Here is a 72089-nt window from a genome sequence, read left to right on the forward strand (position 1 = left end):
TACAGTCACCACTCCAACTGAAGTCTCTACTATAGTCCTGTTGACATTCATATCACACCGACTACAGTCACCACTCCAACTGAAGTCTCTACTATAGTCCTGTTGACATTCATATCACACCGACTACAGTCACCACTCCAACTGAAGTCTCTACTATAGTCCTGTTGACATTCATATCACACTGACTACAGTCACCACTCCAACTGAAGTCTCTACTATAGTCCTGTTGACATTCATAACACACTGACTACAGTCACCACTCCAACTGAAGTCTCTACTATAGTCCTGTTGACATTCATATCACACTGACTACAGTCACCACTCCAACTGAAGTCTCTACTATAGTCCTGTTGACATTCATATCACACTGACTACAGTCACCACTCCAACTGAAGTATCTACTATAGTCCTGTTGACATTCATATCACACTGACTACAGTCACCACTCCAACTGAAGTCTCTACTATAGTCCTTTTGACATTCATATCACACTGACTACAGTCACCACTCCAACTGAAGTCTCTAACTATAGTGCCATATCACACTGACTACAGTCACCACTCCAACTGAAGTCTCTACTATAGTCCTGTTGACATTCATATCACACTGACTACAGTCACCACTCCAACTGAAGTCTCTACTATAGTCCTGTTGACATTCATATCCACCCAATAACATTAATAGGTGAAACAATAGGCTTTCTTGGAAACATCCTTTTAGCAGACCTTGTATTGTAGGCCTACTCTACTTCAATATCTTTTTTTGTTTTTTTGTTTTTGTTTGTGTTGCTAGAAGTCCATTCAGTCCACTGTTCACAGCAAAGCCATGTGCATTACAAACTGGTTGTAAACAACAACATACCAACACAATGGTTGTAAACAACCACTTACACACTGTTGTACACTGACACAACAACAACAACAACAACAACAACAACAACAACAACAGCATCAATGTAACAAAGACAAACAGCAGGAGCATCATATTAATATAAACACATTCACTGCACAGCAGTAGCAGCACTTAGTAAATAAATCCATGTCTTACCTGATGGAGGAAACACCAAACATACAGCCTTGGATTCCACACTGTTTGGTTCCATTTGTACCCTCTCAGAGTTACAGACATAAGGGTCCATTTGGTTCTATTTGTACCCTCTCAGAGTTACAGACATAAAGGTCCATTTGTACACTCTCAGAGTTACAGACATAGTCCATTTGGTTCCATTTGTACTCTCTGAGTTACAGACATAAGGGTCCATTTGGTTCCATTTACACTCTCAGAGTTAGGGTCCATTTGGTTCCATTTGTACTCTCCCTGAGTTACAGACATAAGGGTCCATTTGGTTCCATTTGTACTCTCTCAGAGTTACAGACACAAGGGTCCATTTGGTTCCATTTGTACTCAGAGTTACAGACCTGTAAGGGTCCATTTGGTTCCATTTGTACACTCAGAGTTAAATACTTGTAAAGGTCCATTTGGTTCGATTTGTACCCTTTCAGAGTTACAGACATAAGGGTCCATTTGGTTCCACTTGTACACTTTCAGAGTTACAGACATAAGGGTCCATTTGGTTCCATTTGTACCCTCTCAGAGTTACAGACATAAGGGTCCATTTGGTTCCATTTGTACACTTTCAGAGTTACAGACATAAGGGTCGATTTGGTTCCATTTGTACCCTCTCAAGAGTTACAGACATAAGGGTCCATTTGGTTCCATGCTCATCATTCCAGCTACATGTGTGTTAATCCATGTTTTAAATGTCCAGTAGAATGAATTATGTTTCTGACATGTCAGCTGAACACACTTACAAACATCTTTCCTCTTTGAACAGCTTCCTGTTTGTGGATGTCAATCACTTCCAGGTGTGATGGATTCTATATTGATTGTTAAATTATAACTGCTTCTGTTGTTATGTTGTTCTGTCAATTATTACACAACTAATAACCATTCCACACTGGAATAAAGAAGCTCTAGGCTACACAACACCAGAGAATATGAACACAAACTAATAAAAACATCTAATAGGCCTACATTCACTGTTCCATTAGTGAACATTTGACTCATCATATGGGTTTACACTGCCATCTAGCGGCAGAACACAACAATGGCTAAATCACCTCATGCACAACTACTTGACATGAAGTTCAAAAATCAAATCATAATTGTCTCCACCAGCCGAAAGGGAGAGACTATGTTTTCGCCTCCGTCTGTCCGTCCGTGCACGCGTGCGTATATCCGTCTGTTACCAGCTAATCTCTCACGCCATTGGCCCGGTCACTGCCACACACACTCCCTGGATACCAATTCAGAACCTCTGCCCCACATTTTTCTCATGGGCCTATTCTAGCGCCACCAGGAGGCAGATTTTTGTAAAACTACTTTTGCCAGTACTCCTACAGATTTTGTCCAAAAATCTCGCAAATCGGTAGACAGTATCTCTAGTCATGTGATCGACATCTGTCTGATTTTCCATATCCTACATATAATTTTAGAGATGAGGTCAGTCACTCAGTCACTCAGTCACAAAATGCATTATACTGCAGTGACCAATACAGCCCAGTAGAGGGCGTAATCATTCCACAACAAAAAGAAAAGAAAGGAGAGTTTGCAGCACATATATTCGAACGGGTAAGGTCTAGTTCTATCCTGATTGGCTAAAACTGGCTTCCAAAGTTTGCAGGATTGGTCTGTTTTGACTAAAATGCCTGAAATCATGAATGCAGTGTGCGAAGAAATTCAAATCAGCCTCATGGTGGCGCTATAACAGGCCGATTCGTGTTTTTACCTATAACTCCACTGATCAGTGTACAACTTTGTATGCATACTCCCTAGGAAAAACCTTTACCCTGCATTTTTCATATCTGCCTTTTATAGCGCCACCAGGAGGCCGACTTATGTAAAACTTTTTTTTTCTTCAATTATTCCTTTTATCAACAAATCATGCAAATCAGTACACCCCACTGAGCATTTTTAGGTCTATTAGACGTCTATTAGACGTCTATATGTCACCTAGACGACGCGTCTAGAAATGGTTTAAAAATGGTCTAGAAATGGAAATTTATTAGACTATATGTTGAGAATAAGCCAGTCAAATGACCCCCCCGACAGGCACACGCCCCAGCTCGCAGCACACCAGCACCTCATGCGGTCGGGTTTACAATACTGTTCTGCTGCTGAGCGGTGACTTCAGGGGTTCACTGGTGGCATACCCCACCCTCAGACCACGACTGTGCGCTACTACAATCGGCTGAGGGGATTTCCTCCAAAATTACAACTATGGGGTCACACACACCACAGTTCACTTATATCTGTGCTTCGGCTGAATTCGTCTGATGTATTTAAAGGGCTACTTTATCGTCATAGAGTAGACCAAGTAAAAACACCACTGCATCAACGTCTCATAATCTACTCCTGTCGCACTCTTTATAGACTGAGTTATCTCCGAGCAAAGTGACTTTACACATGGATGAGAACAGAGCTGTTTCTGACACTCAATGAATGAAGGATGTTTTTATGCACCTGCGAGAGAGTGTATCCTGACACACTTTCTTCTCCGTGTCTCCCTTCTCAGTATCACTGTACTAAAGATTACCACCTGTGATAATCAGAGTGCAGGCTTTGTTTCAGCCACGCTGGTCTCGCAATCCAAATCCCTCTGTTTGGATTTAGAGCTCCCACCGGTGATCACCAGGCCGGGTAAACCTCGCTCTCCTGAGAGCAAAGCCCCCCTCCGCCGCCTGCTGACCAGCAGCAGTCCTGAGCTCCCAGAGGGACAGGACGATGCAAGACCGTTAAAATAACAACAGACTAAACCGTTTGGCTATGAAAATCTAGATAATACAGTATATCTTGACTCACCCAAACTCAGGAATAATCCTACAAAGAGATAGAAATGGCAGGTGACCTTTGACCGAGGATGGAGCAGCCGCGCAACACAGTATTTGGTTCCCAAGTAAAAAGGGCTTTTATTGTTTTATTAAAGAGAAAAGAGTATAAAAATGAAACAAAAGGCAACACAGTAAAAATATAGTTTCCTTGTCTGTCAGAACCAAAAGAAGAGAGAGCCTGTATTTTAGGCACTTTCCTTTTTTATACCCCAGAGATGCATGGGGGGGCGGCACAGCCCCCCCACCCATCCGTTCAGAGTGTACGTGACAGTTAGCCGCCCTGCGAGATCGGCAGGACGAAGACAAAGACACTTTTTCCATCATGATGCAACATTGAGTGACACAACTCATTTTTGTCAAAGTTCATACACTACAGTATGACTGTCTTTATGCCCCCGCTATAACCCCAGGTGGCCTGTGGTTAAGCGCCTCTCTAGCAATCACTCGCTCACGGGCTGTGTGGAACATTCTTCAAAGGAGACAGACAGTACATACAGGAAGTTACAAGATGTGCAAACCCCTCCATTATCACTTAATATTTCGTTGTCTGTTCATGCACAAAGTCAATTCGTTGTTTCCAACCTTACAGTGTAACTGCATGCAATACTCTGATAACTCAGTTACAACAGTGAACATTATTATCATTGGGTTTCTCAGATGTGTATTGTTAAGAAACACACATCCCTACCTATTTAATCAGATATATTACTACATCATAAACCTCATTTCATCATGTCCTAAACTCTCCACCTGGCGAGCGGCCATTCCTCTGACCCCGGGCATGGACATGTCCGGGTTCTCAACACCCCCTCATGGCCGGTTGCCTCTCCACGGCAGATCCTCCTTGTACACCCCCAGGCCTGAGCTAAGACAACACATACTCATTCTATAGAATTCAGCACAAGTATTGGATGGGAACATCAGGTCATGTTTCATTCTAAATCTAAGCATACAGCACATCTCCATTATACATGTCATATCCTATATAAGAAAACATCACAATATCAATGGTATTATTATCATTATTATTATAATCTTTCCATTTTCTTTCTTTTTCTTTTCTCTTTTTTTTTTCTTTCTTTTCTTCCACACATCACATGTGATTCGGGCTTCGACCCTCAAACCCCGCACCATTCTGGTACGAAGTCCCATATGAAGGCCATCCCTGACCCCCATAAGGGTCATAGTAGATCGGCTGGGCCGCCCCGCTGGCTGCAGATGAGCCATATGCCTGTGTGGCGTAGACCTGTGTTGAAGGTGGTGGCGGATTGACCGGCTGCTGAGCTGGTTGCGGGTGGACCTGCTGGACGGGTGTTTGTGGGTTGCCCTGCTGGGGAGGTGGTTGTGGGTTGACCTGCTGGTGAGCCGGAGGATGAGGGTGGGTCCAACCGCTCCGGTCCTGTCTGGAGGCCCGGTAGTCACCATGGTCACCACTCCACTCGTGGCGTGACGGACGGTAGCCTCCCTGGTCCCCACCCCACTCTTGGCGAGAAGGACGGTAGCCTCCCTGGTCGCCACCCCACTCCTGGCGGTAAGGACGGTAGCCTCCTTGGTCGCCGCCCCACTCTGGGCGGGGAGCCCGGTAGCCTCCCTGGTCTCCGCCCCACTCCGGGCGGGGCGGGCAGGGCCCCTGTCCAGTACTGTCCTCTCGGTTCGGCGGCTCGAGGTGATCGCCCTGGCGCTTCTTTTTCTTCTTCTTGCGTCGGCCTGAGCCACCCGGTGTGGCCTGCTCTGAGGTCCCAACAGTGTGGCCCCCCCCTGACCCCTGTGGGGGTCCATCTCCAGCCGGGCGAGCCACCACTGCCTTCGGTACGGGCTTAGGGACGGCTGGAACTTCTACCTCCTTCTCTTTAGGGCCTCTACCAGGCATGTAACTGCAGCCGGTAACAAACTCGAAACCCAAGGGCTGTGGGCATGGTCCCAAGATGGCGACTGTCTCGAACAAGCCACCCTCTTTAGGTAGCAACGCATCCACGCTCGCCCAAATCTGGCCTCTCTTAATGTCACCTTCGAGTACCATGTAGGTGGTCACTCTGGCCGGGGTGATGTCACCCCAGCCCTCCCCCTCAAGGAACGCGAACATGACACCTTTCCTCTCGGACTGTGTGTCCAGGGTGGCTAACGCCCGTGGCCCCATCTCGTTGAAAGGGCTCCAGTATGGCCTTCGTCCGGGAATAACTCCAGCAATGGTTTCCCAGACTTTCGGATTTTCCAGCGCACTGTCCTGCAATCTTACACCTTGCAGGGTACAGAGCTGCAAACGCTGCTTCTTCCCCATGGTCCCCGTCTGCACCTTCCGATGGAGCCAAGCCCCCTTGGGCGCTGCATTTCCTCCTCCGGAGGGTGGGGGGTCCACCAGGACCACTTCGGACACGGAGGACGGCGCCGGAATGGGTCCACCCACAATCTGCAGTGGACTCCCCGGGCCTGTCCGTGTCTCACTCGGTTCGGAGCTCTCGGGCTCCTGTGGTTCGGAACTCAGAAGGCCGCTCTCCTCCTCCGCGTGGAGGTGGATGACCTCAGCCTCCCCAGTATTCGACACTTGTAGCATTCTCTTCAGCGAGCTACTGTCACCTACTTTCAGCGAGCACTGCGGTTCTGTGCTCACTCACTCTATTCTGGCATCTGTGGCGACCTACTTATAGTCTGTCTCCACTCACTCCTCCCCCTCAGAGGGAGGATGTGACTTCTCGGGCCCCGGCCTGGGGTCCAGGCAGCTCGCTGAGGCGTCCCTATCGGACCATTACTCTCCGTTGACGAGACCGTCGGGTCCTGCAGCCCCGGTTCCGAATGTCGCGTATAGGATCGCCTCAGGCTCCTCTGGATAACTCCTATCACCCGCACCTTCTGAGCGTCCGGGAGGCTGGACATAAGGAGCTCCAACTCCCGACCAAATTCGTCAAATGACATGCCTCCCCCCGCACGGGGGGAAAGAGGTCCCTCGGCCCCTTCGACAGCTGCCATTTACTGTCCTTCGGCAGTGGCTGCAATGTTTCACAGCTCTCCTCCTGCCTCTGTGACAATCTGCTCTTATTGACACACCACTCTTCCCCCTCCCCCCCAGATGGGGGGGCGGGGGAAATGCTCAGTGAGATCAGTGAGATCCATGACGTGTGCTCACTCTGCACCTGCCATAGGTCATGACCTACTTAAAGCTTATCTCTACCTCCTCTCCCCCCCTCACCTCTCTGGCGAGGAGAGAATTTCCATTCTCGCACATGCAACAGTGCATGTGCTAACCTTTTCATTGTCTCAACGACAATCGGCAACAGGCCTAGCCTATGCAAAATAGAGGTGAGCACAGCTAGGCCTATGATCAACAGGGCAGGAACGAGCCACTTAAACACCAGTACAACGGTTTCCCAGGCAGTTTGAAAGAGAGACCTTGCTGCCCGTGCTACATTTTCAGCTCCATCTCGAATGGCTTCTCCCATGTCACTAGCAACAGAGCCTATCGCAGATGTTATGACCCACATTACACCTCGGAAACTCGGGGACCAGATGTATGGCTTTCGTCTAGCTTCAGAGCAGTTTCCACGAGTAAGGTTCAACATGAACGCGTCTGGCCACACATGATGCAGAGTGAAACTCTTAGGGGTCCAGCCCTCTCCCTGATCGGTCAGGCCTCCCCCATTCATCAGATAAGCAGACGGTTCTTTCCAGGGATTCCTATAGTCAAAATCCCCCACATTGCAACCTCCTGTCATGGCTGCATATCGGTTGTATATCTTGCAGCCATAAAACAGGTGGAAATTGCCTTTTCCCCAATTGTTACAAAACTGTCTATTGGCATAGGCCCAGCGGTTCAAAAGGTAGGCATTAGGGGGCATCATGACTGGGAATCCCTTCACAAAAAACATCTCATGCATGCTGGCCAGTGTTCCACAGCCCCCTGTTCTGCCTCGCCACTTGACCTCTGACCTTCGCACGCCAATACCGCCGGAGGGATACGTCCCTCGACACTCATACATTATGGCGGGGCCGCCCACGTGTCGGACGGCCATCGGATTCACATAGTCTGAATTCCGAGTGCCGGTGAGTGCTCTCCATCGGCTAGGATCTGTCGAGTCCCGTGCCACGGGAGCGTCATACCAATGCATATTCACCCACCCGTTTCTCTGCGGGGGTGGATCTCTCTGTGTATAGTAGCGGCTGACCAGTTTCTCGGGATCACAACCCATTGGCTCCGCGATGGCCAGGGGAAGCGTGCCCCATGTCACCCATTTCCCGGATGAGTTGAGAGTCACCCTCCGCGTAGTAGCTAAATCGAACAGAGCGGAGGTCGCCTCATCAACATGTTGTTCGGGAAATGAGTCCTGCTCATAACAGTAATACTGATCAGCCGGTGTGCACTGGCCCTTTTTATAGTAGCCATAGGTGGTATCAGGGTACTCTCCCAACCTCGCTCCTTCGGCCCCAAACGTGGGTTCCATTCCCCACCTCAGCTTATATCCGTCCTCAGTAGGCTTGGTCAGTATAAGCGGAGGGGGCAGAGTAACGGTGGTGGCGAGAGTGCGAGACCCTATTGGCATATTTGCGGTCGGTTTCTCTTTGTTAGTTTTACCCACCATAACATTCAGTGATCCGGGATAAGGTTTCGTTCTGGTCAGAAACACCCGTTCAGTATATAAGTGGAATCCAGTAAACATGGCCGCAAATTGTTGGTGAATGAACATTGTAATTCTGTCCATTTCCGTGTCCACCTTTCGGTGCCAGCAACCTTGTTTCTGGATAGCCAGTACTTCACTGTGAGTTAACCCTAAACCCACATACTTGTCCCATGAATTCAGGGCGGTCGTATTGGGCAGAGTGAAGCGATATCGTCTGAAGTTCGCACGGAAGTCTCTGCGACAGGACGCATTTTGCCCCACCGTGCCATCTCGACCCAGCCCCATGTTCATGGCTGTCCTACACACAGGCACCAGAATTCCTGTCTTGTTCACGGCTCTCCGAAGGAATGCCCTTCGATCCAGATCTCTCCACAGCCTATCAGTGGGAGTCAGGGCCGTGTCAACACAGTCCAACAGCTGGTCTACAACGCCTGTGGCATAGTCTCCGCTCAGGGCCTTCACTTGGGTGGGGGTCAATAGTGGGACCAACATTGTGAACAACGTGAACCCACCTTCCATGGACACGTTTCGTATCCACGGCAGACCTGGAGGGTAGGGTTTCACCACTCCTCCAGGCTTAGCCTTGGCTACCAGCCAGTGAAACCAGTCCCTTTTCATCTTCCTGGGGCAGCCTGCCGCCTCAGTTTCACGATCTGTGGGAGTTGCCTGGAGAACACTTGCTCTTTTGGTCCACTTGCTCTTTTGGTCCTTCTCCCCCTTCGGGGGAGAAGGACCTGGGGACCGTGTCCGGTTGGAGCTTTTCAGTTCTCTAGGGGCTCTCACTGTTTTGGTCACTGTTGCGAGGAAAACACGTAGTTCTACCTCACGGTTGCGAGGCCATGGTGTCACTACTGTGTTTTCACAAACAGTTACATTCGGAGGCACGCTAAGGGAGGTTACTGAGACACTGGTTTCTAACGCTCTAGTCCCGTTAACATTGGTCAGGGAGCAGTTAGAAATTTTGACCCATTCGTCCCATTCTTCTTCCCCCTGTAGTCTCTGCCTCGCTCTAGTTTCTAAACAGATCCATTTTCTCCGCTGTTTAGACACATATTTCACCTGCATCTCTAGCTCTCCCCGTTGGTCTACGGGGCGGATGGCTTGAATCACATAGCTGCGGGCCTCTGCCAGCTTAGCTAGTAACAACATTCGGGCCCCTTCCCAGGAGGAGTGGGAATTGCACTCCTCCGGGAACAGCACCCAGCAGACCGGCTCATTCACCTGGATTTCAGCCTGACACATCGCCTCCTCCTCGGTCACAGAGGAGTTTCTGAGGCTAAGTCCTCTCATCCCTTTTTGCAAACTCTGCCACTCTTCCCAGTAGGCCTGTTTCAGGCCCACTTCGTGAGGTTTGCAAGGGATTGGGTACAACAGCGTTAAGTACTGGACCTCCCACCCCATGCGAGTACTAAGCACAGGTGGGGTGTACTGCCATTGCATTCGCGTTTGGGGATTAACCATCGCTTTAGACAGCCCGAAGGCTATCACCAGAGCAATAGCAACCCCCGCTATTTTACAAGACAATTTAAATATCTGTAATGTGACACTTTTCTTCCTTTCTTTCTTCATATCCGCCTCCGGTGATATCCCTGGAGGAGAGGCAGGTTCGGGCTGGGGAGGTTCAGGTTCTAGTAGCCTAAGCTCCATTTCGGGCTGATCCTGTGTCATCCGCCCCCCCCCCCCCTTTCCGTCCTCCTGCAGAGAGGATGGAACACAGGGAAAAACAGGATCAATCCCTACTCTGACATCCCCTTTCCTTTGGACAAAAACCTCCTCCAGCAACCGCCCCTGCCACTGGGTTCCCTAATCCTAACCTTCTTCTCCAGTTTCTTCGGTGTCTCTGCTTTGGTACCGTCCTCGGGCCCTTCCAGCGAAAAGCTGGTGGACATCGACACTACGCTCCCATCACTGGTGGTGTCGAGCGCAATCACACATTTCGCCCAGACAAAACCCTTGTGGTTATCCAAGCTAACACCGCCGTTGGTCATAAGTTCACTTGCGGTGCCCTTCTTCCCAAACGGGGCCTCCTTCACCTTAAAGTGCCATACCAAACATTCCCTCAGCAACCTCTGGTGCTTGTATCGGGAATGTTCAGTCAGCCAATCCCATTCTCCGCCCGTCCCACTACGTCCGGTAGCGAATTCGTTGGGCTCACACTGTATCTTTAACTGGTGCCGAGCAGCTAACATGCTCTTGATCAGAACAGGGACCGACATACAAACGGCTTTTCCCCTAATGGCCTCGTTCTCTAGACCATCAGGAGTCCTGCCCAGCACCAATGCACGAGGAGGTGTGTTTGCAATTAACAGCATTTCTGACCCCTTCATCGTGTTAACCTGACTCTTCCGGGATGGATTCCACGGGGGAAAATGCCCGTTCACCATCCTCTCGATTTCCGAGAGCAGGAGGAAGTCAAGGTCCTCCGTGCTCCCGTGGAACCATATTTTGTCTTTTCCTAGCAAAGTTTCCCGTGCCAGGGCTTTTCCAGGGTGCAAGAAGCCTTCACCCCGATTTATATGTATTCCAGAGAAAACTCTGACCCCCTCATGGAGAGGGCAAGGGAACAGATGTGTCCCATCCCAGCAACACTTACACTCTTTGACTCGGCTGCTGGGCATGGGAGGATAACTGGAGATGGCCGTCCGGCCACCCCACGCAAGATAACAATCCCTGCACAGCAGCACGCGGCACCCTCTAGGGCCTTCACGTGCCCCGATGAGCTCTAAACCACCGGCCCCCAGCTTGGTCGCCCCGCCTGGGGGGACCTCCCTCGGTTTGGCCCTCTGTGGTCCACTCCACCGGGTCACGCCCACTGGCAGGGAACACAAAACACAATCACCTAACATCATCAACGTCCACCTTAGTGGGCGTTTGCGATACTCCTCTCTGGGGAGATACCCCAATTTTGTTGATTTCGCCACTCCATCCTCTATCGCAAGCCAAACGTTTTTACCATCTATACCAGGAGACAGTGCAATAAAAACCTTCATCCCTGCGCACCTCAGAGCGAAAGGCAGACCATCCCCGCCCCACAGGAGACCAAGGCACTGACCCGGCATAGCACTGCTACACCCCGACAGGTCAGCGTCAGGGCCTCGGGCTAGGCCGCACTTAAGATCCTCGGCAGCAGCCATGCTACTCACTCAGTCTTCCCAACCTGATCTACGTGGACTTATACCAAAATCTTCCACTGCTGTCGGTTAGGGCCAAGGACTGCTCTATTCAAGAATAGGGCTATGATCCATGATCTCGTCCTTGGCTTCGTACCTCGGCGCCGGATTCCTGGCGCGCAATTCCCTGTGCACCCCCAAGACTTCACCTGGGGATCAGGGAAAGAGAAAGACCCATTAACCGGTGGATTTCTCTTTCTCTCCCTTTCTAGGTTACCTGCATCTTGAGAGGGCCCGGTAGGTCCCGTGGGCCCTCCTGCAGCTTCATCAATTTTCATGAAGCAGACCGGTGCCTTCGCCGGCCTATTTGAACTTATGTTCTGCGGTATATTAATACCTGGTAGCTCCCCTTCGCCGGCTCTGCGAAGGAATACCGAGACCACTGGATCTGGGCTGGACTGTTCCAAAGTGGTCTATGCACTATGTTTCTCCCGCCCCCTTAGGGGTCTTTATGGCGAACATTTCGCCAGCCCATTTCAAATTCCAGTGGGAATCATGACCTAATATTAACATTTATTTAAATTATTTATTACTATCATTATCACTATTTATTAGGTATTTATTTATTTACTTATTTTAACTATGATTATTATAATTATTACCATTTATAACAACGCAACAACACAACTAACAACAACGCAAAAATCACCAGTTTTGTGAACTGAACTAAGCAACAACAATAACGGCCAAAAACGCAATAACTAATTGAAAACACGCCCTTGGGTCTATACCAGAAAACTAAAATAATCTAACTGGCCCACTATAAAAAAATAATATAAACAGAGAATCAAAACAAAAACGAACTAATCTACTGCATAAAGAAAAACATCCAACAACATATAGCCCGGCCTCTACGGCTATTTTACCCGGCTCTATAAGTGTTGGTTTGCTGCACCTCACTTTAGCCTATGCCACACATATAATAAGAAGTCCCCGTCAATAACAATCCTACCACCATGCGGAGTAGATTATATGTTGTGACCTTAGGTTACTAATACCCCCCTCTGAATGATTGCCAAAATAATCAACCTGTCAATTATTCACACCATTAAAGAGAGGGGCAAGACACCCATGGGACGCCATGTTGAGAATAAGCCAGTCAAATGACCCCCCCGACAGGCACACGCCCCAGCTCGCAGCACACCAGCACCTCATGCGGTCGGGTTTACAATACTGTTCTGCTGCTGAGCGGTGACTTCAGGGGTTCACTGGTGGCATACCCCACCCTCAGACCACGACTGTGCGCTACTACAATCGGCTGAGGGGATTTCCTCCAAAATTACAACTATGGGGTCACACACACCACAGTTCACTTATATCTGTGCTTCGGCTGAATTCGTCTGATGTATTTAAAGGGCTACTTTATCGTCATAGAGTAGACCAAGTAAAAACACCACTGCATCAACGTCTCATAATCTACTCCTGTCGCACTCTTTATAGACTGAGTTATCTCCGAGCAAAGTGACTTTACACATGGATGAGAACAGAGCTGTTTCTGACACTCAATGAATGAAGGATGTTTTTATGCACCTGCGAGAGAGTGTATCCTGACACACTTTCTTCTCCGTGTCTCCCTTCTCAGTATCACTGTACTAAAGATTACCACCTGTGATAATCAGAGTGCAGGCTTTGTTTCAGCCACGCTGGTCTCGCAATCCAAATCCCTCTGTTTGGATTTAGAGCTCCCACCGGTGATCACCAGGCCGGGTAAACCTCGCTCTCCTGAGAGCAAAGCCCCCCTCCGCCGCCTGCTGACCAGCAGCAGTCCTGAGCTCCCAGAGGGACAGGACGATGCAAGACCGTTAAAATGACAACAGAATAAACCGTTTGGCTATGAAAATCTAGATAATACAGTATATCTTGACTCACCCAAACTCAGGAATAATCCTACAAAGAGATAGAAATGGCAGATGACCTTTGACCGAGGATGGAGCAGCCGCGCAACACAGTATTTGGTTCCCAAGTAAAAAGGGCTTTTATTGTTTTATTAAAGAGAAAAGAGTATAAAAATGAAACAAAAGGCAACACAGTAAAAATATAGTTTCCTTGTCTGTCAGAACCAAAAGAAGAGAGAGCCTGTATTTTAGGCACTTTCCTTTTTTATACCCCAGAGATGCATGGGGGGGCGGCACAGCCCCCCCACCCATCCGTTCAGAGTGTACGTGACAGTTAGCCGCCCTGCGAGATCGGCAGGACGAAGACAAAGACACTTTTTCCATCATGATGCAACATTGAGTGACACAACTCATTTTTGTCAAAGTTCATACACTACAGTATGACTGTCTTTATGCCCCCGCTATAACCCCAGGTTAAGCGCCTCTCTAGCAATCACTCGCTCACGGGCTGTGTGGAACATTCTTCAAAGGAGACAGACAGTACATACAGGAAGTTACAAGATGTGCAAACCCCTCCATTATCACTTAATATTTCGTTGTCTGTTCATGCACAAAGTCAATTCGTTGTTTCCAACCTTACAGTGTAACTGCATGCAATACTCTGATAACTCAGTTACAACAGTGAACATTATTATCATTGGGTTTCTCAGATGTGTATTGTTAAGAAACACACATCCCTACCTATTTAATCAGATATATTACTACATCATAAACCTCATTTCATCATGTCCTAAACTCTCCACCTGGCGAGCGGCCATTCCTCTGACCCCGGGCATGGACATGTCCGGGTTCTCAACACTATATTTAGACTAGACGTCTAATAGACGTCCAATAGACGTCTAAGTTTATACCTGGGTCTAAATTTAGACGTCTAATAGACGTCTATATTTAGACCTTAACGGCCAGCAAAAGTAGTGAAAAACTGACCTTAACGGCCGTCAAAAGTAGTGAAAAACTGATTGTCTCACTACCTCAGGTGCTTTAGTTCTGTTCTGATACTCTGCTCCATGGGTATTTGACCATATTAGATTGTGACATTATCATCGACATTGTGAGTGGGATTCGAACTTACTACCTCTGGTGCTTTGGTCCTGTACTCATCCTCTGCTCCACTGGAACCTGTTAGTTAAAATGGGTGTTTCGTCCTATTTGAATATGACATCATTGACAACATGAGTAGGATTTGAGAGGCCTTCGCTGCTCGACTCGAATCCGACTCCAGGGCCTCGGCCTCGGACCGCAGAGTCCAGGGACCCCCGCTCGGGGACCACCTCCAGGGACCCCCGGTCGGGGACCACCTCCAGGGACCCCTGGCGATATGACCGTGGACCTGGGGATATGGCTATGGAGAACCAGGTGGGCCGCCGCTCCGCTCCTGTCCGACTTTGGGGCCTCGGCCTGGAGCCGCAGAGTGGCTGGGGGCCCCCGGACCCCCCGGACCCCCGGGGACCCCCTGGCGGCACCGCCAAAGAGCTAAAAAATGGCAAAACTCGGGCTAGGAGCGGCCGGGAGAGCCGGGGCCGGTACCCACACGTCCGCCTCGGCGCCCCTTAGCCGGCCGCGTGTAGAGCGCCGCCTATTGGCAGAACCCCGCCACTGCAGCACGCATAAAATGGCATAACTCGGGCTAGGAGCAGCCGGGAGAGCCGGGGGTGGTACCCACGCGTTGGCCTCTGCGCCCCAGAGCATGCCGCTCGTAGAGCGCCACCTAGTGGTCGACCCCCGCCACTGCAGCCAGCTAAAAAGGCCGTAACTCGGCCCCCGTGTGACCGGGAGGAACGGGGCTGGCACCCCCGGAGTTCCGGGGACCCCCTGGAAAAAAATATGGAAAAATAGCCAAAAGTAGCCGATCTACAAGCCAATGCTCCACTCCACGCGGCGTGGCCCGGCCGGGTAGGGGTCCGCTTCTCAGGGGGGGGTTCTCTGGGGGTCCCTGGCAGCCCATGGAGCGCCGGTGCCCCGCCACGCCGTTCGCGGGTCCCAGGAGAAAATGTAAAAAATTCTAAACGTGGGAAAATTAGCCTAGGTGTAGCGATTGAACACGCTCCGAGCTCCAGGCTTTCTCCGACCGCAGCTCCACTGCCGTGCGGATTCGAACCAGGCGCCCACGCGTCCGGCTCGCCGCCCCGGACCCGGCCGGGGGCTCCACGCACTCTGGCCGGCTGCCGGCGCACAACTAGGCCGCCGCTCCTCCAGGGGGGCCTTCCAGTGGTCCCTAGCCGACAACCGAGCGCCGGGGCCCGGCCAGGCATTCCAGGGACCCCCCGGGGGAACCAGGCTGGTCCCGAGTACCCACTTTAGCTGTATTGATGAATAGCTATTAAAATGATTTTATTTAATCAATATATATTGAATAGGCACACGAGGAGCACTTTATAGACAAGAGCTGTTTCCGGCTTCATTTATTTTTCTTAAAACAACGAATAAAAAGGTTATTTAAAATAATTCTAACGTGGTATAATTATAGATGTGGATTAAACGTCTAAATGAGGTCTAAAAAAATATACTGTAAACGGTAAATGGATCAATATTGATCCATAACGGGCCGTTGAAAATAGTGAAAATCAAGGTTGTCGGCGGGGTTCCAACTGACGATCTCTGGCTTTCAAGTCCCAAGCACAGTCCACTGAGCCATCAATGCAGACATGTTAATATTGTCTTTCTGGCCCTATTAGAAGGTGACGTTGCCCACCTGTGCTCATGTTGAGGAAACTAAATGTATTGATAGGCGCAGCATAAGCCTATCGATTACAATTATTTTGTTTAATCAATGAGACTCACACCACCTGTGTTAATTTTAGGGTAGTATTGTCGAGGAAACTAAATGTATTGATAGGCGCAGCATAAGCCTATCGATTACAATTATTTTGTTTAATCAATGAGACTCACACCACCTGTGTTAATTTTAGGGTAGTACGCATTGTTGAGGAAACTAATTGTATTGATAGGCGCATAAGCCTATATCATTCTATCAGTTTTTTTTTTTTATTATTATTATTATTATTCCCAAAGATCTTTCTTCATATTCACATACAAAAAAGAAAGTAGAGTTCAGAATTAAAATATAAGGAAAGTTAAAAAAGTTAAAGTACCTTTTGTTTAATGAATGCATAGCCGGACCACCTGCTATACCTCTGCGGACCACTAGTGGTCCACGTACCACCGGTTGAAAACAAATGACTTATATAATGGTCTAAACATAGACGTTGAAAAGCGGTATAATAGACGTGTACATCTAGACGGATACCTTATATTGACGAATGACTGTTAAAATAATTTTAAAGCAATATTTGGAGATCATTCTGCAACGTGCAGTTATTTTTTTAATTATATATTTATTGAAATATGGATTAAGTTTAATCATCTAAATTTGGTCTAGATGTTGATACGCGGTATTGATTTAGACGTCTAAATCACGGCTAAGTCTAAACTATACTTTAAATTGACCAGCGCATGTTATTATTATTATAGTCCAATACTAGGAGATCAGTTATGCAGCTTACTGTAGTTTTTTTGATAAATAGTTATTGAATTGTGGGGAAAAAAGGCAAAGTCTAATTTCGGTCTAAATATAGAATAGAATAAACTAGACGGTTGAAATTGCGTCTAGAAAAAAACTAGACGTCTTATATCCGTCTATTGCTCAGTGGGACAGTATCTCTATAGTCATTTGATCAAGACAGATCTGTCCGATATTTCATATTCCATCCTAATTGGCCAAAATTGGCTTCCAAAGTTTGCAAGATTGGTCCATTTTGAACAAAATGACTTAAATCATGAACGCAGCTTGTGATTACAGAGACATTCTGCACACACATTCCCATTAGGTCAAGGAACAAATGCCACCCTTTTCACATTGGCCTGTTATAGCGCCACCAGCAGGTTGACTTTTGCCAAACACATTTTTGGATCAAAATGCCTAAAATCATGCATGCAATCATGTCACATTGCCGTTAAAGTCCAAAGAACACATGGCGTCCTTATTTAGCACAATACAAAGGAAGGTTCGCTCTACTCAAGGCAGTTTCTTCTTTTAAATAGCTTTAAAGTTCTTAGGGTGCAGGATCAGGTACAACATGAAGGAAAGGTATAGCCTGCACTCACTTTTAAGAGTCTTTTTTTATTATTTTTATTTCAGCAGCAGCAGTCATCATCACAGACGGAATTGTTTTACAAGATAAAGAATCCTATACAACTGAAATAAAAAGACAATTGGGGAACTCAGAATGTTATACTTTATTGTCTTTTGACCCTACTATTAAACTTGCTAAAGAAATAAGACATACCTTAGATAAAGCTTTGTCGGATCAATTTATAACTAAGGATGAGTATAACTTCATGGTAAATGAAAACCCAGTGCGCCCCATACTATACACTTTACCTAAAATACATAAGAGTTGTGTTGCACCTGTTCCAGGGCGCCCCATAGTGGCTGGCAATGAAGCTGGCCATACACTAGCCGATAATCGGGCCCGACTGAATCGGGTAGAATTAAACACTACAGGATCATTTTTTCAGATTATTTTACCAGATAATCTAAACGGACTCAGACTAGCCGTTTTGAACAGTCGGGCGCTCCGCACGCTACAGGATTCTATCCCGATTGAGTCGGGCTCGCACACAGCAATAATAAATAATATAATGAATACAAGATGCCACGGGGGTGTTCTGAGAGCTGTGCTTTGCAACACGCACGCACACGCACAACACATGACGTTATCCACTGACTCAACACACAACACCGCCTCACGCAACGAAAAAAAAAAAGCTTCAATATGGAAGTTGTGTCCTATTTTGACGATATGAGTTCACTTGACACGTTTCATGTACATCCAACTCTGACATCCCCTCTCTCTCCTGCGCTAAAGCACCGCTCCGTCCTTCTCATGGCTGAACAGGCTGATGGCATAGAGCTATAATAATAATAGAGAGGGCAACTGATATCCCCGCCCGTCCAGTGGCTGATGGTGCCTGATTTATGATTAGCAGGGTTGTCAACATTGGACTGTCAGAATCCAGGAGATTTATTTTTGGGGGGCGCGCGGAACTCCCCAACCGGGGTCTGGGGGGTCCTCTCCCCAAAATGTATTAATAGATATTTTTTTCCTGTGTTCTGTTGAATTTTGTGCATGTTTGATACATTTATCAGGCTTACTTTACTAGCATGGGTACAATTTCAGCCTTAAAATGCCAAATGTTGTTGTACAGATTTGATGACTGAAGCAAAAGGACATCTTTAATAATGATTTCTCATCTTTAAGTCATTACTTAAGTGAATATCTGTATGATCTTTCTTGCATGCATTGCCCCCACCCCTAAAGCGGGGTGTCTGGGGGTCCTCCCCCAGAAAAATTTTAACATAGTAGATGTAATTTCCTGTGTTCTGGTGAATTTTGGGAGTTTGATACAAAATCCAGGAGAAATCCAGGAGATTTGCCAATCCAGGAGACTCCCAGGAGAGGGGTTCAAAATCCAGGAGACTCCTGGGAAATCCAGGAGAGTTGACAGGCCTGATGATTAGTCGTATGACTGTGTAGCGCACCCAGAACAAGATCTCCAAGACCAAACTGTGTCTGTCCCGTGCCACGTTGTAAGCTTGTAGATCAGGATGGGCGTGTACTTCTTTGACTCCTAGAGATGGGATTTATGGTCCTTTGAAGTGAACCGGATCTCTGGGATCCGTTCCTTTCAAAGAGCCGTTCAAAAGACTGGCTCATTAGTTACTTTGTAGATTTTGATTATAATTACAAATAACTTCAACCCTATATACATTTATTTCTGCCATATATAGGTAGGCCTACATACCTGCCATTTGTTGCATTGTGAGCTTGTAGATCGGCTATTTTCAAAAGATTTTTCTACATTTTATTCATTGGAAAATCTGTGAAACAGGACATTCTGCCTACTTTCTACTATTGGTACTCTGATTGATTGATTGATTGAAGACTTTATTAGAAGTTTGCATAGGAAAAGGTACAGTTTCATGACGGTACAGTTCACTGGTACAAGGTCTACTAAAAGGAGATCCATGAAAAGACTAAGCTTATTTCCACTGGAAACCATTGAAGTATCTCATATAACATTGAATGACAGACAAATAGAACACAGTACTATGCAGTAGATATGTAAAGAAAAACAAAATAGAAGACAGTAAGTCAAAAACAAACAGTATATACAAAGAAGGGGCAGGGGAGGGTAGGGTTGGGCTAGATTCTTTTTTTACCAGTTGCGAACGGCTGCTGCCTGTAAGTGGTTTTTCAGGGCAATTTTAAAGGATGCTAGTGATCCACACTCCTTTGTGGCCTTCGGTAAGGCTTTCCACATTTTGGTGGTATAGCAGAAAAAAGAGTTTGACCCTTTGTTGGTTTTGACTCTGGGTTGAAAGTGATCTGTGGCGCTGCCTCTGGTGTTGTAATTATGGACATCCTTAATGTTTATAAAGTATTTTGACAGGTACTTGGGTATCATAGTGGTGTAGTGTATCTTGTACACCAGGCCCATTGCAAGTTGCTGTACTCTGTCAACTACTCTGAGCCACCCCACTCTTAACTGGTGAGTAGCGGTGAGGTGAGTCTGATAGGGAAGTCTAAGCAGGACCCTAATTAGTTTATTTTGGGCTGTTTGTAGTTTAGTTTTCAGGGCTTGTGGGGCGTCACAATACCATACGTGGACTCCGTAGTCAAAGAGGGGCTGGATTATTGCACCAGCTATGGTCTTCAGTGTGTTGGAATTGACCATCGGGGCGATCCTCTGTAGGAAACGAGTTCGTTGGTTGATTTTATTTATTACTTTAGAAGTCATCTTTTCACTGGAAAGATTAGCTTCAAGGATACATCCTAAGTAAGAGATTTCGTTTTTTCGTGTTATGACCTTGTCACCCACTTTGATTGTGAAGTTATCAACTTTTTTGAGGTTATGATTTGATCCAAAGAGGATGGACTCTGTTTTACCCAGGTGAATTGATAATTTGTTGTCGTTAAGCCATGTGCAGATCTTACTTAGTTCAGAGTTAAGTGTCTTCTCAACCTGCAAGTGGTCCTTGCCCGAGACTAGGAGAGCCGAGTCATCCGCGAACAGGAACAGGTTGCAGTCACAAGCAGATGCCATGTCGTTCACGTATATTAGGAACAACAGAGGTCCCAGTATGCTACCTTGAGGAACACCACAGTTTACCGGGAGGGGGGGGGACAGGGTACCGTTAATCTCCACCACCTGTTCCCTCCCCACCAGGTAAGACTGCATCCACCTCAATGCTGCGCTGTCAAGACCGATGGCTTTTAGTTTCTCAATCAGAATAGAATGATTTACGGTGTCAAATGCCTTCTGGAGGTCCATCATGACCATGCCGCTATATTTGCCGTCATCCGCTTCGCGTTTGATTTGGTCAGTCAAATAGAGAAGGCATGTGTCAGTGGAATGAGATTTTCTGAATCCAGATTGGAACTCGTAAATCAGATTATTCTCAGGCTACATTAATTAAATATTGAATGATACCAATACGTTTGTACTTTTACTCAAGTATATTAGCATTCCAAAAACCTCTACTTGTGGCAGAGTATTTCCACATTGATTGCAGTAGGCTATTTTCCCACCACTGTTCATTAGAAAGGAACGGCTCCCTACTGCGAACCGGATCCCATCGTTCATTTCAAAGAGCCGTTCAAAATACTCGATTCGTTCGCGAACGTCCCACCTACTTGCAAGGGATGTGTGCTGGTCGCGGTCTTTCTTCTGTATGTTTGATATGCGCTGCCGTTGAGTTTTAATTTAAATCCCAATCATTCATGATACAACCTGATGGACGGACGGACGGACGGACGCTATGAAAAGTGTGTCTGTGTGCGGGCGCGCTTGTGTGTGTGTGTGTGTGTGTGTGTGTGTGTGTGTGTGTGTGTGTGTGTGTGTGTGTGTGTGTGTGTGTGTGTGAGAGAGGCAGAGGCCGGGAGAGGTGGAGAGAAAAAAAAAGAGATGGATCTGTCACTCAGTCAGATGTATGCTCAGAGACTTGCGTCTATCAGCGGCTATTTTCTCTCAGTCCCCTGCTGCCCTTCCAGTCTTCCAGACAAGTACTGATCCAGGAAAATATCAAACATGTTTGAAAAGAGTCGGGCTACCCCCGATCGTCCTCCGAGCCACTCGGCTGGGCACCGAGTGGATCTGTGAGACCTCACGCTAGACGACGTTCATGCCCGATTGTCGGGCCCGTTTCAGTCGGTGGCAGCCCGATTGTCGGGGGGGTAATTAAATAGCCCGATTATCGGCTAGTGTGCGGCCAGCTTAACCTCTCTCTCAATTTGTTGATGCTCATATTAAAAATGTGGTTCATAAGTTACCATCTTGTGTGCGAGATAGGCCTACTACTGATTTTCTTAACAAATTGTACTCTATTGGTAACTTAGTAGAATCAAAAACAAATGTGCCTCATAAAGAAGGCCTAGAAGCACTTCAATTGTACATGGAGTTAAGAGAAGTTCAGTCACCTTGTACTGACTTGATTATGGCTTTAGCCAAAGAGATACTTACAAAAAACTATTTTAAATTTGATAATGACTTTTACCTGCAGAAACAAGGTGTCTCTATGGGCAGCCCTTTCTCCCCTAGCAATGCCTATTTATTCATGGGAAAATTTGAAGACGACTATGTATATAATAATAATCCTTCCATTGCCTCTATTCACCATATTCCTGGCCCTCTCTATGGAGGCTGCCATTGCCTTTTACAGAGGGCGTGCTGCTTCAAAAACATCTTTTAATTTCACTTCCTCCCAAGTAAGGAAGTGACATGGAATTGTCTGTTTTTTGCCAAAGAAATAAGCCCAACAGAAGCAACTAGACTCAGTTTTACTACTTTACATTTACATTAATAGCAGATCAGCAAGCTTGTATATTTGCTATTTAAAAAATATTGAGGGAAAAATATATATATTTTGAATATTTTTGACAAATCTGTGTGGAGGTCCCTGGCACCACATATTTTCAGGTGGGGGTCTGCGACTGTGGACAAATATGTTAATCTGGGGTCCTTGATATGAAAGGATTTGGGAACCACTGGTTCAAAGAATATTAGAAAGAAAGGCAGCCCAATAGGCAACCACACTATTTTGTTTAAAAGACACAAATTGCTTATTATAAGCAGACATGGCTACACAGGTTAATTCGGAGCCCAGAGCCCAGAACGCCAACTACTGACACTTTAATGCAAGGACAACAGGAAACCAAATGATGTTTTTCAGGCCAGCTTTTACAGACTCCGCCTCTTTCAGGATATGAACAGGAAGCCGGGGGCGAGGCCAGGAATATGGTGAATAAAAGGTTGGTTCAGATATATTGATGACATTTTCTTCAATTTTACTGGTACATTGGATACACGGAATGAATTTACTACTTACCTTAACTCTAGACTTCCCTCTATTACATTTATCCTGGAAGCTAACTTGGAATCTGTATCTTTTCTAGACGTTTGGGTTAAAAAAAACTGCTGAAGGCATTCAAACCACAGTATTTAGAAAACAAACCGATAGAAATAACTTCCTGCACTGTTCAGATTACCATTCTCCCAGCCTAAAAAGAGGGTTACCCTATAGTCAAATGTTAAGACTGAAAAGAATTTGCAGTACGGAATCTGACTTTGAGAGGCAAGCCTCAGAAATGAGGGACAGGTTCAAAGCTAGAGGGTACGATGATGTCACTTTGAACACTTGTTTGTCCAGAATAGAGCCTCTTAACTCTATCCACGCTTTGGACGTTCCCGTTCGCCCCATTTTTGACGGCGGCGCAATGCCAATTGTACGTTCTTTGGCTCGTTCTTTTGTACCTTGGTTTGATGTCTGTAAACTGATGAGGGGTCGGGCGGGTGTGTACCGTAGAGACAGCTCCCGTAAAAGTACTCTCAAAAACCCACTGGACGTTAGCATCAATGGAGTAACAAAACACTTCCTTGTTATTTTCTCTGGATCTATTGCTCTGTAGCGACTGAGCTGCTGCCTTGACGGACGGCAGGCTACGGCAGGCTACTACTGCTGGTAGAGCCACGGTACACCTATTTAAGGAGAAAATAAAATAATAATGATGAAAAAATAATAATACATCTTTGTCTATAACATCGCAAAGGTAAGGTGCTTTTGCTGGCACAAAACCCAATAATAAATAACAACATCTGGCACTGAAAAAGTTAAGAGAGCAGACCTTCTTACCCTGAAATCCTCTCAAGTCCCTACAGGGCAATCTATTATTTTATCGACCACTTTCTCTACTCTCTCTCAGCATATAAAACAAATAGTTAAAAAGTATTGGTATTATTTAGTGATCCTTCTATAGGTAAAGCTTTCATTGCTCCTCCCATCTTTACTAATAAAAGGTCTAAGAACCTCACAGATACCTTGGTTAAGAATATATGACACTCATATTCAACCTGTACATTTTTATCTGATATACCTCCAGGTAATTACGCTTATGATAAAAGGCCAATACTTCTTACACCCCTCATACGGGTAAGAAAACCTAAAGTTAAAGGAAGAATTACTTGCAGATCTAAATATGCAGTTCATCTTATTAAGTGCCCATGTGGCTTATGCTATGTTGGAAAGACAAAAAGAGAGTTGAGAATTAGAAGAACAGAACAGAACAGAACATAAAAGTAATATTAGAACTAAAGATGAAAAATCCCCTATAGCTAGACATTTCAATAGCATAGGACATGACATTTGCACTTTAAAATACCAAGGTATAGAACTAGTCAATCCTCTTAGAAGAGGAGGGGATAAAGATCGTCTGCTACTACAAAGAGAGGCATTTTGGATCCACACATTGAATACAGTATATCCTTAAGGACTTAATGAAGAGTTGGTGTTGAACTGTTATCTTTAACTGCTGTTGTAGTAAATTGTGTCAGTTTGTTATTTGTTTATAATTATTTTTTATAATTGTTTATTGTTTTTCCTTTTATTATTGAAGTCTTTTGTAGATACATACAGCTGTTGGAATTGTGTAATTATCACTGCCTATATATGTCACTTCCTGCCTGTAACCACTCAGTTACACTGATGATGGCTTGAGCCGAAATGCATCTGTGATGATGACTGCTGCTGCTGAAATAAAAAAAGACTCTTAAAAGTGAGTGCGGGCTATACCTTTCCTTCATCCTTATTTAGCACCACCAGGACCTACCTGACCTGCTGGAGACCTGTGCTCGGAAGAGCACTGCTTCTAGTTATTATTATTACCCTTATTATCCATACTATAATTAGAGAGAGAGGTCAGTCAGTAGGTCAGTCACACAATGCATTATCTATTCACTCGCTTCAGCGACTGATCTAAAATTTAACATGGCATTGGCCATTAGCATTATACACACGGTGACGGAGCCCGAATTTCATTTTTCCCGAATTCAAGCTATTTATTAGCGTTTCTCCTCTCTACAGCTCTACAGCCTGTTGTCAGGGTTACGGTCCGTTCCTCCAGGCCATGGGATCTGTAGCCCCGGGCTCACACACACCTCTCTCACAGTTAGGAATGTTATCTCTCTCTCTCTCTCTCTCTCTTCCCCCCCCCCCATTCATGATTTTAAGTTAATTAAATGAGTTGCTGTTGTAAATTATTCAGTAAAAAAAACTGCTTTTCCAGTCATTATTGATTTTTAATTGCATTTTATCACACAGGAATGCATGCAGCCTTAGTACATCTCGTGAACAGTCTGAATCACCAGCTCTTCAAACATTTATAAAATAATTAAAGATTGAACAATCTACTTTACTTAATTTTATTATATAAATTCAATCATCTTTATACACAATGATAAAATAGAATATGCAGGTGATTTTGTTAGCTATAATTTCACAGCATAAACGTGTCCGTCAGCTGCTCTATTGGCATGATGTGCTATCCTAGGCCCTATATCGATATTCTCTCTTGATAGGCCAAGTTCGTAGCCTGGTTCCAGACCCTGAATCGCTAGCCACACCCCTTTAAAAATGGAGTGAAACGAATTGTCAATTCAGGCTGAGTGTGGGCTACCAAGTTCGTACAGGAAATGTACGACTAATTTCTTCAATTCTTCATGTGTTTTCTTTTCAGCCTCTTCTCTTGGCATGTTGTGTTGTTGTTCTTCTTGTTGAATGCACCTCTCTGCCTCTTGGAACATCTCATTGGTGAAGCATCTGTTTCCATTTGCTGCCACCATGCCATCAATTTTCTTGATTAGCTCAACTACTTGATTTCTGTCTTTGCTTACGTTGTCAAAGACATGGAACCTGGCTCCACAGCGTTGGACTACGTCGTGAAGCCCTGACGGGGACTCACGCACAAACTCCTGAATGTTTTTTTTTCCACGTTTCAAATAATCGCCATCGGTGAACAGCACAATCATGTACATGTCAGCCATTTCCCCAAACAGCATTTGCAGGGCATTCACAGAATTCTTCTCTTCTAGGGTGAATCGACCAGGTTTCATGACGATCACAAATGCATGAGGGCCCGGGCTTGAGTACTGGATGCATCTCACAATTTCATCTGTGATGAATTCATTTTTTGCGTCCAACAAGCCTGGTGTATCTATCACACTAATCTTTCTGGCGCACCATGTTATGCTACCCTTTGCACAACTCTTTGTCACTGAGGAAGCAGAGAGTACACTTTTAAATGCCTTTGGGTCTCCAAGGATGGTGTTGCCGACGGCACTCTTCCCCACGCCGTTTTTTCCAATCAAAACAATTCTCAGGTCAGGACCTAAAAATATAGAATAATAATAATATTAATATTAACTTTACACTGCTGCTATTATCATCATCAAAACCATGATAATAATATTGCTCTGGGCTACTACTAATCATCATCAGCATGTAAAGCACTCATGCTTAATTATTGCTGTGTAAAGCACTTTGAGATGCATTTCATGCATATACAAATGAGGTTAAATAGTATTATTATTGTTATTATTATTGTTATTACCCCTATTGTTTTTAGCGTTCCCAAAGTCAAAAAGCTATTGCCGGTGTACACAGCCAAATTTCCGGGCCCCACGGTGTGGACTGTGGGGGCATGAAAATTCACCGGGTGGACTCTAAACGTCCTCTGGGGCCCCCTCTGCGTGTGGACACCACTTGTTCGCCCATGACATGAGTCCCACAGATGATTTTTGTTTGCTTTTTTTGTATTTAGGGTCCTTTCCTGCAGTTCAAGCATAATTCCACAGGGTGGCAGGCTATTTTCCCAAACTATTGGAAGTGTACATGTGTACACAGCCAGCATTACTCAATGGAAAATGTACTCTCTAATTTGATAGACAATCCCATCTCCGTGGTTTGTAGATCTAATTTTACAGACAGTTCATTTATATGATTTGTATATCAAATTCCATCCCCATCCCCATAATATGCAGATCTAATTCCATAAACAGTCCTATCTCCATAATTAATAGATCTAATTTCATAGACCGTCTGATCCCCATGATTTGTATATCTAATTCCATTGGCAGTATCATCCCATAATTTGTAGCTCTAAATCCATCACCTGTCACATGCCCATGATTTGTATATCTAATTCCAAAACCAGTCCCATCCCCATGATGTGTAGATCTAATTCCATCAGCAGTTCCATCCCATAATTGGTAGCTCTAAATCAGGGGTGTCGAACTCATTTTGGGGTGAGGGCCGGATTGGATGAAAGGCGACTTGATGAGGACCGCAACCAGTCGCGGATCGGATGGCATGCACACTCGCGCACATGTTCGCTCTGTTTTTCTTCCTGTCGTCTCAGCCACTGCTATAGCTAGCAGGATAGCAGTGTATCATTTTATAAATTGTGTTAATTATTGAGTAAAATAGCTACTTTCATTATTGGTATTACAGTTGCAGTTAGGTACGAGAGATGCTATTTGTTTAAAGGAGTAGTTCATCCCCAAAATAACTTTTTTTTTCTTTGATTACTCACGCCATGGAGACTTGAGTTCAATAATATATTTTTACTTTATTTGTCGCATTACTAAGACAAAAATGTGATAATAGTACACTTCCCCCCATTGATTCCGGATGGGGACCCAAATGCATTTGGGTCCCCATCCGGAATCAATAGGCATGCATTTATTGTAATCAAATTTCTGTTTTAGGAATGAGTCTACATTGGCTCCATGGCATTTTGGGGGTGAACTACTCCTTTAAGAAGTGCCAAGAAGAATAAACCATTTGATAATAGAATAATTCAATTCCTGATAGTCTCTGCTATAATTTGTAAATGGCTAAAAAAATATTATTGATGCAGGACAATCATTATTTTTATTGTATTTTATAATAAAAAGAATAAAAGTAATGAACAATAATGGCATATTCAGAAAATATCTGAATAAAACAACATTAATTTCCATGTCTAATATGTGTAATCTTTGAGTACAGTTCGAATATTGTAGGTATGTTCAGGTATTATTCATAGCCAGATCCCCCACCCCATTCCTGGCAATGCTGTCATCTTCAGAGAGAGAGAGAGCTGGTCACTTAACATTCCAATCAATCAACTCAATCACTGCCAGCTGGTCGGAGAAACCTAGCCTGCAGTTCTTAAAATAATCATAACTCTTGACAGGAATGGGCTAGAGACTTACTTTTTTTCCTTAATGCTCAGAAATGTATGCTCTACAAGCCTGGGGCCGGATTGAATCACTTCGCGGGCCGGATCCGGCCCGCGGGCCGTATGTTTGACATCCCTGCTCTAAATCCATCACCTGTCACATCCCCATGATTTGTAGATCTAATTCCAAAACCAGTCGCATCCCCATGATTTGTAGATCTAATTCCATCGGCAGTTCCATCCCATAATGTGTAGCTCTAAATACATCACCTGTCACATCCCCATGATTTTTAGATCTAATTCCATCACCAGTCCCATGTGCATGATCTAATTTGATAGAAAGTCACATCTCCATGATTTGAAGGTCTAATTTGATAGTCCCATCCACATGATTTGACATGATTTGGAGATCTTATTTTATTGTCAGTCCCATCCCCATGATTTGTTGGTCTAATTCCATTGCCAGTTCCATTCCAATGATTTGTAGGTCTAGTTCCAACACCTGTCCCATCCCCATGATGTTTAAGTCTAATTCCTATACCAGTCCCACCCCCATGATTTGTAGATCCAATTCCATAGACAAGCCATCCACCTGATTTTTGTTCTAATTTCAGACAGTGCATCTCCATGATTTGAAGATCTATTTCCAGAGATCTAAAATCCCTGCCTTGTACAGCGCCACCCAGGATTATTAATAATAGTAGTAGTATAGCCTGGACTAGGCTAGAATTGGCTTGACACCCTGCACTAGACATTACTGGGCTCTAATATGCTGTTTTTGCTCTAGTTGGCTGTGTTAGGCTGTACTAGGCTCTATTAGGCCGTACAAGGCAGTAGTACTTTACTTTGGCCTGGATATGTTCATGTAAAACTATGGGTTGTGCACACAAACTAGTGCCCGTGTACACAGTGGTTAGTCCCTATGTTGTGAGCATCTACAGGGCTGAAAAGAGCCTAGTACAGCCTAATAGAGCCTATTAGAGTCTAGTCCAGCCTAGTACAACTTAGTCTAGCCTAGTCCAGACTGTTCCATGCTAGTATAGCCTATACCACCCTCCCCTAGTCTGTTCTCCCAAAAAACTGGATTAAGCTAGACCTTGGTGTACTAGGCTGTACTGTACTAGACTCTACTGGGCTCTAATAGGTTGCTCTAGTAGACTGTGCTAGGCTGTACTAGGCTATATTAGGCTGTACAAGGCAGACCTGTACTATGGTCTAGAAAAGGTCATGTAAAAGTATTGCTCGTGCACACACAAACTATTGCCCGTGTACACAGTGGTTAGTCCCTATGGTGTGAGGATCTACAGGGCTGACAAGAGCCTAGTACAGCTTAATAGAGGCTATTAAAGTCTAGTACAACCTTGTACACCCTAGTCTAGCCTAGTCCAGCCTGATCTATCCCAGTATAGCCTATATAGCCCCCTCCCCTAGTCTGGACAGGGCCAGACTTTGGTGTAATAGGCTGTTTTCGGCTCGAGTAGGCTGTACTAGGCTCTATTAGATTGTGCAAGGCAGTACTGTACTATGGCCTAGAAATGTTCATGTAAATCTATTGGCTGTGCACACAAAACTATTGCCCGTGTACACAGTGGGAGGCTCTACAGAATGTAGTACAGTCTAACAGAGCCTATTAGAGGCTAGTACAGCATAGTACACCATAGTCTTGCCTAGTCCAGCCTACTCCATCCTAGTAACCCCCTGCACTAGTCTGTTCTCCCACTGGGTTGGACGAAACTACACTTGTGTGTACTAGGCTGCACTATACTAGACTCTACTGGGCTCTAATAGGTTGTTTTCATCTCTAGTAGGCTGTGATAGGCTGTACTAGGCTCTATTAGGCTGTACAAGGCAGAACTGTACTATGGTCTAGAAATTCACGTAAAACTATTGGTCATGCACACAAAAGCTATTGCCTGTACACAGTGGTTAGTCCCTATGGTGTGAGATGCTAGAGAGCCTATTAGAGTCTAGTACACCCTAGTCCAGCCTGATCCATTCTAGTATAGCCTGGTACCCCCCTCCCCTAGTCTGTTCTCCCACCAGGCTGGATTAAGCTAGACATGGGTGTAATAGGCTGTACTCTACTAGACTCTACTGGGTTGTAATAGGCTGTTTTAGGCTCTAGTTGGCTGTGCTAGGCTGTACTAGGCTCCAATGTATCAATGAATGAACCATTGTAAAGCGTTTTGAGCACTTGGAAAAAGCGCTATAAAAATGCGATTCATTATTATTATTATTAGACTGTGCAAGACAGTACTGTACTATGGCCTAGAAAAGGTCATGTCAAACTATTGCCCGTGCACACACAAACTATTGCCCGTGTACACAGTGGTTAGTCCCTATGGTGTGAGTATCTACAGGGCTGAGAGCTTAAGAGAGCCTTGTAGATAGGGCTGTCACGATTGGGACTTTCTCCAGACGATTAATTGGCATACAAATAATCGGCGATTGACGAATATATCGTCTTTTTTCCCCCCTTCATTTTATGCCACTATGATAATAGGCTTTGAGCTCATACTCTTACTGTACCTTAATGAAGAGCAATTTAATTGCTTTTTAAACATCAGTTTAGTGGTGTAAACTGTAAAGTAACTATTAAGTACATTTACTTGCTAACTTTAGCCCTATTTTATACCGTAGCTATTTGAAAATAGCCGATCTACAAGCTCACAACGCGTCGCGGTGTGTTGTGAAAATAGCCGATCTACAAGCTCACAACGCGTCGCGGTGTGTTGTGAAAATAGCCGATCTACAAGCTCACAGCGCGTTGCGGTGTGTTGTGAAAATAGCCGATCTACAAGCTCACAACGCGTCGCGTTGCGTAAATAGCCGATCTACAAGCTCACAACGCGTCGCGGTGCGTTGTGAAAATAGCCGATCTACAAGCTCACAACGCGTCGCGGTGCGTTGTGAAAATAGCAGACAACTGCAAAAATAGCCGACAGCTGAACATAGCGACAGTAGCCTATAATGTTTATCACGACACGGTCTGTGTCTGTGTGTAATCATCATCATCATCATCCTCCACAGCAGAGCAGCAGTGCTAAGCTTAGCTCTGGTCCATAGCGTTAGTGGAGGGAGAACTCCACTAATGCTATGGACCAGAGCTATGCTAAGCTAAGCTGCGGTAAAGGCATTGACTCCAGTCCTCTGTGTTGAAACGAAAGTGAAGTGAACGCCTTTTTCTGTATCAAAAGGAATATAGTCCCGGGATGTGTATGGTACATGTGTCTGTTCCGACCGCCTGGAAAAGGTAATTGATCGGATCTGTTGAAACAAACTTTTTAAGCATTTTTAGTTAGCCAGCCAGCCTGCCTGTGCTGTGTGACGGCAGTGCGTTGTGCGTGCCGTGCTGCTGTTGTGTTGACTGACTGAGGAGGACCAGCATTGAGCGTTCACGGGTCCCCGTGGCAACAAGGGGGAGGCGCATTCAAGAATGCAAGTGTTGACGTGAAGTTTAACTTGTTTAAGAATGGTTTTATTGTCAAAACTCACTACTTTTTTAATTAAATTAGATAATTGACGATAATCGCGAATATGAAAAATATTCGCGAATATGAAAAATAATCGCGATTAGACGATTATGTATTAATCGTGACTGCCCTACTTGTAGAGCTTAATAGAGGCTATTAAAGTCTAGTACAACCTAGTACACACTAGTAGTCTAGTCCAGCCTGACCCATCCCAGTATAGCCTATAGCCCCCTCCCCTAGTCTGTTCTCCCACCAGGCTGGACTGGGCTAGACTTGGGTGTGTGTGTGTGTGTGTGTGTGTGTGTGTGTGTGTGTGTGTGTATATATATATATATATACTGTATAAACACTGTGTGTATATATATATATAAGCCCCGCCCCTCGTAAGCCCTGCCCTGTCTTCCTATTGGCTGAGCTTTAAACAGGTATAACTCCAGTTTGCAGCATGGTACTGTCTCGAAACTTGGCATGTGTACTTAGATGGCCAATAGGGACGAGCTGTAATTGCTAAACCCCCCCAGCTTCCTATTGGCTGGGCTTTAAACAGCCATAACTCTAGTTCTCAACATGTTACTCTTCTCAAACTCTGTGGGTGGTCCGACAGACCTAACGGCTAACCGCTAATGCTAAACGCTACTTCCGCTAATGTGTAAAATGCTAATGCTAAAATGCTAATGCTAATGTTAAAAAATGTTAATGCTAATGCTACAAATGCTAATATTAAAAATGCAAATGCATACACTAGCTGCAGGCACACTTAACATTTTGTAGGAATTTTCTTTTCTAGTAATAATAATGATTACCTGCTGGTAGAGCATGATAGGAGAGACCTGAAGACTCTCCAACATCACTGACATCTGAGAGAGAGAGAGAGAGAGAGAGAGAGAAAAGAGAGAGAAAGACAGACGGGCATTATATTATGAAAGCATATAAAGTTAAAATATGACCGTGCTATATAAGATGTATATATTACTCGAGAGTGCCAACTTGCCCACCCACATACATACAGACAGCACTGATCGCAGTACTTGCATACTCTGCTGGAGCACAGGTCGGCCATATATGATAATGTATTATTCCATCTTTCCAGATAAACGTTATTTTGCCGCACCACTCCTCCAACAGTTTTGGTGGCAAAATATCAGGGATATCCATATAATAGGTATTATGATATAATAGCTATTTATGAGTTAATTTTGCGCTCTCTTTAGCACACTTAGTTATCCCATCTCCATTTTTTGGTACCTAAAACCTGTCTTTTGTTTTTGAGCTAAAATTTCTTTTTTCAAACTTCAACTTATTTTTCTTGATACAATATTTTATACTCTTTGTGAAAAAAAAGAAAAACTTTCCCAGTTTCCCTATGGGAAATTAATTTTGTATCACCTTTTATATTACTGCCATGTTGTCACAGAATGTGGATGTGTACTTTTTGTTCTGACCATAATATATTTCAGTGAGTGCCCACGCAGTTTCTCTAGGAACTGCATTTCTTGTTTCATTCAGTGAAGCTTGGCCAATGGGCGAAATCTCGCTCTTTGGACAACACAACATTTTGACAACGGAGTGTCGGCAGGATAGCGCCTCAACCCACAGAGGTTAGGGTTAGGGTTTGGGTTAGGTTTGGTTGTCGAAAAGATGACATGTAGAAACAGCGACACGCTCCCGGCCAATGTGACCTTGGCCATACTGTATGTACAAAACAGGCCATACTGTACAAACAGACAAAGCCAGGAGCAGTTAGCAATGGTAAGACAGAGTTCCTTTCCCAGCGGATTCCTCGTGAAACCATACAACAATACTATAATATACAACAATCTTTTAGCAAAATGCAAGCACACAATTTCCGATGAAGCCGGTGGATGTGACATTTGGCTCGAATGTGTCGCAGATAGCCAGCAGGAATCGAAAACGGGAACTTCTAACTGTGAGGCGAAATGCAGCTCTACCAACTGCGCAACCATATCCCTTGTGTCACTGTTCTACCCCAGATTTGAACACCAATGTATGTGCAATTGCTGTCATTTTTTTACACCACTGAGTTAATAGAGCCTTCCTATTTTCTCTGGGGGAAATTACATTTTGACCTTCGGGTCAAATTGTTTGTCAAACCAGAAACAATCTGTGTAAAAGATTTTAATAGAAAAGTTTATCTTCATATAACTTCTTCCAACTACAAACACAGTTTATGAGTCATATGGTTATCACCAACACCCACACATCTGTTAACATTGATGTCGCGCGCACGCACACACACACACACACACACACACACACACACACACACACTGTGCATCGATAGGTTGTAACAACCTTTTAAACTGGGTTGTATTTGTCAGCATGCAGTGAATTAACATGGAGGCTACGTAGTTCCTTATTGTGAACACGGCTCCATGTTAAACGCCTATGCATCTTACCAACTAGGAGTGTCTCTGCGTTAAATTCAAGGCAGGCTGGCATAAACCCTGGTTGTTTCAACACATCCATTCATTGTTCTAGATACCGTCGGAACTCAGACATAATAGGATACCACAACTCCCTTTACATTTTTCACACAATGTTCAGAAGAAGAAAATCAAACATTGCCGACACAGGACCCCCTGGAGTCACACAGTTTGTGCATCAGAGCTAGTTGATGGGACAACATGTTTTTGAATTGCCTGCCTAACACAATACTTATTAGATATGGACATGAAGTACTCCTAGGTGAAAATAAGTATATTCTCAAGGAAATAGAATGGTGGAGATGGCTCCAATGAATGTGCAAAATGAGAGCACAGCCAGATGTTTTATAAAGCCTATATCCCATAGGCTACATACAGTAATCTAACATTATAGCTTCTGTATGGAACCCCTGCGTTGTTGTATCATTTGAAACAGTATTAATACATAAAGGCTGTGAAACATGCTATGAGAGTTTTATAGTTTACATTCTACTAACAAGTAATTATAGTTCAATGAGAACATAAGGTTGAAGATATGCCCTGGCCTACATACTGTAACAATAGTAAAAGGTGTGCAGTGATGCTGTAATAATATATCACTGTAGTAGTCAGTGGATGAGCAATAGTCTACTATTTCCCTCTAAAATGTGCATTCTCTTTCCAAGTGTTGCTGTTGTAGGTGTTGTTGATTGAGTGCCATATCAAACAATCTATATAAAGGCTATCTAGCTGTCAGAGCTGTTCTAGACCAGTTGTTCTAAAACCTTTTTATGTCAAGTACGCCCAAATTAAAATGTAGTTATAATTAAACAAATACTTTTATTTTGTAAGATGTTTTGAAAACAGAAAATAGCTAAATCAGTGTGACCGGTTTAAATCATTTATGCATTGGTTATTTGAAAATAGCAGATTTACAAGCTCACAACACGTTGCAATGTGACATGTTTGTAGATCTAGACACAAACAGTGTTTTGAAGACAATTCAAAATGGCGGAAAATCTATCTTGACGCAAATGGTCCCCTATATGGGGAGATGCGTCAAGGCCCAAGGAATCCAGGGCAAAATAGACTTTTACAAAAATATTGATAACAATTATGTTAAGCCTCGAACCAAGCCATCCAGGATTGCAGTGAATCATGACCATAAAACCTTTGTTTCTATGAAAAGAACATTTTGAAAATCGCTAAACAAAGGGTAGTTATTAAATGTAATATATCAAATAATGTAATATTAAAATATGTGTTCACCTAGGATCAAAGGTTGTATGTTCATGATTCACTGCAATCCTTGATGGCTTGGTTCGAGGTTTAACATAATTGTTATAAATATTTTTGTAAAAGTCTATGGCAAAAATGAATGGGGAATATTGAGTGGCACCAGGGAACCACTTCTGCTGTGACGCTCTATACAACTCTTCTCTACAGGAAATGCAAGCACATGATTCTCGATGAAGCCGGACGATTTGACATATGGCGCAAGAGTGTGGCGCAAAAACTGTGGGAGGAGTAGCGTGTAAAACTTTTGGTCACTCTAGTTAGAACAAATAAAGTCGCCCTAGTACTTGCCCTGTTGGCAACCACACTAATAAAGTCGGACAAGTACTATAGTATGTTACCCTCTTGGGTAACCACGCTAGAGCTGGGCTACCTGACCGAAAACCCGCTGGGCCCGTCGGAACACGAGGGTTCGGGCTTGGGCCGGGCGCATTTTCATCATTAATTGTCAGACGTCGATCGGGTCGGACATATCATGCACTCTCTCTGATGAAGCGTGCAGCGCACAACTCCTGTGTATGTGGCACTGTGTGTGTGACTGTGTGCTGCTCATGCTAGGCATGGAGACATAACTTTAAGCATGGAGAACGTCCCAAACGCTGAGGTAAACGTGTTGTTGTGCTGAAGGGAGCTCGCTGCTTGTTGGCACCGTGTTCCCCACTACTGTCCCTTGAATTGGAGTTTATTTTGCAACGGTTGTGGTTGTGTGCAGTGCACTGTGCAAGCCTCGTCTGTCCAACACACATTACCAACTAAATCCTGGGTTATGCTCACTCTGTCGTCTGTGCCAAAGGTGGCTGATCTACACGCTCATAACACCTCGCATCCACAACGTGTTGTGAGCTTGCAGAACAACTATTTTCCAGTCACAGAAACTTGCAGGATGAGTGTGCAGCCGGCAGCGAGTCACTGCAGTCAGACGTATATTATTTATATTATTTAATAATCAACTTACAATTTAAACACTTTCACAAGCCACAGTGTGGCTTATATTCATAATAATCGCTAGCTAAAACTGACCTCATGGACAATGTGAATACTTTTGAATTGAGTTTCTTCCTTGGCCTACTGGGAGCATTCAAACTTTCTCACCTCTAGCTCCAGCAATGCTTGTGGCATTCTGTGCAAATGTGGCCCTTGATAATCTTGGGGAAAGTTTGAACAACATTGGTAGGAGTACCGCTAGCAACAAAAGCTGTCATGCAACAAAGTCGCAACACAAAGGAAAACTTGGACCCATTGGGACACAATTTCTTGATTGTATTTCATAGTTTTCAATATTTATTCATTATGTATGTTGTTTATGACTATTGTTCTAATGGGGGAATTGATAGCAGGTGTGTCTAGAAATGAACTTGATGGCAGTTGAAGAAGAAACATGTCCACTCTATGAGACTACCTTTTTTCTTTTTCTTTTTCTTTTGAATTAAAGTGATACCTGCTTTTAATAAGTAAATAAATTAGGGCTGGGACTCGATTAAAAAGGCTTTGTAATTAATTAATTGAAATTAATTGCATGTTTAATCGCATATAAATATTTGACCTGAGAAGCATTGAATCAATAAGTGAGTTTTTAAAAACTAAATTTTGCATCCACTGGGCCAAGCAAAGCGCTCTGATAGGCTACTTCTCCCTTTGCGTTTGTTGTCTCTTCTTGGTTGGTGCAACGCTATGATCGTTATGCCCGAAACTGAAGGTTCTGTGGTGCAAAAACTAAGTGTAATTAAAATGTGTTCATTTTTTTAATCGCGTACATTTTTTAATTAAATCAGTTAAAGTCCCAGCCCTAAAATAAATATAAATAAAAAAGAAAAACAGTGCATCTGGATCTTACCAAGTTGGTCTTCGTCATCATCATCATCACCATCATCATCATCATCATCATCATCATCATCCTGTTGAACCCAGTCATGTTATACTTTAGTGCTATTTAACAACATTATGTCTTGTACAATATACATTACTGTATGTCTTGTACAGTATTGTTTACACTACAGTATTTGTTTTCAACCTGAAACCATAAACACACTGTCCACCAAATGAACGTTCCTGAGAGTCACATCACACATTATTTATGTTCTATCAGACTCTTACCTCGGTCGGCAGGGACTCTGGATGTTCAGTCATCACATGGTTGTATGAAATAGAACAAAAAGAAAAGAAATGTAAGAAATACAAGACAAACTCAATATAGGGTGACATCATCATCATACCCAGAAGTTATGCGGGAACGCCTACTGAGTGACACAATGTTATGGCCTTTACAGCCCATACATCCAAACCCATAAAGTCCTATCTGATTGCATTAAACGGTGTTAAACAATGTTAAACTCACTTTGACACTCACTTTGCCACTCGATTTACCATTCACTCTATGCATATGCATACCCGCTATAACAAAATGACATTGGAATGGAACATTTTGTGGGTGTTTTTTTTTCTTTTCTTTTTTTTGTAATCATCCATTGATACTAATAAAGTACAATAAATACATGGTGGTGTCAAGTCCCCTTTGGGCTGCCATAGTTTTGCCATAACAAATGTAGATCAACTGCCATGTATCTTTCCTGTTGTTTTTTTCCAGATTTTCTGTGGCTATTTAGTATTAAAACTTGCAGCTCATGTCCGTCTTTCTGTCTGTCACAACCCATGCTCCATATATGGCCACGACACTTGCAAATTGACATCTGACATCATAGATGTCTGATGTCGTAGACCACATGACACTGACACAATTTGTCCATATATGGGCATCATATATGTCTGACTTCAAAAATGTGTTTTAAAAAATCGTCCTGAAGGTGGCGCTAAATGGGACATATCCATGTTGATGAGATGAGTGTAGACATACTGTGTACCGATTTGCGTGATTTTAGGGCAAAAATTTTAGGAGCAGTGTCCAAAAATGCCTTTTTCAAGAATCGGCCTCATGGTGGCGCTAGAAGAGGGCCATGTGAGAATTGATGGTGGAGGTTGTGGTTTGGCAGGCAAGGAGTATGTGTGCAAAATTTGGCATGGATCTGGGCAACGGTTGCGGAGATATGAGCAGGGCAAAAGTGTGACGTGTGACATGTGACAGACGGACGGACGGACAGACAGACAGACAGACAGACAGACAGACAGACAGACAGACAGACAGACAGACAGACAGACAGACAGACAGACAGACAGACAGACAGACAGACAGCCGGTGGAGGTTTTGGTAGTAAGTGCGACCTGACGGTCGCAATAAGGCCTATATCCCATAGTAGGCAACATACAGTAATCTAACATTATTGCTTCTATAAGGCTACCTAGGTATCAGAGCTATTCTAGACAAGTTGTTCTAAAACCTTTACATGTCAAGTACCCACAATTTAAAATGTAGTTAGAATTAAACAAATACTTTTATTCCGTGAGATGTTTTGAAAACAGAACATAGCAAAATCAGTGTAACCGGTTTAAATCATTTATGCATTGGTTATTTGAGAAAATAGCAGATTTACAAGCTCACAACACGTTGCAATGTGACATGTTTGTAGATCTAGACACAAAAAGTGTGTTTTGAAGACAATTCAAAATGGCGGAAAATCTATCTTGACGCAAATGGTCCCCTATATGGGGAGATGCGTCATGGCCCAAGGAATCCAGGGCAAGATACATTTAAATTTTCCGACCTAAAGTTCAAGAGTTATCCACCTGTTTCCGCCAGAATTTACTGTAGCATTATTTGCGGGACACTTCCGGTTAACAGCAGACATACAAGCTCATGTTGCGTCGCAGTTGCAGCCGCTGTGAGCTTGTAGATCACACTCGGCTGCGGCACCGGAAGCTGCCTGCACATTCTGCGCAAAGCACGATGGAACTTTGGAAAGTTGTTGGATAGGCCGAAACATAAAGTGGGCTTTTATAGCGCCACCATGAGGCCGACTGATATAATTATTTGTTACTTAATTCTCGTAATTATTATGAACCGCCCCTCCAAGTGTTGTAACTGTTAAGCCGTACAGTTTCTGAGAAAAATATACTTTATATTTATTTCAAGTTCAATAAATTAATATCAATTAAACTATACAACTTTTCTCTACAGGAAATGCAAGCACATGATTCTCGATGAAGCCGGTCGATTTGACATATGGCTCGAGTGTGTGGCGCAAAAACTGGGAGGAGTAGTGCCAAACTTTTGGTTACCCTAGTTAGTATAGTAAAGTCGGACAAGTACTATAGTCATAGGCGGACTTTATGGGCGTGCAGGGGGTGCACTGCACCCCCCAGGTATTTCTGAGCATTTAGGAAAAAAAAGTAAGTCTCTAGCCCATTCCTGTCAAGAGTTATGATTTTTTAAAGAATTAACCAACTAATAGTCACTGGTTTCTCCCCATCACACAGATACCAGCTGGCAACAATAAGTTGATTGATTGGAATGTTAAGTGATCAGATTCTCTCTCTCTCTCTCTCTCTCTCTCTCTCTCTCTCTCTCTCTGAAGATAGCATTGCTAAGAATGGGGGTTGTTAGACTATGAATATACCTGAACATAAATACCTGCAATATCCGAACTGTACACAAAGATTATGTGTTAGGCTTGATAAATAATTAAAAAGGGGTTTAAAATGTAAAAATATCTATGTTTTAAGTTATTATTCACTGATATTCCCTTATTGTTCATTACTTAAAATAAATTAAATTACAATAATTATTGTCCTCCATCAAACAAAATGTTTTGTAGCCATTTAGAAATTATAGCTGAAATTATCAAATGGTTTATTCTTATTGGCATTTCTTGTAAGCTGCAACTGTGTTACCAATAATGAAAGTAGCTATTTTACTTAATAATGAACACAATTTGTAAAATGACACTGCTCTAACCACACATAATTGTAGGTTTTATTTGGTACACTAGTGGTCTGGTGGACACAATGAATAACAGTAGTTGGACAGTGTGATAAGTTAGTGTCGAGGGGTTGACAATTGTTGCTGCTCAAGCCTGCCCCCCCTAGGGCAAATGGCAAAGTCCGCCTATGACTATAGTGTGGTTGCCCGGTTGGGCAACCACACTAATTACTGTCCCTTAATGAAACAGTGTGGGCTTCAAGCCAAAAAATAATGGTGTAAAAGTACAAACTGTCAAGATCGCAGGTAGTGCTCTTTTTGACGTTACTGACATAAATGGTAATGGAATTACCAAAGGTGGTACTGCAGCTGAAATGCTCTGAGAGCCATTCAAAAATGAGAGAGTTTTTGGGACATAAACAATATGACATAAATACTTTTTAAATGCATGGTGTATCACCTTTAAACACTTCACAAGCCACAGTGTGGCTTAATATTCATAATAATCGTAACAAGCAGGCAAGCTGCATGCACTGCACATTAGAACAAGTTTGATAGTCAATCGGCAGTGTTAATTAGTGGCTTCCTCAATGAAAAAGAAAGGAGAGGAAAAGCGGTGGGAAATATAAGGGTCGGCGTGGGTCAGACGCATTTTAATGATTAATGATTGGACGTCGATCCGGGCCAGACTGAAAAAATGGGCCCAATCCTAGCTCTACACCACACTAATAAAGTCGGCCCCGTCATGATCATACCAATAAAAATATGATTTTTCTATGTTCAGAGTGAACGCAGCATTTCTTATTGTGAATAAATCATTTCTAGAAAGCACATAAGGAGGAGCGCACACCTAAGTGAGTGAGGTGCTGACCACGCAGATAACAATGAAAGAGAGGGAAGAGGCCGCACACTCTTCAGCCACGATGCAAATAATTTATTTTCCAACGTTTCGACTGTTGCCAGTCTTCATCAGGGTTTTGAATAAATCATTTCTAACAATCTCCTCAAGAGGGCGATCATGCGTATGCAGTCAGTGGCCTAGGAACCAGAAGTGGGTGTGTTGTGCTGATTTATACTTAGTTGCGCGACGTTCCGCACAATAAACAGACGATATACAAGCCCACAAGCGTTGCACGCACGACACGGTGAGGACTTGTAGAGCCGCCCGTTCGGCTAGCGTTGTGGACACATTGTATGGGTCTTGAAAATAGCCGATCTAGAAGTTCACAACGCAGCGCGAAGCGACTCGTTGTGAGCTTGTAGATCTGCTATTTTCACTACTACTAGTTTGGGTTTAGTTTCTCTTGGTTCACGGGCTAAAACGTTTGGGAACCATCATGCTTGCTGTAGTAGACAGTGGTGTAAAATTAAGTAGATTAACTGAAAAGCTTTTGGAACTGATCTGATTATATGAAACCGGTGTTGTCTGTCTGTTGGTACCTGCTGGCTGGTGCATGTGGAGAGAGGCAAAGGGAAAGTGTAGTGTGCCTTTCCCGATTGTTTAGCAAAAAAATAAACCGCGGAGACCTGAATAAAAAAACGCTAAGATACGTACAAGCGCGCGTGCATGAGGGCGCGGATATGTCATCCCCCCCACTCTCTAAGACGCTATAACGCCCCTAGTCGCACAACAGTGTTCCGTGACAAACACTGCTGATTTACAAGCCCACAAGGGTTGCATGCACGACGCGGTGAGGACTTGTAGAGTCGCGCGTTCGGCACTCAACAACACCGCCGGACGAGGAAGTGCAAACACAGTGACAACGTGCACAGAGAAACAGGGGTGTCGCGTCGGGTCTGTCAACAACCATGGCCATGTGTAAAAGAAAGATTGGAAACGAACACAGAGTCTTTGAACAAAAAATGGGAATTATCAAGTCAAAACAGCACAACGTTCTCACTGACTGCGCACAGCAACCTCCACATACCAGCCAGACCTGGGCCGATTAGTGGTGAATAAGAAGTATCACATGTAAGTAGGCCTATAGCTGATTTAGTGATTTATGAAAATATTTGTTTTTAATACAGCAGTAATATGACTGAACGTCAGATGATGTCATTTTCTCTCCAAACCCCCATTTATTTCATTTTATAATTTATTTTATTAGTTTTTATTTTATTTTACAAAAAAAGAAAGACTTAATTTCATTTCAAGGATATCATTTGAGTCATTGTTTTGAATTGTTGCACTCTGACTGTTACAATCTGTTCAATTCAATTCAAAGGAGGTTTATTGGCATGAGAAAACATACCTTTACATTGCCAAAGTTCACTAGCCTCACATACCCAGACAATAGAACTGTGGATATTAGTCTGTTCCTTCTCAGTGTTATTTATTTCCAAGGGGCGGTTACAAAAAGATTCAACCAGATTTTCTGTTCATTTTCACTTCACATTTTGTGAATAAAGCATAATTTGATAACATTTGATAATTTCATCATTCCATCCATGACAATCTTTTGGTTCAATGAGGTTTGTCCTGGCTTACTGGCTTGTCTGTATATAGATGGATATGTGGCTGTTTTTTGTGTGTTTCCTTAATTATTAGACTTGTCATGAAGTGTGTTACAAAATCATTGTAAACGTCCAAAATAGGACCGTCATTTTTAGCTTGCGGCCCTTTGACTTTTGATATTTTGCTGAGTGTCCCCTGAGCCATCTGAAGTTGAGTAGCCCTGTACTATAGTGTGGTTACCGTGTTAGGGCAACCACACTAACTAGAACATGTCAATTTTGGGAAATTGCGAGTGTGGTTGCCCAACAAAATTCTAAATGGTGGAAAATCTATCCTGACGCTAATGGGCGGGCCTATATGTGGAGATGCCTCATGACCAAAGGAATCCGGGGAAAAATATTGAATAGGGCGTCGCACTGGTGAAGTACGCAGACCCTAATGATAATTAGTGTCTTCTGGCAAGATACATACCTTCACCTCCCTTCTGGGGTCTTGCAGACGTGTCTGCTTTCTTAAAGACAAAAGAGAGAGAGAATTGACTATCAGTATGTCTTTCTTTGTTGATGCTGCTATACAGACAAATGCCATTCCAGTATCCATCTGTGCAGTTGTGAGACCTGTTGTGTTTGTAACCTGTTGTGTTTGTTTGTGCCAAATGCAGTTTTCTGTGCATTTCGGGGGGACAGTCAAATATAAATATCACCAGCAACTAGGGAAGTTACAAGTAGCCTACAGATACATCATCATCAGCTGCAGTATAGCAGCTTCCACATTACAGGATGAAATGGCAGTGACTGCATTTTTATGTTCAACATTAGTTCCTTTTCTACATTCCCTGAGGTATTTAAAAGTTACAACAGCACAGTTTTTTGGATGAAAACGTTTATTGTCGCTGTCAGGTGTATACCTCGATGTCCGAAACCATTATTTTTCAGGAAATGAAAAAATAAAATGAAAAAATACATAAGAAGAAGTAGAAGGAGAAGAAGACGTAGAAGAAGAAGAATACATGTGTTCCAGTGGATCCAGTATAGCTATTATTTTCACATAAGCTCATATTAATACTTTTCATTGGTTGAATATTTATAAAATCCACACACTTAATCACTTTCACACACAAACAAAAAAGCGAAAATAGCAGAACTACAAACTCACAATGTGTTGCAACGCTATGTGTTGTGAGCTTGCAGATTGTCTATTTATGCTATCTTTGTGTCCACTAGTATGGCAAAGTAAGACATTGATTTACGGGAGGGGTGGGCGGTGGGGGGGGGGGGGGGGGAAACAAATAAGAATTGACATAATTACATAATAATGAGGTTTCTGCCAACAGCAATGATTATATTCTGACCTTTGGGTGCTGGATGGACCTCAGACGGTGTTCCTTATGAACCCCAGTGGACTGACAGGCAGAGCACAGGTCATAGTCAGGACACACTGTACACTTATACCTGGTCCCCACAATAGGATACATCTGACAGCCGTCACATTGCACACCAGGGTGCTGGATGTTAGGATCTGGCAAACAAAACAAAGAGAAATGTATTAGTACATTCATTATAGTGCACACACGCACGCTCACATGGACGACTGTTCCAAACCATTGCACGCGCGTGTTTGCGTGCATGGGTGCGTGCATGGGTGTGTGTGTGTGTGTGTGTGTGTGTGTGTATGTGTGTGTGTGTGTGTGTGTGTGTGTGTGTGTGTGTGTGTGTGTGTGTGTGTGTGTGTGTGTGTGTGTGTGTGTGTGTGTGTGTGTGTGTGTGTGTGTGTGTGTGTGTGTGTGTGTGTGTGGAGCTAAGAGACCTTTGTCCCCCTCTAGTGCCTAACCAATGAACTGCAGCAGCTACAAGACTGCAAGACTGGCCGGGCATCCATGCAGCGTGGAAGAGCCTTTGGGATTCTAAGATAGGATGATTTTGAGTATAAAACTAGAAAAGTGCTCCCCGGAGCACAGGTCTCTACCAGGCCAGGTAGATAAAACAGACCTCATTGACAATGTGAATACTTTAGAATTGAGGTTCTTCCTTGGCCTACTGGGAGCGTTCAAACTTTCTCACCTCTGGATCCAGCAATGCTTGTGGCATTCTGTGCAAACGTGGCAAACTTTGTCAGGTTTTCTAATTCCTACGATTTACTTTCAGATGAATCTTGATAACTTGACTTCAGGGATAATGTGTACAAATTTGGGTGAAGTTTGGACAAAATTCATGGGTTGCATTTGTAGTCCTACACCAGCCATTTTGAGGACCAACACATGTGTTTTGATTAACGTAGAACATCGGTTCTATGCCAATCAGACAAATTGAAAATAGTGCATCTGGATCTTACCAAGTTGGTGTTTATCTTCTTCACCATCAACTTCATCATCATCATCATCCTGTTGAACACAATAGCACTATACTTTAGTGCTATTGAACAACATGTCTTGTACAATATACATTACTGTATGTCTTGTACAGTATTGTTTACACTACAGTATTTGTTTTCAACCTGAAACCATAAACACACTGTCCACCAAATGAACGTTCCTGAGAGTCACATCACACATTATTTATGTTCTATCAGACTCTTACCTCGGTCGGCAGGGACTCTGGATGTTCAGTCATCACATGGTTGTATGAAATAGAACAAAAAGAAAAGAAATGTAAGAAATACAAGACAAACTCAATATAGGGTGACATCATCATCATACCCAGAAGTTGTGCGGGAACGACTACTGAGTGACAAAAACAAATTTATTATTTCATACACATGGTTGTATGAAATAGAACAAAAAGAAAAGAAATGTAAGAAATGAAAACAAGACAAACTCAATAGAGGGTATGCATGTGACATCATCATCATACCCAGAAGTTATGCAGGAACGCCTACTGAGTGACCAGGTATTAGTCATTTCAAATTCTGAATACTTTTACTTCTGTTCCACTACATTTATGACATGGTGGCTATTTGAAAATAGCAGATCTACAAACTCACAAAGCGACGTGTTGTGAGCTTGTAGATCTGCTATTTTGAAAGGATTTTTATGCATTTGGAAACTGTTATTATGTATACTGAGTATGTATACTTTTAGTACTTAAGTATATTTTGTTACCAATACTTTTGTACTTTTACTCAAGTACATTTTTAATTCCAGACTTCTACTTGTAACACAGTATGTCTACATTACAATGTTGATACTGTACTTTTTACACCACTGGTGTGTAGGATTGGTTCTCAAAGTGGGGTCCGGGGACCCCGAGGGGTCCTTGAGGGAGTTCCAGGGGGTACCCAGGTAAATGATAGTTATGAACCAAATAAACCCTTATGAAAAGTATTGAAAAACAGTGTGTGTGTGTGTGTGTGTGTGTGTGTGTGTGTGTGTGTGTGTGTGTGTGTGTGTGTGTGTGTGTGTGTGTGTGTGTGTGTGGTAAATAATAGTTTGACATTTTAATAGCAGCAACTTCAATGTAGTGATGAAAACTGCTGATTTATCACCCACAGATTATTTTTTAAACTGAGATAATGTCTACTGTTAATTGCGACCGTCAGGTCGCAGTTACTGTCAAAACCTCGACCAGCTGTGAGTCCGTCAGTCAGTCTGTCTGTCACACGTCACACGTCACACTTTTGCCCTGCTCATATCTCCGCAACCGTTGCCCCGATCCATGCCAAATTTTGCACACACACTCCTTGCCTGCCAAACCACAATCATTTCTCACATGGCCCTCTTCTAGTGCCACCGTGAGGCCGATTCTTGCAAAACACATTTTTGGACACTGCTCCTACAAATTTTGCCCTAAAATCACACAAATCGGTACACACTTGCTCTACACTCAAGTCATCAACATGGATCTCTCCCATTTAGCGCCATCTTCAGGCAGATTTTTCAAAACACATTTTTGGACACTACTCCTACAGATTTTGCCCTAAAATCACGCCAATCGCTACACAGTATGTCTACACTCATGTCATCAATATGGATGTCCCATATAGCGCCACCATCAGGCCGATTTTTTCAACCTTATTTTTGGACACTGCTCCTACACATTTTGCCCTAAAATCATGCTGCGACCTGACGGTCGCTTATCTCCCGATTAGGGAGTCTTACTGGTCTGTTAATGCTGTTTTTATTTTATTTTGGATACTTGCTTTGGCAATGTAAATGTATGTTTTCTCATGCCAATAAAGTTCGTTTGAATTTAATTTAATTGATGTAGCCTAAACACATTTAGCCTAAATACTGTAGCTTTTCCTTTTTGTAGGCTACTTTGCTTTTTTTTATACCAATAGGCCTACTTTTGCACTTTTACTTAAGTAGGCATGCCAACATTTTGAATTCAGGACTTATTGTAACAGAGTATTTCTATATTGTAGTGATATTAACTAAAGTGATACTAACTAAAACTTTTAGTATTACACGTGGGTAGCCTACTTTTTCCAGCACTGGTAGGTCTATTAGCAAACTAGCCTTCCAATCCATTATTAACATTTTGGCTAATCTTTCACAAGATTTCTTGTCGCTTCTCGCCCTTCGCATTAGTATGGGTTAATTAAGGATAGGGTTAGTAATGGGGAGAATCAGACAACCACAACGACAATTTGCCCTCCTTGCCCCCAAACTGTGGAATAAACTCCCTGTCGCACTTAGAACTACAGACTCACTCCCTAGCTTCCACCGTGGACTGAAGACTCACCTCTTCAGACTCCCCTTCCCTCAATGACCATACATGAAGCTAGATAGCATTTTTAGGTTTTAGATTTTTTCTTTTCTTTTTTTACTGATTAGGTGCATGGTCTACCTATGTTATTGTTTTTCTAGATTGATATTCCTATGCATTTGTTATATTGTTGTTAATGTTCTGACATTATCTTGTTTATTATAGTGATGTATTACCTACTTATTGTAAGTCGCTTTGGATTAAAAGCATCTGCTATGCCTAAACTCTAAACTCTAAACTGCTCTCATATCTGCTCACAACTTATCCTATCACTGCAATGCCGATGACACTCAACTGTTTTTGCCCATCCCCCTTCTGCCACCCAGGTGGAAGTGTGAATTTACGCATGTCTGGCCGACATCTCACAGTGGATGTCATCCCACCACCTCAAGCTGAACCCAGACAAGACAGAACTTCTCCTTCCCAGCTAAGTCTTGCCCCATGCAAGATCTCACTATTTCTATTGACAACACAATGGTGACTTCAGTTCCAGCAGCTAGAAACCTTGGTGCGGTCCTGGACAGACAGCTATCATTCAAGGCACACATTGCATCAGTCACCCGGTCCTGTAGGTTCACACTCTATAACATCTCTGGGATCAGACCGTTCCTCACCAAGGAGTCAGCCCAGCTCCTCATCCAGACATCTCTCATATCAAAACTTGACCATTGTAACTCTCCTCCCGGCATGTGTACTTAAGCCTCTCCAATTGATCCAAAATGCCGCAGCATGATTGGTCTTCAACCAGCTAACACGTTTCCCCCTTTCTCCGCTCCCTCCACTGGCTCACGGTTGCGGCCTGCACAGAAAACAAAACACTGATACTGGCCTTTAAAGCCACCAAAGGTATGGCACCTCCATTCCTTCAAAGCCTGATTGAACCCTACAACGCCACTCGTTCACTCAGATCAGCTAACACAGGAATGCTGACAGAACCCTCGCTAAAACTCCAGCACAACGATCGACTCGTCCTAGACTATTCGCCCTCCTGGCCCCCAAACTGGAATAAACTCCCAGTTGCACTTGGAATGGCAGACTCACTCCCTATAGCTTCCACTGTGGTCTGAAGACTCACCTATTCAGTCTCCATCTTAGCCCATAGCACTTAAGCCCCGTGCACACTGGGCAGATCCCGTGGCCGATCAGATCTCGTGCTGAATTTTATGACCCCCCCCCGGGAAAATCGTTCGGTCTGCCCCGGACTCGGTCTTGGGTTTGAACGGAACCCCGACACGATTGGATTATGTTAATGTCCTTTTTATGACCTTGGGACTCGTCGGGAGCTCTTCCGAGAATATCAAACTTGCTTGATATTCTCGGGCCATCGGGTAGAAATCCTTTACAATTATTGTCGTCTGAATGAGACCACGGGATTACTTCAGATTATATCAAGCCAGCTCCTCCTCCTTTTTTTTTGCTGCGCAGAGTGTAGGCTATTCTATCACCTCTCAAAAAAGCCTTTCCCCACGACAACACGTGGGGATAATATCTGTATTATATTTATATAAGACAGGCTAATAATATATTTGGCTTGGTGGCATGGCCGTCAAATCATTACGGTGTCACAACGGCGAGGTTCAGTTTGATAGTTTGAAGTTCGCCTTATTCCATATGGTCCATATCGTTGGTCCCATTCACATTGTGGGGGTGGATTATTATTATTGTTATTTTTACTACTATACCTGTTTTTGTGAGCCTCACGATGGAGCGCACTCTTGTATTGGCCAGAGCAGTTCTGTGCGCAGCGACAGTTGATACACACAGTAGTCCTACACACTTGTTCAAAAACGTTATAGCGTTCATGTTTTCCAAAATTTGAGAGGAATGGCTTATATTTAGGCTATGTAAGATAATAATACATCTTGGAGTTGGCTGTTGCATGCCTCTCTTCTACCATCTAATTCTACCATATAATCAAATCACATGTATGCCAGGCACCCGTGGGTCCTATTGAGGGCTCTAATTGACCTAGTGCAGCTTGACAGTGTAATGGAACCAAATGAACCCTACAGGTCCATTTTCCTTTTTGGACAGTTGGTTGAAGGCTTGGATGAGCCAATGGATTTTATTAAATCAATGATGTTGGAGATGCGACACTCTCAGCCGTGTCTTGGATGCATGCGCATCACATTGCACACTGCGAAAGTTTTGGGTACAAACCATTGGTTAGAACAGTAAAGTGACTGAAATCATACTGGACGGCTGCATTATTATGCCCTTCTTATAAACTATGCGTAATTTACACCTACCAGAGGAGCGACAAGCATGTTTAACGAGATTTAAATGAGACTGAATTTAGCGCGCAGGGATCCTTTCCACTTAATCACAGATGCAATATCTTATTTTTATAGTTAACTTAATATCTAGTCATGCAGACTATATTAATGGCGAGGTGAAACTCCGAAACAAGCCACCTGGAAGATGTAGGTTGGTACGTCATTTAGGCTATATGGAGAATATTTCTGGATTTGCGTGTTTCTTCCCTTTTTCATTAATTGTAGGCTATTATGTAATCACGATGGAGCGCACTCTTGTATAATTGGCCAGAGCAGTTCTGTGCGCACCGAGAGTTGATCTACACACACTAGGCCTACACACTTGTTCAAAAACGTTATAGCGTTCATGTTTTCCAAATGTGAGAGGAATGCCTCTCTTCTACCTTCTAATTTACTACGGCTGAAATAAACTGTGCGTCCGCGCACTGCCGCACCCCCTTGGTTTGTATTGTCCCGTTCAGTGGTTTCTTTCTCCTCACCTCAAATAAATGCTGGATCACAGAGGTAACATCCAGGGCTTATCCATCACAATGCTTTCGCATCAAACAAAGTAATCACTCAAACCTATCATGTGTGACCAAGTTTAACAACTTATTGATGAAGAAGGTAGACAACATCTCTTGCGTTGTCGCGTGCACTGACTGCACTCTCCCTCTCTTTTTTCTTTTTGAGAGAGAGAGCGACACACACACACACACACACACACACACACACACACACACACACACACACACACACACACACACACACACACACACACACACACACACACACACAGCGTCGGCATCCAAGTGTCTCTCCGCTCTCAAAAGTGGTCATTAATAAGCTGCTAATCATTGTGAATGCTTGCCAGGTGCATGTGCGCATAATATGGGAAATTTCCCATTACATCAAAGTGAGCCTTTCTCCGCACTCAATAAGCCAAAAAAAGAGAGAGGTTAAACTTGAACTCTGTCGGGCTGTGACTGGCCAACCTCAAGCCTTCAACCAACACTGTCAGAGTTGCAGGCCAGGATTACCACCTCTGAGGGCCCCTGGGCACTGAAGCTCCAAGGGCCCCCCTCTGCGTACGCGCTACAGGGCTCCAGACTAACCGCTTTCAATATTTTAAAAAGTTACTTAACGATATCAGCAGCCAGTGAACACACTTAAGACAATAACAGTCTGAGGTAAGAAACAGTGGCAGTGTGGCCACTGACAATCAAAATAAATAACGACATATCCTTCCCCCAAAAAATTACAAAATACCATTTGTGACCATCAAATTGGGGGTCTTGGGGGCATAATTTAATTCATTTCATTTGGATTAGATAACTAAATGGCTGGAATCGCCCCAGCCAATCTACGACAGGATGCGGCTACCCTCGCCCTGGCAAGAAAAGCCCAGAAGTACGACTGGCACATCCTGCACAAAGCCACAACAACACCGGCACGACCAGGCAGGCTCAAGTCTCGCCATCCCTACAACAAGGCAGCACAAGAGATGCTACAGTCTATCCCTGAGGACTTGTCCAGAGACGCCTGGCTGGCAGCATCCTGGAAACGATCATGGGAGACAGCTGGGCCCTCCCGTATGCAGCGATACATCCAGGACCCAGGAGGTGGTGTAAAAGGAGAAGATATGCCACGCCATCTATGGACTGCGCTGAACCGTCTGCGCACTGGAGTCGGGCGCTTCAAGTCTTCTATGAAGAAGTGGGGCCTAACGGACAGTGCGGCATGCGAGTGTGGCGAGCCTGAACAGACTGCCGAGCACATTATCACCGGCTGCCCCTTATACAGCCCACCCTCAGAATCTGGTCTTTTCGATTTAGGGCCAGAGACGAGGGCGTGGCTGCAGAACACTGAGTTGGCCATCTGATGATATACGAAAGAAGAAGAAGAAGCTGGGGGTTGTCTTTCTTTTTTCTTATTTTTTTTCTCTCGACATTTTTTCGTTTTTTTATTTTTTTGGAGGGCCCCTTGGTGCCAAGGGCCCCTTGGTGCCAAGGGCCCCTGGGCACGTGCCCAAAGTGCCCATATTGTAGATCCGGCCCTGCAGAGTTGCACTTGTAGGCCTATAGGTCGATTTAGAACCCTTTTAATTAATTAATATATTAGGCTCAATGGGCTGAGTCGTGAACCTTTTTCGTACACACGGCATCCTCCTCAGTGTCTCTCCGCTCTAAAAGTGGCCATCAGTGAGAATGCTTTCAGATGTGCATCTGCACCACATCAAAGATGTGTTGTGAGCCTTTCTCTGCGCTCAATAGGCCAAAAAAAAGAGAGAGAGGTTAAACTTGAACTCTGTCGGTCTGACTTTCCCACCGCCTCATCCCACCCTAATGCATTCCCCTTGTTTTCACCTAAAAACCGGATTAATTCTTCAAAATGTGGACTACATCACATCACAGATGCAGCGCACTCAAGGTAATTAACTGTCAAACCAAACCTCGCCGTTGTGATGCTGTAAAAGATGATTCGACAGCCAATTCCAAGCCAAATATATTATTAGCCTATCTTATATAAATATAATAAAGATATTATATATCCCCAACTCTTGATTTTATTCCTCTAAAAAGATTCCCTCCGAGATCGCCAAGAGGCTAGAATCGCTAGACGTCGGTCTCGTGTGTTATGGTCTCAGATATTTCACTTGGCACAGCGGGATATACCGGGCCCGAATTCAAGACAGAGGATCGCTGTCGTTTGAAATGATCACCGATCAACCCCCCGGGGACGAGATCTGATCTGATGCAATATCTGCTAGGTGTGGGAGGCCTCTTATGGCTCGAACACATTGCCCGACCTTTTGAGCCAATTGTGCTGTCGCCGACCATTTTTGGCACTCGCCGACAAAAACGGTGATCTGACTCGATATCGGGCTTTGCTCGCTGATCGTTTTGCTCGCTGTGTATGAAAGGCTCTGCGAGCAAATCCGTGCGCGATTCCAGGCTAATATTGCTGTTAGATAGGCCTAATAGTCTGTTTCATGACTTTCATCATAATAATATAGCAGCTGTTTCATAGCAATATAAAATCAACGTGACTCACATTATGTTGTGCGCAACAGCAGCATTGAACATTGAACAGGTGCGGGATGTGTGTGTGTGTGTGTGTGTGTGTGTGTGTGTGTGTGTGTGTGTGTGTGTGTGTGTGTGTGTGTGTATGTGTGTGTGTGTGTGTGTGTGTGTGTGTGTGTGTGTGTGTGTGTGTGTGTGTGTGCGCACGCACCCACAGCGAGAGAGGAAAATCATTAGCGCCCGCTAGAGATGCGTGGATGGCGGTTGGATCAATCAAATATAATTATTAATTAATTTTGGATAACCGCGGATGAAATAATGCATGAGATTAATTATTACATAATATATCTATCAATAACAAAGCTAAATCTCTGAATGCTTGTGTCTGTGTGTGAGTGTGTGTTATTTTGTCTAATTTGTTAATTTATCATGACGAGGCAATGCCCAGTGCTCCAATCCACAGTAAAACGAAACAGCTGCGAGCCTGTGACCACTTGTCGCGCTCGTTAACTCACCTCTATGGTTGTGCTGTGCTAAAAAAAAGTTGAGATTTCTTTCATAGATTCCTCACGCATATTGCCAAGTATAGAGTTAAACATCCCACTAACAAGCTGTGGGCTTGTTTCTTTCTCTCTGTCGTTCTTGTTCTCTTTCTCACTCGATCAGGCTATGTGTGTGTGTGTGTGTGTGTGTGTGTGTGTGTGTGTGTGTGTGTGTGTGTGTGTGTGTCTGACTGCATATATGAGATACTTCAATGGTTTCCAGTGGAAATAAGCTTAGTCTTTTCATGGATCTCCTTTTAGTAGACCTTGTACCAGTGAACTGTACCGTCATGAAACTGTACCTTTTCCTATGCAAACTTCTAATAAAGTCTTCAATCAATCAATCAATGCATCTGCGCATATAGCGCAGCAAAAAAAAGACGAACAGACATTCTGTAGGCTAAACTAATGCATTTCTGGAAGTAGGCCTACCAGAAAATAATATGGAAGCTGCGGATGAGGATGGATGCTTATATTTAAATTGGATAATATAATTAATGTGGTTGGATAATGGATAATTGGATAATTTGCTTGGATGGATTCGAATGACTTCAAAAGCTTATCCGTGCATATAGCACCCGCTCTCGAGCACAATTAGAATAAAAATAAATGTAATATTGGCTATGTATCGGGGGATGCATCCCAGTCAAATATCTGGCAGTGTGTGACCCCCTGTCGGTGATCTGTCGGTGATCGATCTTGTCTGCGAAAACCACAACGAGCCGATTTCAAAGTCACTCGTGCAGTGTGAAATACTCTAATGATCTTATGACTCGCCGACCACGCAAGATCGTACAGTGTACCGTAACAATTTAGATAGCATTTTTAATTGTTATGTTAGAATTTGTTTTTATTTTATTTTTTTAATGTTATAATAAAGGTTTTTACTGAATAGGTGCTTGGTCCACCAGTTTCTCTTAGATTTGCCTACTATTTATTTCCATTTGATGTATTGATGTTGATGTATTACCTTGCTTATTGTAAATCGCTCTGGATTAAGAGTGTCTGCTAAATGCCTAAATTGTAAATTGTGCTGCAAAGATTTTACCATTTATATGGGGCTAAAATAAAATAAGGATGCTAAAAAGTTACATTATACACTCTGTAAGTCAATTCAAGGTGGGCAAGGAATAGCCTGATAAATCAGTCCGCACATTACCACCCCCTGTTGGTGGCGAAGTGAAACGTAGTGTGTGAAGAGTCTGACGCTTGCAGCCAGGCAAGGGAAGGAAGCCTATCCTATATCCAGACCATAGGATTCAAAACCCAGTCGAATTTGAGTGCTCCTGCACTGGCCATCCCCTGAAAAATGCCTGGCCTATCCAATTATAGTAGTATAAAATAGGCTATAAGATGTTATTGTGTTTCCTATTTTAAATTAAAGTGAAACAATTTAGTAATACATGTGGATCTTACCAGGCGTCTCAGAGAGGTGGTGTGTCAGAGCATGGTAAAAGGCTGCTCTAACAGATGTTCCTCCTGGTTCTAGCAGTGATGTGTACAGGAGCTCTATCTGGTCCTCGCTCATCTCTGCAGCTTGGATCTGAGCAGAGAGCTCAGGAGAGACCGTGCCTCCTAGACTGTCTACTAGAGACATGACTGAGGAAGGTGGAACCAGTTGAATCAACTGTTCCTTCTGCTGCATCACAAAGTGTTCTGTTAGGAAGAGAAAAATAAGAGTGATTAAGATAAATACAGAAAACAAAGCTCCTGCATCTCTACATCCACACATTAATACTAGTGTAACAACTGGTACATTTATGGTTTTGGAACAAGATATAGAGGATGTACATCCTGGTAAACCAAAGGTAGCAGCAGCCAACAACCTACTCACTGGTTACCTCTAGTATTGAACTGTCAAAGACCTCACCTTTTTCTTCATCTGTTTCAGGAAGGTTGTTGTTGGGTCATCATGTGGTGATATGAAATATAACAAAACAGAAACGCATGTAAGATTATTAAATGAGCTGATATTCTTAATATCTAAATATCATGAACAGTATAGTGATACACCTTATGTCTATCCTCATGTACATACTGTACCTTAACCTTGTCTATCCTCATTTAAATACTGTGTGAATGGATATACTTTGTGTAAATATTTGTTTTTATTGATTTGTCTCTTTTTTCTCTGTGCCCCTACAAGGCAACCAAAGGTATGAACCACCATACATTCAAAGTCTGATCTAATCCCTCCTGCTCACTCAAATCAGCCAACACAGGGAAGCTGTCAGAACCTTCCCTAAAACACCCTGGACGACGCTCCACGTGTCCCAGACTCTTCTCCCTTCCCTAAAACACCCTGGACAACACTCCACACGTCCCAGACTCTTCTCCCTTCCCTAAAACACCCTGGACAACACTCCACACGTCCCAGACTCTTCTCCCTTCCCTAAAACACCCTGGACGACGCTCCACACGTCCCAGACTCTTCTCCCTTCCCTAAAACACCCTGGACAACGCTATGCACGTCACAGACTTTTCACCACAGACCAACACAAATACACAACATCAACACAACAGCATCACGACACAAGCACAACTACACAACATCATCACAATACCAATGAAACAGGCATGTGGCTTGGGTGTGGGCCTGCACTAATAAACAGTAACGTTTATTCTAAGTCTGAATATCAGTTTGTTCAATAAAGAAAGGAGTCACCTGAAGATGCTGCAGTCAGGTTCAATGAATCCATCAATGCTTTCAGCTCTGAAACAAGAGAGACAATTCATATTAGAGTAAATTCATGTTTCCAGCACTGAAACAGACAAGTTTACATTATACAATATTAGTAATGTATTAAATCATTGCCTTAACCACTTCGTATGACACATAACAAAACATATCTGATCTACATGTCACGTTGTGAGCTTGTCGTCAGCTATTTCCACTCAATATTATTTTGAGGGTGGTGGTGTGTGGGAACAATTCTGGGACAGTTTTTGACCATTGTGTATGCCTTGGTCGTGTGGGTGTTTGTGTGGGCTTATGTTGATCCTGAAAAGACTGTGAGATCTACATCTGATTTAAAGTGTAAATAAAAATAAAAATACGAGCTCTGTCTGGATTCCACGTCTACTGTCTACTGTCTACTCACAGAGCATATATTGTGTTCAGGCACACACAAAGTACCCACGTGTGTTGTGCAGTAATATAGAAAATTGAGATGCATCATAGAATCAAATGAAACAGACACATATAAATCTAATCAAATCGTATTGGGACAAGTTCCTCCTACCAGTTAGTCCTCATTGACATCTCCATTAAAGAGTAATGACTTGTTTTTCTCACCTTGTCTCCTTACTTCTTCTTGGAACATCTGGTTGGTGTAGTGGCTTCCACCGTTGTCCTCCACCATCTGCTTGATTTTCTCCAGCAGCTCAGTGACCTGAGAGGGATCCTTGCTTTTGTTGTTAAAGACATGATAAAGACCGCGATATTTTTTGATTAATGTTTGCATCTCAGGGGATTCTTCCATCATTTCTTTAAATGGACGGTCAAGCTGGTCACCATGAGTAAAGAGAATCATGGTGTATTTGTCTGAACGTTTTCCAAATGCTTTCTGAATCATTTCCACAACTTTCCTCTCCTCTTCTGTGTATCTCCCTATTGGTATCACAGCCAGGAACACTTGGGGACCAGGAGCAGCACAAGTAATACACTTGCTGACCTCTTTAATGGTTTCAGTATTACTGAACGCAGTGTCAAACAAGCCTGGAGTGTCAATAACAGAAACCTTTCTACCAGCCACTTCACCACTGGCCTTATTACAAGTCTTTGTTACTGATTTGAACGCAGACATGGATATAAATGCTTCACGACGCAGGATGGTGTTTCCTGTGGCACTCTTTCCAGCTCCAGACTTCCCCACCATCACAATACGGATTTCTTCATCATTTGTTATGAGATCTGATAAACAAAGAAAGAAAGAAAGAAAGAAAGAAAGAAAGAAAGACATCAATGACAGCACCATAATGTAGGAATTTATAATTTGAAGTGTGTTATCATGTTATAGCAACTGATGAGACAGGTGCCATATGGTCATGGGTGTCGTGGCTCCATATATGGCCACTAATGGCTATGAGGCCACAGTTCAAGTTGGCTCTTGAACAGAGTGCAGTCTGGTTCACCAGGTGTGCAGATCTTTAGGTTGATAGCCTGTTGCTCTTCTGGCCTGCTTTCATTCTTGGTGTCTTCACTCAGCCTGACTGCCTCCCTTACAGCTCCAACCTTTTGAAGACATGGCCTGAAGTTCGACTACTAGGAGGACGTTTGTATTCATCAGTTTGAGAAGTTAAACTCCTTTTGGACTCGTTAAGTTGTACCTTTGTTGCCTCCATTGGATTGAAAAGTTTGAATCCTTGTTATGTTTTGACTTTGATACTTGTGCCAGCAGAGCGTGCAAGTAGGGTGATGAGTGCTGTCTGTATGTGGGTATGTGGTCAACATTAGCCAATGAGGGAGCAGCGTTCTGGGGCTTTAGCCAATGTGGGAGAAGCATTCTAGGTGATGTCACCACCGGCACCAACCAACAAGTGTTGTCACATACTAGCCTGATTTCAGACTCAGCGCTGAGCTTGAGTCTGACATTGTCCCATTGACAAGAGATTTCAAAGGGGAGGGGATTTGAAATTCCCAATCACAAGAGATCTGGTGGGAGGGGTTGTGTTTGACTTGTACACAAAAACATTCCCCCCTCCCCCTCCCCTCTATGACATGGTATCAAACAGGCATCAAACAGGTCGTTGTCTTTGATGCTAACGAGGTGTGCACAACCTCCTTTGAAGTTCAAAGGGAGCAATTAAGAGCTTTGGCTGAGCTCCCCCTCCCTCCACTGTTTCTGTTGATTTTCAAAAGTTAGACCCACCCCTTCCTCCGAGCCTCCGACTCTCATTGGCTTGGATCTGCCTAAACCAGAGACACTTTAGCATCATATGACAACACCAGACCAAGAGAACCAGTCCGCTCAGAGAGTGGGCGGGTCTATGGGCTGGAGCCAGGCAAGTCACATACTCACAGACAGCTGAGCCACATACCCACAGCACTCATCACCCTACTTGCACGCTCTGCTGGCACACAAGTAGGCCATATTTGGATATGAGTGCACGAGGTGCAAGTTGGCACCTCGACAGAGTGCAGTCTAGTTAATAGACTAATGTCATTACTTGCGCCAGCAGAGCGTGCAAGTACTGTGTTATGCTGCGTATGTAGGTATGTTGGTAGGTAGGTAGGTAGGTACCGTCGTCTCTGGTTGACTTTGTCACATTTCACTCAGGTTTTTTCATCTCACTTACTTCACACGGTCTACTGCCTTCACCCACTTATGTCTTGCAATGTAGTTTCAAATACAGCCACGGGGTGGCACTTAGGAGTCAGCAAACATCAGCAGGATATATAATGTCTCATACAAGAAATGTATTTATTATACCTGTCGAATTTAGCGCGCTATTAACTAGTTAACTCACAATCCTTTTAATGCCGATATTTTTTTTAACGTGCGATTAACGCAGCTGATGTTTGAGCCTCGGTGCGCTCCGTAGTATAGAGAGTGAGGAAGCGAATGCGCTGACAACAGTCAGTCAGTGTGTGATGCGGCTAGCAGCAGGGCTAGTCATAGTATGAGACCCCATAACTCTATGTATGAGACAGACAAAACGGCGGAGATTTTTGCAGCAGACCACCACAATATCACCGCTCACGGCGTCGCGCGCATCAAATACCGAAGTGTTGAAACGGCACATCTGCAGACAGCGCGAGCCCCAGATACACACACGCTCCCAAGAACTTGTACACGAGCACATAGTAGCCTACGACGTCCTTTATTATACAGTGCTCTGCCTCCCCAGACCCCTGCACCAACATGCTAACAGTGACCACCAAATGCTTGCAACAACGGCCAGAGAACCCACATACAGTGGTTAGCAGTTAACATTGGCAGTGTCACCAGTTGGCTGCCTCAGTGGCAAACAGGTTTGGGCCCTGTTATGGCCCAAATCCGGCTGAAATCCGGCAAGTCTGGCTGACTATGGCTTGTGTGCCACACATCTCCAACGAGCCATCAGTGTCTCTAGTACACTCTACATCATAACAGCTGGGTTTCTCATAGTGAACTAGGGTGCCCAATAACACCAGTCCAGGGTGCCTCAGAATACTTTGATAATATTTAGAATGTATCAATATTACTTCAGTTAAACCAATTCAGGCCCTCTAATGCCTCATGCTTGCTTCTTCACCAAAAATAGCCGATCTACAAGCTCTTGTAGCATCTTGTAATGAGCTTTTAAATCTGCTACTTTTGGTGAATATCCCCTTAGAATAGGGATGCTGAGGTTTAGTGATTGAATGCCAAGTTTATTTTAAATCTCTCCTAATGAAAGATTTAAGGGAGCCTCTGCACACTCAAAAGTGTGCAAAATCATGTTCTTTATTTTCAGTTAATAAAGTGCAAGCTTTTGGTCATAGACCTTCAGGCATGCAGCACCTCGATGAGCGGTGGTCCTTTCACTATTAATCTGTCCTAATGGAAGCAGATATTTTCTCAAGTTGTTATATGTTTGTTAGGCCTATTATGGACAGTATTTGTTATTATTCCAAATAATAATAAATATGCTGTATTTGCATAAAGCAAGTAGGCTATTTGTCTACTCCCATGTTGATATGAGTATTAATATCTGTTTAAGGTAGATTTAGAACAAATACAAAATATGCGATTAATTGCGATTAATCGTGCGATTAACTATGGACAATCATGCGATTAATGGGATTAAAAATTTTAATCGACTGACAGCCCTAGTATTTATCCATGGCATGTTATGGAAAGTAAATACAAATGTTAATCAGAAACAGATTGGTTTGTTCTTTCCCCACCACAGTCATGCAATTTAGCTAAATTATGTTTTAATTAAGATTAAAGAAAATATTGTGTCTAAAAATGTCAAAACTCTTTCTTATTCTTATATTCAATCACATTCAGAATTGGTTTCTTTCTTATTCTTATATTCAATCACATTCAGAATTGGTTTCTTACCTATATCAGAGTTTCAACTACATTTGAATAACTACTCCTTGCACAAGGGAAAATCTGTATTTTCAGCCCAACCGATTTGCTGCCCACAAGGAGAGCGTGAGCAATTAGGAGTTAAGAGTCTTGCTCAGGGACACACATCAACATTATTACCATGGTCTGGAATTGAACCAGGGACAACTAGGGGCTCTGGTTCCCCAAGCGGGCTCCCTAACCATTCAGCTATGGCCGCCCCTTTTTAAGGTTCTGATGATAGAGTTGCTAAAGACTTTTAATTGTAGGCTGTTATTGCTGCACACATCAGTCGGAGCTGCCGCTGAGCAATTCATAATGTTGGACTTTGCAGAAGTAAATTATAATATTACAAAACTAACATTAACCACTTTAATCCTATTTTATACCTTGGCTTTTTGAAAATGGACAATCTACGCTTTACATAGATTGTGCATTACATTCACACCAATCTCGCGAGACAAGACTCAATGACTCCGTGTTCTATGCCAGTTTCTCTACCCTTGAGCCACCATCACACCTAATAAGATCCTTTACTCTAGCCTACCTATCTATCTAACATTATATTGATCAATTAATCGATAGCTTAATGGCTGTCTTTGCCGCGAACACATAATAGACAAAACTCAAATTGAAAAACTAATTTACATGATGATCTTCTTCCCGGATTCAAACTGTCTTACCCAAGGATCAAGACATTACAACACATGGATTCTACCACCAAGCCATGGTAACTCTATGGTCATTTGTAAAACACACACATACATCCTTCTGAGTGTGACGGAGAGAGTAGCAGCCCCAGGCTTGAAGCCTCAAAAGTCTAGTGTCTCCCCCGGTCTTGGTCTAGTGGTTAAGATATTGGACTTTCGCGTGGGAGACCCGGGTACGAAGCCGATTGGGGAGGTTCGGATCACTTCCGTTACATTGGTGCTGTGACCCGGATTCAGGCTTCCCGGTAGGAGGAGGTCAAAGGGGGGTGAGTGTGACGGAGAGAGTCGCAGCCCCAGCCTTGAAGCCTCAAAAGTCTAGTATCTCCCCTAGACCAAAGAGATGTCTCTTTGGTCTAGTGGTTAAAATATTAGACTTTCGCGTAGGAGACCCGGGTACGAAGCCGGGTGGGGACGTTCGGCTCACCTCCGTTACATGAGTACATTTGCAGAGCATCAGTCTGTCTTATCAAAACTCCTTTTAATAAAATGTAGTCAGCCACCCATATAACACTATAAACATTTTAGTTAGTTTTGCTATTTGATTTATTAAATAAATAAAAAACTAAACTGAAATAAATAGGGAAGCATAGCTGAATGGTTAGGGAGCCCGCCTGGGAAACCAGAGCCTCTGGTTGGCCCTAGTTCGATTCCAGGCCAAGGTAGCAATGTCAATGTGTGTCCGTGAGCAAGACTCTTAGCCCCTAATTTCTCACACGCTCCTTGTGGGCAGCAAATCAGCTATAGGTTGGGAAAATAGTTGTATGCCTATATATATATATATATATACTGCTCAAAGAAATGAAGGGAACAAAATGTTCCTTTAATTCTTTCAGCAGTACTACAGTATACTATACTCAAATAAATTAAGGGAATATTTTGTTCCCTTCATTTCTTTGAGCAGTATTTTTATATATATATATATATATATATATATATATATATATATATATATATATAAATTAAGGAAACAAACACATTATTATTATTTTATTTTTTTCTCCCTTTTCTCAATTCAAATGAGCTGTCTTGAGAAAACATGCATACACCTAGCATAAACATTAACAGAAAGTATGTAGTCTAGTACTTATACTGACCATTTGAAATACAAACAGTAACAAGGCAGCAGATCACCACTGCCCCTTAGTGGCGGACAGTTGAAAATCACATGACGTGCTTGACATCCCTGACATGCTTGATCTGGGCAAATTGCCCCAGGAAATGTGACAAGGTGAACCAGAGACGACGGTAGGTAGGTAGGGAGGTAGGTAGGTAGGTAGGTAGGTAGGTAGGTAGGTAGGTAGGTGTGTTTGAGCCCGGCTGTTAATGATGGCAAGTTGGCAACGTCATCATTAACAGCCAATGAGGGACCAGCATTCCTGGTGATGCCACTGGTGATGTCAGCAGAGTTTGGTATACAAGAGCATTCCTGGTAATGTCATCATTAACACTTGATATGATACGTGATATAATAACAATTACGGTAGTGCCACGCCACAGCCCCGTTATCACGTCCAGGGCAGGGGCATAGTTCCGCCGATTTAAAATGATTCCAATACGGAACTAAAACTTCCTATGTTTGGCCGCTAGTTGCACTGTTTCCCCCCCGGCCGATCACAAAAAGAGTTGTTCTCCATTGGACCCCATTCATTTTCCCCTTTCATTTACTAACCTTAATTAACATTTTCATAAATACTTTATGGTTCCTATCGCTAGTTAAAAATGGCTTTTCAATCACCATGATATGCGTTTTGTGAAAATACGGTCCCATTTATGTTAAAATTGATGATAACGTTTTGGAGGCGTGGCCAACTAAGCTGATACCAGCCGGCTGTGTTCTTCTTCGTGTGCTGTATTTCGGGAGGCTTCGACCACATTCTCCCATGTATCTCTGCGGTTGCACGTGACCGTTGGCAGCCAATAGCCTCCTCTGGTGCTTTTACAATCTATGATGGCGACACCCATGCCAAGGACCCAAAACGCGTCATTTGCGCTGCATAGAAACCAATGGTTTCGCTTTGTCCATATATATTTTACAGTCTATGGTCCAGGGACGTGTTAGCTGGTTACCATGTTAACCAGGTCAACAGGTGCTGTGGCGGCGGCTGGTGAGTGAAATAACGTCATATCCCATGATCATCAGGAAGCGTGTAATCTCCATAGGCTCCTATTCATTGCTGCTGAAAAGAAACAGCCTTTTGTTCCGATTCTGAATATGTATTATTGTTTTGTATCATACTGTAATGCTTTGGCAATATAAGAATGCATCTCATGCCATTACAGCATATTTGAATTGAATTGAAATTCACCCTTTGTCAAGTCCCACCCCATGTCGCTCTGTTACTAGGTGGGATAAAAAAGCCAGGGAAGACTTTTTTTTCCCATTCAATAAGATTTTTCATAGCCTAATTATTGCTATTTAAAGTACCAAAAGTAAAACATCTTATCATCATATTAATAAAAAGGAACAGGCAGTCTGAAACAGGCAGAGGGCAGAGAGAGAGAGCAGTCGATCTTGGGTGACTCGCACTGACTGGGAAATTGTGGAACTATAGGCTCACACTCAACATAAAATGGATTTTAATTGTAATTCTGCCCATTTAAAATATATGTACCCAATCAAATATCTTAGTTACAACGATATTGTTCATGTGAACTAGTTTGTTGAAGCTTATTCATTATAATTATCGAAATCGCTATGACCGCTGTGGCCGTGTCGCACATCACCGCACCGCGGTGAAAGAATGAAGGGACTTTGTCCCATTGCATAACTCCACCCCCGGTAGCAAAAGTGAATGATTTTTCTGTTTGGCCAGTCAGGGACCAATCAGAAGGCTGACAAAGGGTGAATTGGAGAGAGAGAGAGAGAGAGAGAGAGAGAGAGAGAGAGAGAGAGACTCAGACAGACAGACAGACAGACAGACAGACAGACAGACAGACAGACAGAGAAAAGAGAGAGAGAGAGAGAGAGAGAGAGAGAGAGGGAGAGAGAGAGAGAGAGAGAGAAGAGAGAAGATAGAAGAGAGGGGGAGAGGATGGAGGAGATGGCAGACAGGTAACTTCAGTAGTCGGTGTTTCACTGTATTTGCATCATTAGCTGTGCATCATTGTTTTACAGTCAGTCCATTTAATTACTGTTATTTACATCATAACGTTGACCACGTGGTCCTAAAAACAAATTGCCTGTAAGAGTTGGTCAAATAGAGAGTAAGCCTGTGTGATGACTTCAGGGTGCTGTCTGCTGTGCTGTGCTGTGCTGTGCTGTGCTGTGCTGTGCTGTGCTGTGCTGTGCTGTGCGCATTTGTGATCTTAATCGTTTTTACCACCTTTTTAGATTTGCCCTCTGTGAAAACTTTTGGCTTCGTGTTAGTGGACATTCCTGCAGTTGAGAACAACTTTATGCAGGACTGGGTCGAGTGAGATTCGAACCAGCGAAGCTAGCGTTGCTGGATTGCTACCTGGTGTGGCTCGTTTTTAGCCTAGATCCAGGTAGCGCTACAGAGGCTGTGTGCTGCCCGGGGAGGCTCGTCTTTAGCCGGGGCCCAGGTTAGCATAATGCCGTCAGAGAAGCCGCAGCAGAGAAGGCTGAGAGGCGCAAATCTCCAGGAGGATGAAATGGAGGAGATCAGGAGATCTCTAGATTACATGTCTGCAGAGATCGCTAATGTTAGCGACCAGCAAAAGCAGATAATGGAGCTCATGACAGAAGTCCAGTCACTTAAAAAGCGGAACATTGAGAAGGACAAAACAATCACACTTTTGGAGACTCGAGTGGCTGACTTGGAGCAATATTCCAGAATTAATAATGTAATCATAAGCGGGCTGAAGACAGGTCACCGGTCCTACGCCAGAGCGGCAGCCCCGGAGAGCGGCGCCGCGGGGCGGGAGGGGGTTCCCTCTGAGACCGAGACCGAGTCCGAGATGGAGACGCTGGAGAAACAGGTGGTTGACTTCTTGGGCGGTAGGGGGATCAAAGTGGACAGCAGCGGCATCGAAGCCTGTCACACACTGCCTACCAGAATCAAAGGAGCAACGCAACCGATCATCATTCGCTTCACTAACAGAAAGAACAAAATTGCGATCCTAAAGCAGGGTTGGAAACTAAAGGGGACTGAGGTGTACATCAATGAACACCTTACCAAAAGGAATGGTGAGATCGCCCGGCGTGCACGCACTATGAAGAAGCAAAAGAAGATTCAGTCTACCTGGTCGGCGAGCTGCAAAGTGTTTATTAAAACAAACGGAGCTACACCAGAGGAGGAAAAAGTTATGGTCATAAACAACATCGGTGATCTGGACAGATTCGATGTTTGAACAACCTGCTGTGAGGTAGGACTATGTGTCTATCATTCCAACTGATGGACATTTACACACACACACACACACACACACACAATGACTGACATGCATTATCTTTCTCTACCTTATTGTAGTTTTTATTATTTTATAATTACTAACAAAAGGTTTAATGTTTTTGTATTGCTTGGGTGTTATTACTATACTATTACTGAACATCCCTGTGTTTTCTTTCCAACCGATCTGGAGTTCTGTTTAACTGCTGTATGGCAATTTGTTTTACCTGACCTTTTATTAATTCATTATGGGTTCATCCACTTTTAATCTACCAGGCAAAGGCCTGTTGATAGCTCACTTAAATGTGTGTAGCTTGAGAAATAAAATCTCTGATTTATGTATGCTAATGAAGTTAAACAATATTCACATCCTAGCAATATCTGAAACCCATGTTGACTCCTCTTTTGAGGATTCAGTATTACGGGTGGATGGATACACACTATTCAGGAAGGACCGAGATATATATGGTGGGGGGGTGGCTGTGTATGTACAGAACCATATTTCGGTTAAAATACGCAGAGACTTAATGCTGGATGATATTGTAACAATCCCATGAACCGGAGGCAGAGACGTGTCCCACAGTTTAGTGTCACATTTATTAAAGGCTTCGTTCAGCATGAATAATAACATATAACCTCGCAGAGTGTAGCACAGACTGTATCCCATGTCACAACAACACCCTGGAATGACGCTACTTCCCCCCAAGTTCCGGCAAAAGGCACAACAACAACACGTGACATCCGGCCACTCTTAAAGGGGCTGCTACACTACCCCCCCCTTACAAAAAGTCCTCGTCCCCGAGGACCGCTCCGGAGGTAAAGAAAATAACATAGCCTAAGGCAACATGGCAACAACCTGAGGTAGCAAAGCAGTGCAACCCAACACAAACCCCACATCCCAACAACATTTCAAGTTCACAATCACATCTTTTTTTTTTTTTTTTTTTTCACATGCTCTTTTTTTCTTTCACTGTCCAGTCCACATCAGTCCAGCGCCCCAAGGGACACCGCATAGTCACGTAGGTGGGCCGGAGGCCTTGTCCGCCTCCTCGGCCGAGACCTAGTAGGGAGTGGGGGCATGGGAGCAGGGGGCAGAGGGACAGACCCCGGGGAGAGGGCATCCGGGGCAAGGGACAAGGGGAGCGGGGTGGGGCAAACGGGCGTGGGGCCCTCCTGCGGGAGGCCGTGAGGGGGCAGAGGAGCTGGGGAAGGGGGAGAGGTTGCCTGAGAGTTCGTGTCAGAGGAAGGAGAGCCCCCCCTGTAAGGGGCCAGTCTGTCTCTGTGGAGGGCCACCCTCCTTCCCCGAGGAGGCATCTGCACGCGGTACACAACCTCTCCCAGTCTCTCCAGCACCTTGCAGGGCCCCACCCACTTACTGTCAAGCTTGGGGCTGCGTCCCTTCTTCCGTATCGGGCTGTAGACCCAGACCAACTCGTCTGGCTTGAAGTCCCGTCCCCGAGACTTCACGTCGTAGTACCGCTTCTGCTTCACGCCGGCCTCCTGCAGCTGTTCCCTGGCGAAGCGGTGCGCTGAATCCAGGCGGTCCTGCAGCTTCCTGGCGTACTCCGGCCCTGCAGGGACAGCCGGGGCGTCAGGTGGGTGTCCGAAGGCCAGCTCAGCCGGGGTGCGCAGCTCCCTTCCCAGCATGAGGAGAGCGGGTGTGCACTCCGTGGACTCCTGCACCGCGGAGCGGCACGCCATGAGCACCAGGGGCAGGTGTTTGTCCCAGTCCCTCTGGTGCCGGGAGGTGACGATGGCCAGCTGGTCTCCCATGTTCCGGTGGAATCTCTCAACCAAACCGTCGCTCTGAGGGTGCAGCGGGGTGGTGCGTGTCTTGTGTATGCCCAGGCGCTCGCACATGGCAGCGAACACCCGGGATTCAAAATTAGTCCCCCGATCACTGTGAATGGATTCCATCGCCCCGAGCCGACTTATCATGCCCTCTACCAGGGCATCAGCGACCGTTTCAGCCTCCTGGTTTGGGATGGCATACGCCTCCGGCCACTTTGTGAAGTAATCCATGGCGGAGAGGACGTAGCGGTTGCCCCCGTCAGAGAGAGGGTACGGCCCCGTAATGTCTATCCCCACTCTCTCCATAGGGGACCCCACCGGGAACTGCTGGAGTGGCGCTTGCGAGCGCCCGGTGGGGCCTTTGCGAGCAACACAGGGGTCACAGCGACGGCAGAAGTCAACAACGTCCCTCTTCTGCCGCCCCCAGTAGAAGCTCTGACGAAGGCGGCGGAGAGTTTTGTTGACCCCAAAGTGTCCAGACCCACCCGCCCCGTGCATGGCTTCCAGCACCGTCTCTTGCAGGCCCTTTGGGACCACCACCTGCCACTGCTCCTCCCCGGTGGCTGCTGTCTTGAACGCCCGCTGCAGCACACCTTGGGACAGCCGCAGCGATTCAAACATAGTCCATAGTCCTTGAGTCGCCTTGGAGAAGGGCGCCACCTCCTCCCAAGGCGGACGCTGCTGGGCCTCGACCCACTGCAAGGCAGGCTGCAGGTCCGGATCTTTCTCTTGCTCGGCTCTCCATTCTGCATCCGACACCGCTTGCAGCTCCCTGCAGACGACCTCCCCGACTCTGATGGCTGCACACTCCTCCTCGTCCATGTGCCGCTCCAGCTCCCGTGCCTCTCTCCGCTCGCAGTAGCGGCACCCTTCTGCTGCACAGGGCCGACGTGAGAGAGCGTCTGCGTTGGCGTGGCGAGCCCCAGAGCGGTGCACTATCTTGAAGTCGAACTCTTGCAGCTTCTCCAACCACCTGGCAACCTGCCCCTCCGGCTCCCGGAAAGTCATTAACCACTGGAGGGCTGAGTGGTCAGTTCTTACAGTGAAGGGGTGGCCGCACAGGTAGTACTTGAAGTGCCTTACAGAAAGCACCACTGCCAGGAGCTCCCGGCGGGTGACGCAGTAGTTCCGCTCGCTTTTCTTGAGCTTCTGGCTGAAGTACGCAACCACTCGCTCACCCTCCGGCCACAACTGCGACAAGACACCCCCCACCCCCACACTGCTAGCGTCAGTGTCCAGTACAAAGGGCAGTGTGGGGTCAGGTGGGGCGAGAACCGGGGCCTCGCACAGGACTCGCTTCAGCCCGAGAAATGCCTCCTGGCACGCCTCGGACCACACATAGTCTCTGTCCTTCTCCAGCAGCCTGTACAGGGGCGATGCAATCGTGGCAAACCCCCACACATGCCGTCTGTAGTACGAGGCCAACCCGATGAAGCTTTTCAGCTGGCTCTGGTTGCGGGGGGTGGGCCACTGCTCCACCGCCCGCACCTTCTCGTCCATGGGGCCGATGCCATCTGCCCCCAACTGGTGCCCCAGGAATGTCACCTCCCTCCGCATAAAGCGGCATTTCTCGGGGTGCAGCATCAGGCCCGCCTCCCTGATTTTTCCCAGAACCCGCCTCAGGGACCCCAGGGCCGCCTCGAAGGAGCGCCCGTGCACCAGAATGTCGTCCAGGTACACCAGGCACTCCTGACGGGGAATGCCAGCCAGCACTTTGTCCATCAGGCGGGCGAAGGTGGCGGGGGCGTTGCAGAGTCCGAAGCTGAGCACTTTAAACTGCCACAGGCCGCGTCCGGTGCAGAAGGCTGACTTGGGGCGGGATTCAGGGGAGAGGGGCACTTGGTAGTAACCGCTTTTGAGGTCCAACGTGGTGAACCACGAGGACCCCGTCACTAGATCCAAGGACTCGTCGATACGGGGGAGGGGGTAAGAGTCCTTAGTGGTCAAGTCATTCAGCCGCCTGTAATCCACACAGAACCGCCAGTCTCCATTCTTCTTCGGGACCATGACCACCGGTGCCGCCCAAGGGCTGTCGGAAGGCTCGATAAAGTCTGACTGCAGCAGGTCGTCCACGGCCTGGTCGCATGCCTCCTGACGAGCGAGAGGGAGGCGGCGCGGCTGACACTTGACGGGCCGCTCAAGTCCAGTGTCAATCACGTGCTGCGCCATGTGAGTTCTCCCCACCTCGCTCTCGCTCGCTGCAAAGCTGTCCTTGAACTCCGACAGCAGCTGTCTCAGCTCCTCCTGCTGCCGCACCTCCAGGTCTCCATACTCCTCCCTCCACACCCCTCCGCCTGGGGACAGCTCACCTCCACCTCCCCCCCCCTCTTATCCGCAGAGAGGGGGCCGGAGTGACAGGGGAAAACACAGGGGCTAGAGGGGACAGCTGTTGGCAGGGAGCGTTGGGGAACATCACAGTCTCCAACGCAGGGGGAGGGGGGGCAGGGTAGGGGGGGTAACTTGGCCACATGAAGGGGGTCGTGGGGACAGGGGGCGCATAGGGAAGGCTCAACGGGGCAGCGAACCGTGGAGCAAAAGCACAGGGGTCGGGGCAGGGGAAGACAGGAACGGTGAACGGCACCTCCAGTGCCTGGACAGACCGGGCAGAGGGCAGCAGGCCAGCAGCTAGAGGGCCCAAGGCAACGGTAGGACCCCCCGGGAAGCTAAGAGTGCCCCTCCCCATGTCCAACAGGCACCCTGTGTCCTGGAGAAAGTCCAGTCCCAGGATGCAGTAGTCTTGCACATCCGCCACCCACACTAGATGACGAACGCGTCTGCCGCCCACACACAGCCACAGCAGCCCCTTCCCCAACATGGGAGCCAGCTGTCCCGTGGCCGTGCGGAGCTGCACCGCTGTAGGCTGCAAGGGTGTCCCGCTGGGCAGAACGTCCGGTCTCACCAGCGCCACCGACGACCCGGTGTCCACCAGGCCCGCAGTAGGCACCCCCTGGACGGAGACAGCAACGTGGCAGGAACCCGCTCCACTGGAACTCCCACGGATCCACCCCACCACGACCGGCGGAGTACTGCTGTCGTCTCCTCCATCGCTGCACTGCTGGGCTCCCTCCGCTGGCGGATGAGGCTGCGAAGGCGGCGGCCTGCTGTCGTCTTCTTCTGGGGGGAATGGAGCCTCCCCCCCCTGGCTGTGCTGTTGTGCTCCCCCCGCTGGACGGCACGCCCGGACTGGCGTCGTTGGGGAAGCAGTGGGAATAGGGGCCCGCATATCCCCGTCTATGCGGACCCCGAGGCGTTTCCCTGCCCCTGGCGAGCGGCAGGGCAGTTCCTCCTGATGTGGCCGGGCTGGCCACACCCCCAGCAGACCTGCGGACCTGGACGTGGTCCGCTTGGCCTCTGTAGAGTCACCGCCCGCAGCAGCTCAGTCATCTCCGCCGCCCACGCTGGCGCCTCCTCCCTGGCAGGGCACCCCAACGCCGACCTCACCACATGGGGGCTCACCTCCTGTCCACCACCGGCGGCCACGCTCTGCAGGCTCTCCCTCTCGATGGCTGCCTCCAACGCCTCCTGCAGTGACTTCGGGTGCTGAAGTTGCACCTGCATGCGCAGGTCAGGTGGAGAGATGGCCCCAACAAACAGGTCGGTAGCCAACTCGCTCCGCGCGCCGGCGGATAGGTGGCCGTAAGCCCGCCGCACCTGGCTCTCAATGTCATTTGCCAGCCCCCGGAGTGACTCACCAGGCTTCCTGCATTTCCCTCTCAGTTCATTTTTCACCAGTGCTGGCTGGGACCATGTTCCAAAGCGCCTCTTCAGCGCCCCCACCAGGGCGTCGTAGCACCTCCGCTGATCAGCATCCAAAAGCAGGAGGCAAGACAGAGCATCTCCCTCCAAACACAGAGCCAACTGAAGAGCTTTGTCACTCATTGTCCATCTTCTAGCATCTGCTAACAGTTCGAATTGAGCATGGAACACCTCCCAATCAGAGTTACCAGTGTACTTGGGTGTCTTCACAGAGCCAGCCGACGGCGGTGCATCATGGGCGTCGTCATGGTAACCGCCCGCCGCTGTAAAAATGGCGGGACACGGCGGCCGCACATCGCCGTTCCCGCGGAGCGGCGACCCGCGAAAACGAGAGGGGAAGCCAGGGTAGTTGGCCACCCGCCCTGGAGTCAACTCGAGCCGCGGCACGTTCACTTCTTCCGACATACCGTATCGCGCACTGTCCCGCTGTTCTTCTTTTATCTTCTTCTCATCCATACTGCTCGCCTAGCTAGCTAACACACTGAAGCTAACTAGCTAGCACACAACGGCACGTCTCCTCACCGACAAAGTCTTTGTTTGTTTTTCTTCTGACACCAGTGTAACAATCCCATGAACCGGAGGCAGAGACGTGTCCCACAGTTAAGTGTCACATTTATTAAAGGCTTCGTTCAGCATGAATAATAACATATAACCTCGCAGAGTGTAGCACAGACTGTACCCATGTCACAACAACACCCTGGAATGACGCTACTTCCCCCCAAGTTCCGGCAAAAGGCACAACAACAACACGTGACATCCGGCCACTCTTAAAGGGGCTGCTACAATATTGAAGCATTGTGGATACAGGTGCATTTGCCACAAACTAAACCCATTCTTGTTGGCTGTTGCTACAGGCCGCCTAGTGCGGATTTAAAATATATTGATTTAATCTGTGAGATGTTGGATAAATCTAGTGATGAAAATAGAGAATTATATTTTACTGGGGATACCAATGTTGACTGGTTATCTATGTGCCCTCTTAAAAAGAAATTAATTGCTGTAGCTAATGCTTGTAACCTCACACAGACCATTCATCTACCTACCAGAACCGCTGTAAATAAGAATGGGTTAAAAACATCCAAATGCATTGATCACCTATTCACAAATGTTCCTGAAAAATGTACAAAATCTGTATCAATTCCCGTTGGTTTCAGTGATCATAATTTAATTGCAATTAAAAGGAAAACTAAGGTCCCAAAAGCTCCTAGCTTGATCATACATAAAAGGTCTTATAAACATTTTAATCAAGAGATGTTTATGGATGATGTGAGGAATGTTGACTGGTCAGCTGTATGTCTTGAGGAGGATCCTGAAGTTGCCTTGGGTTGTTTTATGAGTTTATT

At 45.0% G+C, this 72089-nt stretch overlaps 1 protein-coding gene across 1 annotated transcript; it reads right to left on the reverse strand.

Annotated features, from left to right (window-relative positions):
- Positions 1 to 25556: 25556 nt before the first annotated feature.
- LOC308302225 (uncharacterized protein) lies at positions 25557 to 56978 on the reverse strand (the record flags this gene model as incomplete). Its single annotated transcript, XM_080746484.1, has 10 exons — positions 25557 to 26287; positions 32397 to 32450; positions 37147 to 37207; positions 37407 to 37423; positions 43049 to 43088; positions 43929 to 44095; positions 54517 to 54756; positions 55766 to 55813; positions 56396 to 56492; positions 56889 to 56978. The coding sequence occupies 10 exons, from the start codon at positions 56976 to 56978 to the stop codon at positions 25557 to 25559; spliced, it is 1545 nt and encodes a 514-aa protein (XP_080602610.1).
- Positions 56979 to 72089: the final 15111 nt, after the last annotated feature.

Source organism: Nannobrachium achirus (assembly GCF_963921795.1).
Source record: "Nannobrachium achirus genome assembly, chromosome: 17".
NCBI lineage: Eukaryota > Metazoa > Chordata > Actinopteri > Myctophiformes > Myctophidae > Nannobrachium > Nannobrachium achirus.